This window comes from Myodes glareolus, chromosome X (assembly GCF_982192425.1).
Source record: "Myodes glareolus chromosome X, mMyoGla1.1, whole genome shotgun sequence".
Classification (NCBI taxonomy): Eukaryota; Metazoa; Chordata; class Mammalia; order Rodentia; family Cricetidae; genus Myodes; species Myodes glareolus.
In genome coordinates, this window is record NC_142053.1 from 128,982,819 (window position 1) to 129,054,907 (window position 72,089).

The following is a 72,089-nucleotide window of genomic DNA, read 5'->3' on the forward strand; positions in this document are numbered from 1 at the left end:
TGATCTGAATTTTTAAAGTGATTTTGAGATAAACAGACATAAAGATAACTATCTAAAAACCAGTTTTCTGTGACCTACAATCACTCTAGTTTGTACTTTGGAAGAATAAGCTATTAGCAAGTTAAGAGTTATTGGGCATAGACAAGTTACAGAGCTGGATATATGCTGCATGGAGGTGGTGCAGGCCATTAATCTCAGCACTTGGGAGACAGAGGTAGGTGGATCTCTGTGAGTGCAAGGCCAACCTGGCCTACAGAATAAGTTCCAAGACAGCCAGGGTTACATAGTGAAACCATGTCTCGAAAAACAAAAAACAATCAAACGAAAAAGAGCTGGATATACACAATGACATTCAAAGATTTATTTTGTGTGTTGTGGGTGTGGGTTGTGTATGTGTAACTGCAGAGCCTGTGGAGGACAGAAAATCAGATCTCCTGGACTTGGAATTACAGGGAGTTCTGAGCTACCAAGTGTGGGTGCTGGCAATCAAACAAGCGCCTCTGGAAGAGCAATAAGTGGGAGATACAGAGGCTCCTATTGGGTGTTAATGTCCTTGACCCTTGGATGTTCATTTGATTTCCAGAAAATCCATTGTGTTGCTATAAGAAAAACAAATTCATCTACCTCATTTCAAGCCCCCAGCTGCAGTATAATTAGAAATTAATCACTCTCTTTTTTCCCCCAAATATAAGACACTATCCTGCTTCCCTGTGATTGCACACACACACAAATTTAATAAAGAAGGTAGAGTAATTTCCTAGGACAGTTAATCTTGTTATTTAATAAAAATGAGGTCTACCTCATATTTTAAATTTGTTGTCTATAATGTGGCATAGGTTCTTGGGTTACATACATATTAAATTAAGGAAAATGATGACAAGATGCGATCCATGGTCCAGGTGGAACGGTTTTACTGAAAGCCTATATGAGCTTCTTCACTAATTAAATTTAAATAAACTGGCCTGGCTGGTGAGACAAAAAGTGACTCTTAAAGTGACAGTTTGTCTTTGATGTGTAGACTTCTGGGTTTTGTTTTGAAGCTTCTAGTTTTCAAGCTAGATGTAGAACTGTTACTATAAACACCCTGTCTCAGTACTTCAGCCGCTTGACTACTGGTTTTCGTGACTGCTCCCAATGACAATTGTTTGTACCATGTATTTTGATATTTAAAATACAATGTAAGGCATGAAATAGTCACATGGAAAATAATCGCAAGCTGGTTTTCTGATCTTTGTTTCTTTGATTTTTTTTTATTGAGGCAGCCCCTCACGACATAGCAGAGGACAGCCTCGAACTTCAGATTATCCTGCCTGTTTCCCGGGTTGAGATTAGAGGCATACCCATTGGGCCTGTAAATCCTAAACAGCTATGTTATGTAGTGATATTAAAGACAGAATTCATTGGAATAATAATTTACTATTTCATTTAGTTACTCTACCACGGCTCAAAGATCACCTATTTCATTCTGGATTCTTTGTTAGGTTCTAGAAGAAAAAAACCCTAGGTAACCCTGAGCTTGAAGAAATCTCTAAGGTCAGTAGAGAGGGGCAGTCAGGAGTCACAGGGAAAAGACAAAATGGCAAACTAGAAGCAAAAGACACTTCGCAGCGTCTCCAGTGTTCTGAGTCCAGCCAGCTAGATCCCGGGTGCTTCAGGATGTGCGTGCCTGACAGAGCTTACCGAAATTCAATATTAGCAAAGAGAGTTCCAGAGATTCTGGCTATCATAAAATAGGGTGAGAAAATGTGCAACACCGTGTTACAGGTGGCAATCGGATGACACAGAGGAGAGTAATAGAAAGCAGGAGGAGGGACGGAAAGAAATGGCATTTAATTGAAAAACAGCATGATCATAGGTGGTCTGGCAGCTACATAGTAGGCTAACTCTTGAAAACATTTATGTTTCTCAACATACAATCATAGTGCTGTATTTTTGTTTTGTTTTTATTTTTTGGTTTTTAAAAATTTTTTTGAGAGAGGGTTTTTCTGTTTAACGGTCCTAGCTGTTGTGGACCTAGCTCTTGTAGACCAGACTGGCTTCAAATTCACAGAGATCCGCCTGCCTCTGCCTCTTGAGTGCTGGGATTAAAGGTGTGCACCACCGCCAGTCAAGGCTGGAAGCTTAAGTGTCCAGGAGGTCAGAAGCTTAGCAGGAATATGTGATTGCACATAGGGACTGGGTTTTAAAAAGCCAAGGTCATGGGAGTTGGCATACGCCAAAACTGCCAGCTCTCTCCATTCGGGACGGTTTGTTTACCAGCCTTCAGCAGGTTTCATGGTGGGGATGGAGGAGCACAGATTGGCAGCAGCATTCAGCATCCGTTGGGCTCTGGGAGTACAATGATCTATCTACACTGCCCAGAGCAAACTCTAGATGAGAAAACTTTGCATTCCATGCTACTTTGTTTTCTGGTCCTAAATCTGGTCCTTTAGGTTTTAAGACCTAAATCACTCTAGTGGACCAATTTGCAGCTACACAAAAGGAACAAGGGATTAATAACCTTCATCCCTTCCTGTCTCCAAGAGATACATAACCCAAGAAAACAAAAGGTATCACAAATTGGCATAAGAAGTCAATACCCATGCTTGAGCACAAATACCTCAACAGAGACAATGTTTTTTTTTATTAAGGATTTTGTTGCATATGTTGTCTTCATCATATATTAATTATGACCTTTAATTTCCATTATTCTGATTTCTTGTTTCTGTGGTTTTGGAAAATACGTATGAACATTTTGACTGCATGTATCACCTGCATAAAGCGCTGGCAGAAAAGGGAGTTAGATCCTCTGGGACTGGAGTTACAGACAGAACTGTCATGTGGGTGCTAGGAGTCGAACCTGGGTTCTCCGCAAGAACAGCCAATGCTTTTAGCCATTAGCCACCGAGCCATCTCTCAGTCCCATTGTTTCAGTTTCAAAATCATGTATCTATCTATCTATCTATCTATCTATCTATCTATCTATCTATCTATCTATCTATCTATCCATCCATCCATCTATCCACCCACCCACCGACCCACCCACCCACCTATCTCTCTATATATTTGGTTTTTCGAGATAGGGTTTCTCTGTGTAACAGCCCTGGCTGTCCTGGAACTCACTCTGTAGACCAAGCTGTCCTTAGACTCACAGAGATCCACTTGCCTCCACCTCCTGAGTGCTGGAATTAAGGTGTGCACCACTGACTGGCTCAGTTTTTAATTTTAATTATTATAGTTTTGCTAATATTTTGCATTTGGTTCTGTCTTAATTTTTTCATTTTTATTTTATTATCTTTTAAAAGATTTTGGTTTGGGGCTAGATAGGTGTCTCAGTAATTAAGGGCACTGGCTGCTTTTGCAGAGCTGGATTCAGTTGTCAGCACCCATACGGCAGCTCACAGTTGCCTGTAATTCTTCTTCCAGAGGATCTAATGCCCTCCTCTGACCCCACCGGGACCCAGGCACACCCATGGCAAAGAGACATACATGCAAGGCAAAACAGCCATACAATAAAAGTAAATATATGAAATTTAAAAAAGTAAAAATAATTTTAAAAATTGCTTTACTCAACAATGACCAGCATGGCAAGCTATCTCTAATGGTGTGAGAGTAGCATGTATATTTTGGCAATAACTAGTAGCTGTGTGGTTGGACTACTCAATAGGAGCAAACTCATGTCTAGGACAGTAAGCATTACCAACTATTTGGAGCTAGTGAGGTGATAGATGTTAGTGGAGAACCCACTATTGTCACTTTACTAAGCCAGCATAATCCCTAATAGCATTCTAAATACTTATCTCTATACCCACAGGTAAGTATGTCTCTCAGTCCTCATCAAAGATGCTTCCTGATAACAGTGAGAAATCAGTACAGAAAACTACAAGCTGTTAAAAAAGTGCAAAGAACAACTGGTTGATTATGTGGTGCCTAGCTCCAGCTGATACATCCACAACACAACGGCTACACCTAAGACTTGGGGAACATTGAAAAGGAGAGGTGGAAAGCTTTTAAGACCCAGAAGAACGAGCAGTCTGCTGTGCAATTGTGTCTCCTAGAAATGTCAGAGAAGCTACACCCATTATACCACAACAATATGACTTCCAACAATGTGACAAGATTCAAGCAATGACAACACTAATAGACATGCTAATGTGGAAGGGGCAAATCCCAAGAGGCTCTATCCCTAGACAAAGAGCTCTACACAACTAATGGTAGCTGAGGGAGAGAATTATTCTTCCTAAGGGATCAGCCTTCTAATTGATTATCCAATACCAAGTCCTGAAATCATATACATGTAAGCAACATTAAGTGAACTCAGCGGGATATGCAGATACATGTAATGATGGTAATTAAAGAAAAAGAGACTATAATTTTGATAGGGAGTACAGGGGTGGGGGACTTGGGAAGGGTTGCAGGGAGAGGGTATGAAGAGATTGGAGGAAAGAAAGGGAGGGGGAAATTATGTTATTATTTCAATTAAAATAAAAATATTAAGAAGTTAAAACTAGGAGGACGCTGAGGCTGGGATATAAAATAAATAGATGAATAAAGAAAAATTGTGACTTATATTTTTGTACCCACTATTCCTGATGTTAGTCTTAGACTGGGGATGCCATGGTGCTTGATTTTTAATTTTTGCATCTTGTTCACTGTTATTTGTTGCTATTGTTGTTATTTGTTTTCTTATTTTTACACAGTAGCAGGGACTGAGGACAGCACCCCTAAGCATGTTGCATAGGCAATCTGCCAGTTCACCTTGTTCTGCACACAGCCCATTCCTGTTCAAACTTCAGTGAGTCCTTTAAATCAAAGAATTGGAAAGATTAAAAAAAAATAGCTGATCACCAAGCCCAAAATAAGCATGTCTAGTTTAAGCTAATCCTGTGTATCCCTATAGTAATTGCAAGCAGTTATTGAAAGTAGCATTTTTAAAAACTTTTATTCTATACACTGGAAAATATGGAAGAAATGAATAGACCTCTAGAGTACCAAAACTGAACCAAGAGATTATAAAATATGTACATAGATCAATTAAGTAATGAAATTCAAACAATAACACAAAGTGTCCAAACAAAGTTTAGTTTATATAGCTTCATCCTTGGATTCTACCTGACCTTTAAATTAAACAGCCACAATATTCTTTATAATGTCCAGTAAAATTAAGGAGAGGAAAACTTTCAAATTCACTGTATGGAGCAAAGATTACCCAGATACCAAAATCAGATAAGAACACTACAACAACAAAAATATAAACCAAAAGCCCTAATGAACATAGATGCAAAAATGCTCAAGAAAATACTTGCAAATTGAATTCCAGAACACAATAAAAAAAGGTCATACACTATGAGAAAGATGGTTTCATTCTAGGATGAAATGATAGATTAACATAAAAAGCAGTAAACGCAATATAGGACAGAAATAAAATCAAGGACAAACATAACGTTACTATGGCAGTAGATGAAGAAAAGTCATTGACAAAATTTTACACTATTTGGTATAAAATCCCAAAAGAATAAGAAGAGATTTGTACTCCAACATTGTAAAAGCTATATAGATGGGTTCATACCCCCAAAATATACTGAATGAGGGAGAAATAAAAGCCTTTTCTTTAAAACCAGGAAGAGATAAGATTGCTACTTTTACCACATTCGTTTAATGTATTGCTTTAGTCAGATCAATAAATCAATATAAAGAAATACAAAGGGAGTAATAGCAAAGTAGTAAATAAATTTTTCCTATTTTCTAATAATATCCTAAATAATAGCCTATGTTTAGAAACTCATTAAAAACTCCACCAAAAGATTTTTTTTACCTGACTAATTCAATAAGATAACAGGCATAGTTACTTTTCTATTGCTGTGAAAAAAAAACATGACTAAAGCAACTTGTAAAAGGAAGATTTATTATTCTGGGATTTACTGTGGAATAATCTCTTTGTACACTGTGAAGATGTGTCACTTGGATTGGTTTAATAAAAAGCTGAATGGCCGATAGCTAGGCAGGATTTTTGGGGCAGAGAGGGTGCTGAGAAAAAGAAGGGCAGAGACACGGAGGAAACAGGAAAGCACGAGGGACAGTACATAGATGAGGTAAACTTGCCTGGGGCAGCACATAGATTCATAGAAATTGGTTAGTTTAAGTTATAAGAGCTAGTTAGAAACATGCTTAAGCTATTGGCCAAGCTTTCATAATTAATAATAAGTCTCTGTGTCATGATGTGGGAGCTGGCTGATGGGACAGAGAAAGACTCGCTATAGGGATTACAGTTCCAGAGGGAAAAGAGTTCATTACCATCCTTGCCGGGAGCATGGCAGCACTGGAGCAGCAGCCGAGAGAGAGCTTGCATCTTGATCCACGAGTAAGATTCAGAGAGAGAGAGGAGGGGGAGAGGGAGAGAGAGAATGGCAAGAGTCTACAGAAAGCTTAAAGCCATCCCTCCCCCGCTCCGTGTTGCTTTGGTCACTTTTTTCTTTCCTCTCACAGCAATAAAAAAGTAACTAACACCTCCTAATCTTTCTCAACTAGCTCCACCAACTAGGGACCAAGTATTAAAACATAAACCTATGGGGGCCAGTCTCATTCAACCCACCGCACTAGGGCACAAAATTAACTTAATGTTGTACTTTTTAATATACTGATTAGAAAAACAATACAGTTCACAATATTTTCAAAAATAATAAACACTTTGATTTAAACGTAATCAAAGAGGTAAAACTCTTCTACAGTGAAAAGTATTTAAAAGATCAAAGAAAGAAATTCAGGAAGACACTGGGAGATGTATTTACTGCCAATACTTCTGGACCCCCAGGAAAAGAATAGTTAAAATGGTCATATTTCTAGAACTGATCTTTAGGTTTTACACAACCTTCAAGGTGGCATGTGTCTGTTATCCTAGCAATTGGAAGATGGAAGCCGGAGGATAATGAAACTGAGGTCAGCCTAAACAAAACAGCAAGTTTCTGACAGTTACAAACCGCAAAGCTAGGCTTCCAAAAAATCAAAGTGACACAAATAAAAGATCGAAAGATATTTTCATAGAACTAGAACAAAACATCCTCAGATTCAAATGGAAGCTCAAATAGTCCAATTAGGCAAAGAGCTCCTGATCCAGGAGCTGTCAGAATACCTGATTTCCAACTATGCTGTAGAACCACGGCAACAAAATGGCCATGTTACTACTATAGAAATGGATACAGAAACCAGTGGGAAAGAGCAGGACACCAGCTGACTGCCTCAACTTCCCCAGTCACTTTCTGCTGAATATTGTCAGTGCTCAATTTGATTATGTTGTCTCTGTTGCTATTTGCTCTTTTACTGAAAAGCCTCCGATGTGGTCACATTCTCCTATGTCCAGGGATCCTTCAGGTCAGGATCAGCCCTTAAAGGGCTTCCTCAGTTAGTTAGTTTCTCCGGGATGATTGGAAACTCCTAGTCTGGTAATGTTACTTTTATGCTGTTCTTTTGTTTAAACCATTCATTTGATGTTGTTTTCCTATCTGTCTGTCAAATCCCTTACTATTTATTCTTTTTTGTTGTGTTTTTTTAAAGTAATTTTATTAAATTATAAAAGTTTCCATTTACACCCCTCTTCCCAACACCCTCCCACTCCCCCCCCTCCCTCTCCTCCTCCCTCTTTGTCCCTAAGGGCAGTCAGGGTTTCCTGCCCTGTGGGAAGTTTAAGTTCCTCCCCCCTCCCTCCAGGTCCAGGAAGGTGAGTATCCAAACAGACTGGATCCCAAAAATCCAGTATATGCAGAGGAAACTAGTCCCAGTGTCATTGTCAATGGCTTCTCAGAAAGACTCCGGGCCAGCCACATTCAGAGAATCCGGCCACATTCAGAGAATCTGGTTGGATCACGTGCTCCTTCAGTCGCAGTACAACTGCCCTTGGTAAACTCTCATTAGATCCGTTCCCTTGTATCAGTGGGTGATAGCATCCCTCGCAGTCCTTCGTCATTTTCTTCGTCCTTCTGCTCCTCATTTGGACCTTGGGGGGCTCAGTCCGGTGCTCCAATGTGGGTCTCCGTCTGTATCGCCATCCATCGCCAGATGAAGGATCTATGGTGATAAGCAAAATATTCATCAGTATGGTTATGGGCCAAGGCCGGTTCAGGCACCCTCTCCTCTGTCCAGAGAACAATCTGGGGATCTCTCCTTGGACCTGGGATCCCATATATAATCAAGGTAAGCCAGACCCAAAAAGAGGAACACGGTATGTATTCACTCATAAGTGGTTTCTAACCATAATTAATGGTCTTTGAGCCTATTATTCGTGATCCTAGAGAAACTAAATAAGAAGACGAACCTGATGAAGATTATTTAGCTATCCGCCAGGAGGTAGGAAATAGTCAAGAGTCCCAGGTAACCTTGGGTGCATGGGGGTGGGTGGGAGGGGTGTTGGAAGGGGAGAGGATTAGAGAGAAGGGAGTAGGGGAGGAATGGAGAAAGCTCGGTTGACCGGGATGGGGGGAAGGGAGGAAGGATGAATATGGGAGCAGAGAAGAATATATTTCAACTAAGGGAGTCATTTTAGGGTTTACAGGAAACTTGTTGTTTTGTTTTTTGAGACAGGGTTTCTCTGTAGCTTTGAAGCCTGTCCTGGAACATACTCTGTAGACCAGGCTGACCTTGAACTCACAGAGATCCGCCTACCTCTGCCTCCCGAGTGTTGGGCATAAAGGTGTATGCCACAATTGCCCAGCTATTTATTCTTTTACTTTGACTTGTATACTTCATGTAACTCGTTCATTCATAACTAAATACAATAGGTCATTCTCCAGATTGTCCAAAACAAATTAAATGGTTCATCCTAGATTAGCCAACAAAATTTGGTACGTGAAGGATTTTGATTCAATTCTGGAATTCTACACTTAACAGGTGCAATATTTGCCTTATGACAGACCTGGCACTTAAATGATTAAGCCTAGCAGGGACATACAATCAAGTAAAGAATATGAAAATATGGTAAGTGGCTTCTTAAGATTCCCATTCCCCACTCACTCAGGTGAACACTAGTGTAGATTCTATGAGAAGTTAATCATAAGCCATTTATCATCTGATTAGGTTAGTCTGCATGAGAGGAGAGGGGAAGGGAGTGGGTGGAAAGGGGAGAAGACAGAAGGGGAGAGAGAAGAGGGGACAAAAAGTTTGGTTTGCTTTGGTTGGCAATGGATATATAAGAGCCAGTGACTGCACAAAACCTCTCTACCAACTTCCAGCAAGTATATGGTGACTATACGGAATGAATATCAAAGAGAATTCTTCAGAGCCTATACATAAAAGTGTGGTCCCGATCCATAATTCAGCACCTTAACTTTGGACTGTGGGAGCCAGAGTAGAGAAAGGAGCTCTTGAAACCTGGAAAACATGTTTTTCAAAGGTGTTGCAAGTGTGGAAATGCTTGTTTGTTTGTTTGTTTCGTTTCCCACTCTGAGTACTGCTCAATTTCATCCCTTCAAATGGTTCTTTCTTTGCCAATTTGTTTCTGCTTCATGAAATACTACTGATTTTATGTTGACTTGGTACCAGCAGCTTTCCTCAGAAAAAAATTGTGCTTTATCAAGAATCTCTCAATTTAAACAAAGAATCCTATGGAGTCTTCAGATTTCTGTAGATATAGAAACATATCATCTGCAAACAGTAGTTTGATTTCCTCCCTTCATGCTTGCATTTTGCATCTTTCTTTTTCCTGTGCAGTATCTCTGTCTAAGACTTCTACTAGTGTATTAAAAACACAGGGTGAGAGTAGACATCTTTTTCTTTCTCCAAGTCTTAGATGAAAGGATTTCATCTTTCCCCCACATTTGGTCCAAAGCTGTGTGTCATATGTAGCTTTGATTGCATTGGCAAGGATGCAGAGTAAACAAACTCTTAACAATTGCTGGCATGAGTGTAAATGGATAGGTCCTCCTCCCCCCGAAAACTACACATACAATATGATACAGCATTTCTGAATGTAATATGCAAGTGAAATAATGCCATCATATCAGAAAGTACATGTAATAAATGTTATATGTGTACATAGAGGCACACAAAGAAATATTATTCAACCATAAAATAACATCATTTTCTCCATTTCAGCCAAATGGATGAACCCAGAGGGCATATGGTAATTAAAGAGATCAGGGAAAGACAAATTGTGCACGTTCTTCTTTATATGTGAATGTTAAAGAAAAAGTCAATCTAAATGTAGAATTAGTGATTACTATAGCCTGGCATGAATGTGGAAGTAGAGGTGGAGGTCACATAACAGGTACAGTTGGACAGAAGTAATAAGTTCTAGTTTTCTATGGCACTGTGAAATATCTACTAATTCACAATAATTTAGTACATATTTTGTAAATGGCTAGAAGAGAAGGTCTTGGATCATCCACACACAAAATGATGATAGTGAAATGAAATTACTAATTATTCTGGTTCAAACAGTACATGTATAATTATACACTCTAAGCATTATTTAATTTGTACTGTACCCTATATTTTATAACCAAAATATCAATAAATAAAATTAGAATGTGGGCTCTGTGCCAGATTCTCTGACTTTGCATGGCTCTGCTATTTACTAGCTATGACATAAAACCGGGCCTCTGTGTTCTAGTTTCTTCAGTTCCAAAATATTAATAATGGTGTCTTTCACTTAGAGTTCGCCTGAGGTTTAAATGAGATAATTTGTGTTAGAGAGATTAGAAAAATAACATAATAAACATTCAACACATTATCTTGAGAATTTTTGAGAAAATCTAGAAACTCATTTAAATTAAAATTTTGTTGACAAATGCCTTTTAGAAACCAAATCATGTAGGTCTGAATAATTGCCAAATATGCCCCTTTTAGGTGCATTTTTGCATAGGCAGACCAGTAGCCATTTTGCATTTAATCTAGTTTCCTAAGTTCTTAGGAGACTGTTGAGATGCCTATTTGGACACTATCTTATTTCTTCTAAGCTGTACCACATTCTCGTTCTGTAATGGGACCCTCCCCCCCACACACACACTTTGCATTTTCATCTCCAATAGTCACTGCTTCAAGCATCCATCCATCCACCGGTGTGCCCATTGTGGAAGTGCCACTTATTTGTTCCCCTCTTCCTGTCTGTGAGCCCTTAGAATCTTGCCAATGTATCTCAACAGAGAATCCTATTCCCTGCTCGTCAGTACGACATGGGGCATATAAAATAACATGGCATGTCACACTGATTTTAAAATTATGGATATTAGTTTGAGGAAATGTAAAGTCAAGTTTTAAGCAAAAAACTATATGAATTCAATTCTTTTAAATCATAGTAAAGATGCACACAGAGAGTCCATATACCAAATACTATGCTTTGAAAAGTGTTTAGAGCTAGTGCGAAGACAACATTGAACATAATATTTCAAGATAAATATTATGAACTTCAGATCAACTGAGATTTAACTGACTTCAAAGCTTGATTTTCTTTGCTGGGTTCTGCTGCTACTTGACTATTTGTATTTGAATCATCCTGCTATTTTGGTGAACATAGAAGATACAGACAAAAGGAGTTACCAGTGAGGATTTTAGGCAAAAACTTTAAAGGCATTCCTTTTGAGAAAATATGTTACTACTGCACACGACGGGCATGAACCTTGCACACAAAAAGCTGAGCAAAGGAAGGCAGGCACTAAGCAATACATACCAGTAGATTGCATTTATGTAAAATTCAAAACAGACACAACCTAATCTACTCTGTTAGAAATTAGTATGGGTTTATCTTAGGAGAAGGTCCTAACTAGAATGGAGAATAATATTTGATACTAAGGAGCTGATAATAAATAATAATAGTAGGTGGGCGGTGGTGGTGCACACCTTTAATCTCAGCACTTGGGAGGCAGAGACAGGCAGATCTTTGTGAGTTCAAGGCCAGCCTGGAGCTAGTTCCAAGACAGACTCCAAAGCTACAGAGAAACCCTATCTCGTAAAACCAATAATAATAATAATAATAATAATAATAATAATAATAATAATAATAGTTTTGTTTTCTGACCCTGGTGTTGATTGCACAAATGTGTTTATTGCATTCTACATACATGATGTTTGGCAGTTTCTTTGTTCCTCTTTCTGTTTGAGACAAGAGTTTCCTGTGTAGTTTTGGCTGTCCTGGAACTCACTGTGTAGATCAGACTGGCCTCAAACTCAGAGATCTGCCTGCCTCTGCCTCCTGAGTGCTAGGATTAAAGGCATAAACCACCACCACCCAGTGCTTTTTTTTGGCAGTTTCTAAGATGTAATTGTCATATCTCAACAAATCTAAAGTTATGCCTATCAAATTAGTTACATGGACAGTATTAACTTATATCTTATTTATGCCAGAGCTTTTAGTATTGGATGATTGTATAGTGAATATCATAAGGAATTGGCGATCAATTATTGTAATTGTCTACTAATTCTATTCCAAGTTCCTAGGTCACTCTGCTTCTCACTGTATATATCTTTGGGTAAGTAACTTAACAGCTATGTACCTTGTTTATCTCATTTATCAAGCAAAGAGAATGAGCAAATGCTAGCACATACTTGTGAGAATGTAATGAATTGATTCCTGCCCCTCACCTAATGGTCACCCAGGCATCATAATTATCACTGTAATTATTATCATAACTGTCTTGCTCCATTGAACACTTTCATTTACCAGACACGGTGTCAGATTCTCTATATCTTCTAGAAAGTTATGTGTATTGCTTCCAAAATTTGAAACATAGCTACAGAAAAAAATTAAGATTTTGAGTCTACAAAATGTTGTCTGCACAACTGTTACCCATCTAAACTTGTTGGAAGAAAGTATAATGTTAATTCTTCAAAGTATGCATTGATATTCACAAATTTTTAACTCTAGGCAAAATTTCTGTTTGCTGAAGTACTCTGACATACAACTTCCATTCTTGCCAGCATCCTATCATTTATTGTCTTCATTTTTTATTCAGATTTATATAACTGAAATTTCCCAAGAAAAATTTGATTTTCTCTTTGTTTAGATGAATAGCTAAATGCCTAAATTAGCCTTTGTTGTCTTTCTCCCCTATCATGGTTGCTTCATTTGATGAGACATTGTAGAGAACAGAGGGATGTAACGGCCAGTTTAGACAATATGGCAATGTTATAGATAGCCAACATGAGTCAATATGGCGGTTCCTGAACACGGGAGGGGTATGAATTGGCACAAAATGGTTGATATCTGATGCTCCCAAAAGTAAACAGTGATGCAGCCTTTTACATTGCCGACAAAATGCCACTTAGTTTGGGTTTTGTATAAATGTGACCTTGAGGCCAGAGGCCTTTAGTCTTTAACCTTTGAGTTCACAAGCCTACCTGTGTGTGTGTGTGTGTGTGTGTGTGTGTGTGTGTGTGTGTGCGTGCACGTGCAAATACTTATGTACAGGCTGTGTGTGCCCACCTGTAGCTGGGTGCCTGTCAGCATCTGCTTATCTTGCTGTGTGGTGGCTCTCACCTGGAATAAAGTATATTGAATTTGCCAGCAGGTCTGCAGCTCTGCATGTCTTCTTTAATCTCCCAGGCTCTAGACCTTAGACCCTTCAGATGTATTATTCTGAAAACAGACTTAGCTTACCTTATAAACATAAAAAATACTCATTTTATATTTTCTATTATTTTATGTTGATAAGAACCAATAAGAAACTTATAAAAAATCCAACAAACAAAAATTGATTTGTTGTTTTGCCTAATAACCCCATAGGATGTTCCCCTAATCTGGAGGCAGCTACAAAATTTTATGACCTTTTTGTGTTAAACCTGGTTTCTTAGAACGACATGTGTATCCTCTTCTTTTAGATCCTGAAAGGTATCTGTACCCATCATGCCCATGTTGTGGATGTAGAAACCCACTTACAGCACTGCCATTAAAATAGTCTTTGTCACATCTTCCACTTCATGCCATTGGCATTCACTCCTTCCTCTATATTGCCTGTGTCATTATCTGATATACTTATCTCAACTAGTGTATCATGGTTGCATTTCTTCCCTAAAGCTTGCCTTTTTAATCTTTTCTCTTTAGTCCTTTATAGTTTTCTCCCAACAAGCAGGGTTTATCTCCTCTCCCATTTTGTTTCAAATCTCTGTTCAGATTTTTGCTCTTTAATTTCGTGCAAATATTCTGAAATATTATAATTTAGCTTTTTGCCTACATGTGTTGAGTGTACATCTGCTACTGTGTATTCCATTTGGCCTTACAACCTGATGAGCTTCTCCTGAAACAATGTGCTATTAATTTATTAACTTCCACTAGGAAAACAACTGTATCCTTTACTTCATTCATGCTGTTCTTCCCAAGCATCCATGAAAGTAAAAGACTATTGTTTGATAAAATTATTCAGCCATTTATTAATGATAACTTTATGTGGACATGCTAAGAAAATATAAGTGATATTCTTGATTAATTTCTGCCATATTGAAGAGATTTCATTCATTTGTCTTTAATTGAAAAGAAATTGTTTTTATACAATATATTCTGATCACAGTTTCCTCTCCTATCTTCTCCTAGACCCTCTCACCTCCTCACCCATCCAACTTTCTGCCTGCTTCTCTAGCTCATTAGGATATCTTTTATTTGCTTTTTTTTTAAAAAAAATTCTGCCTTTTTGCCTATTTGTTTTCTAAAGTAAGAGACTATTATAAGACTCCCTTTCACTGAACCCTACATCAGTGCAATGAAAATTATTTTAATTTCTTCTGAGAATTACATTGTAGGACAAGTAGATCATTAACCAATACATAGATGCAAACTCTTTGGAAGAGGCAGAATGACCAGCAGGCCCCAGAGCCATAAATATACTGTGATCTTATTGTGCTACCATCCTGAGAAGGAGTGAACCACAAAATAATGAAAATTAGCTGCCTGAAGTTGACATTGGCAGGAGTCTAGTGAAATAACAAATCTTACCTATTCACCTATAAGTGAAACCATCTTTGCTAGAAGATCCAGCACTAGAATAGATTTATGCCATTAAATTTGGTTGCGAATCATGGTTTACTCAGCAACCATCCCACTAAACCCATCAAACATCCTTCATTTTGCATTAGTCTTCTCTGAGTAATGATGTGTTGGAGTCAGAGTATAAGTTTAACAGGCAATCAATTAGCTGTCATTTTCTCATTTAATTTTCATTCAGCTTTCCTTTGCTTTTTTTCAGGGGGAATGTTCACTGAATGCATAGAGATGAGCACCTGCAGTACGTGTCACAATGCTATTTCTCATTGAAAATTCCTAAGCTGCTCTTCTTTCATCTGCATCTTCATCTGTTTGAAGAACCCTGTGGGATGGCATGATGGACACTCGAAGCTGTAAAGTAGGGGACTACAGTCTGCATGTAAGACAACCCTTGAATCTTCAAATATCTTTTTTGGTGGCTCCCCAAAAAGGATTCATAAACTACATACATTTTAATGAATGTTTAAGTTGACACCTAAAGTTTGTCACATATTTTTTAATTGGAAAAATTATAATTAAATTTCAAGGTTGTTTGTGGGATAGTATGAATCCAAATATTTTGAAATAAAAAGTTTTACATCATTCACAGACATACACTCATGTAAACATACATCAGGCTTTTAGTACTGCAGCAATTTGAGATGCATACCCATCATCTTTAAAATAGAGTACTAGAGTTCTCTTGAAAAGTTGGAAATTTTAGATTGTTCCTTTTGTAACTAATTTATCTTTTCTACCTCCAGGATTTTTGTCCTAATTTTATCTAGTTTTTATTTTGCTGTTTTATCAACCAATCTACTTTTCTTTCTCTACTGCAGCAATTATGGCTATTAAAATTAATTTTAAGGACTAAAATGCTCTGTATTAGCATTATGATTATTGGAAGTGTACAAACAGCCAAAAGAATAAGGTTATTACCATCTTTGAAAACTATTAAAGATAAAAATAAGTTTAATTAGAAATTCACTTATAGGCCATTTTCCTAATAGTATATCCTAACATTAATTTTACATATTGCTAGCAGTATTTTCATTTCTCTTTCTTTTTTTCTTTCTTTTTTTCTTTTTTTCTTTTTTTAGTTTTTTTAGACAGGGTTTCTCTGTGTAGCTTTGGCGTCTGTCCTGGAACTCATCCAGGCTGGCCTCAAACTCACAGAGATCTGCCTGCCTTTTCTTAGTGAGTGCTGGGATTAAAGGTGTGCGCCACCAACACCCAGCTTTATTTCTTATTTTTTATGAGTATAAGGTATGGAATCTGTTACTAAATAGTAATATAAATACATAGTTGTAACAATATCCTTTCTTTGTTTTCTTTCCAAATAATATGCTAAAACCAATATGATCTATCTTTATAAATTATTTTGATGATTTTATCAGTTAACAACTCAATTTGGTCCTTTTTCAATTTCGTCCATGGCAAATAACTGGAAATCATAGCTCTGCAAAATAATTTATTATGTTGTTATTAGAGTCATTCTGTTTTTCAATATGCACACTAATATATCTCTCAAAAACTTTCCTTGTTTCCCCTGGGATTTTTACACAAGGAGGCAATGGGTAATGAACTATAGTAAATTGTGAATGTGCAACAGAAGCATGTCTTTATTTTGTAAAGTGGGGAAAGGTTAATTGCAAAAGAAGATGGCTTGACTTCAGGCACATATTCTAGCAGTTCAATTTTAGGAAAGAAGATATATGAAAGTAGTATCTAAAAATGTTTGCTTTTAAACTGTCTGTGTCCTCCTGCTTTTGAAAAGACTGTGTATGTACTGTTTACATGTCTACTGACTCAACTTGCTTTTTACCATCAGTGTGAGAGTTTGAATTTTCTTAATTCTAATATGTCTATTTTAGCTCCTTACCATCTATGAACTACAAGATTTTTATAATCACTGCATTTTCTTTAGGTTTGTACCTGAATGTTTTCACTCTCTGATGAGTCTTTGGATGGCAAGCTGGAGGCATCAAATGATGTAAAAAGCAGCGCCTGTCCCCTTTGATGTTATCTGAAACGGAAATGAAGAGGTCTTTGTTAAAAGCAACTGTGTTTTACTTTATTTCCTCAGTTGCCTTTGGTGCTCCCCAAGTCCTTTCCTTTGATGGCTTTCCCCACTGGTCTGGATGGTCCTCAGCATCCATAAGCAGTGCACTCTGAGACCAGCTCCTACTGCTGCCTGGTGTGTTTCTGCTGATAGTTTCTTTGCAACTTGGATTGAGGCTTCACATACAACAATTTCTATAGTGATGCATTCCCATTTGACTAGAATATAGCAAATTTCATGTTTTGAATGAAAACAGACTTTATAAGACTATTGTAGAAATTCAATACTTGGTGCTATGGGTCAAATACAGGATGTTGTGCTTGCCAGGTAAGTGCTGTGCCACCGGGTTATGGCACCAGCCTAGGAGTATTTTAATCACTACAGAATTTCCTACAGGCACTGCTCTATTCTTACAAATATCATACTTGGATAACCACTAAAATGGTAGGATTATCTTGTCTGGTTATTTCTACTTTGTCTTCTTTGTGGATTTGAATCAGACTGAAAAAACCAGTTGTTCTACTCATTTCTACCTTACCACAAAATGCTTCTCTTTTTCATACCTAGCCCTCCACATTTTTTTTTAAATTTTAACGTTTTATTCTGAGCATTTCCCCTTTTCTCATTTCTATTTCAACCTCCCATTGACTTTGTAAATTTTGAGAAAACTTAATTCTAAATTCTTTTGAAATGAATTCCAGTTTATTGAATTGTTTGTAACACAAAATCCCATTCTACACAACACAATGAGACAGACATTCACTTTTATCTTGTATTTTTTCAAGTTTCAGTTTTCTTAAAAATAGTATAATTCTTATGAGAAAAACCATGGATATATAGTTTGAAGGAAAAAATAGCCTTTATCATGACCATCTTCGCTAAGAGCTAGTACGTGCTCCTCACTGACTTAATTATATTCCCCTTAAAGTGAATACTCCACCCTTCCAAGAAAGCAGACTAGTTAACTTCTTGATCTTATGCAATTTACTCCAGAGCCTTGTGGCTTTAGGGTTCCAAGAGATGGCGTGAAAGAATGAAAACAGAAGCCCCTAGTAAAAGCATCAAACGTTCAAAATCTTAGAGGCCCAACCAGATAAGAAAATCAGTGAAGCAGACATGGTAGGCATTAGCAAATCAGAAGTCACACCTTATCTAAAGAATGTAGCCACTATTCACCTCCAGGCAAATTATGGCATGGTATGAACCCAATGTAACCAGATCATCTAGTTTTGAAACTGAATCATAAATCTTTGTTTGGGAAATTTGCCAAGTTTTAGGTGTTGGCAGGCCAAAGCCAGCCCATGAGTTGCCACTTCATAACTTATATTTCAGAGATTAAAGTGGATATGCAGCACTAGCATTTCTGGGCATTCAGGAAAGACTGACATGCACATTATTTATTTATATGTAAACTAAATGAACAAAGCAAAAATTATTAGAAGATTGCAGGGAGCATGAAGGTAGAAAATATAACCCCAGAGTAGACTATGTGCTAAATAGATTGTATATTTGTTCCTTTGTATCATTTGATTTTTTTCCTAGATTTAATTTTGTAATTTATTTTTTTACCAGGAGTCAATTTATTTCATTTGCCTTATTTTCCCAGAGGGATATATATCAGAATAATTACTCTCTCTGTGTTTCTCTGTTTCTGTCTGTCTCTCTCTGTGTCTGTCTCTCCCATGAACTAATACAGCTCTTTAGAGCATACATCTTGGTTCCATCGTAGCTGCTAAAAATCTTGTCCTAGAGAGAAATGAGTGAACTGTTTTAAGGTCACATGGTCATCAATGACTATGGTGGAGTTTGAGTCCCAGTCTCATTGACTCAAATCTTGCCCTTCTTACCTAACTCTTTCTTTAGTTCTGACGGGATTGCTTTATGATTGTTAATAATTGTTGTTATTATTATTATTTTCTGATTATGGATGCATAGGAGTGAGGAATAATCAGAATTTCCTTTGGGTTCTGTAGATCCACTCTGGGAAGACAACACAGTTTATTAATTCAGGACTTACTTCTTTAGGATAAATCCATAAAAGTAGAAGTGCTCAGTAAAAATTGTCTGAGTTCCTTCAATATGGATTAGCAAATTGGTCTTCATAAGTTAGGCCTACTGAGTCACTTCATTCCCAGAGGAATATGAAGTTCTCCTTTCTCTTCATAGCTACTAACAGTGCCTCGGATAACGCTTCTGAGAAGGCTTAGGCATTCTGTATGATTGTCTTGAAAATCTTTATTTATTGATTTTTGTGGTGCTCCACACAGAACCTGGGGCCTTGTGAATGCAGCAGCAGCTTTACCTCCTTTCTAGTTCCCAGATGAAATGTTCAGTTGTTTTCATATTTAAACAAGATAAAGTAGCTTTCTAGTATTTCACAAAAAGGAAATTGTGTCAGAGAGAGAAAAGGAGGGAAAGAGTGAAGGATGGAGGCAGAGAAATAATTCCCTTTTATCTACTTGGTTTCTTTTCCCCTTTTTTGTATTTAATTAACGTTTGTTTTTGTTTGCATTTTACATTTTAGCCTCAGTTTCCCCTCCCTCCCCTTCTTCTGCCTCCCCCCCATCCCAACCCCATCCACTCTTTAGAGGGGTAAGATCTCCCTTGGGGAGTCAAGGAAGTCTAGGATATCAAGTTGAAGCAGGACCAAGCCCCTCCCCCTGTATCAGGGTTGAGCTAGGTATCCCACCAACAGGGAATGGGCTCCAAAAAGCCAGTTCATGCATCCTGGATAAGTCCTAGTCCCACTGCTAGGGGCTCCCAACAGATCAAGCCTCATAACCATCACCCCCATTCGGAGGGCCTAGTTCGGTCCCATGCAGGTTCCCTGGTTGGTTTCTTTTTTAAAGGGCTTAGATTTAATGGACAAGCATTGATGTTCTTGTTTGTTGATTCTTTGCTGTTGTCACTTTATAGCTGGCACCTCACTTACCTCCTTTCTGTTTTCTCTGTTGTCCTCTTTATTTGAACGTCTAATACACTAATTGTTGCTATTAATTGGTATTTAAAGTCTTTAAGTGTATAAATTTGACTCTGAGTTTATTCACATAATACTCCATAAATCAAATATTATTAATTGTGAATGTGCTAAACATGCAGATTCTTGCTCACCTTCAGTTAATTTGGGGTGGGGCCTAGGAATCTCTATTGTTAACAAGTCCCTAAAGCTATACATAGAGTAATCTTATGGTAATTATTGAGATACATATATTTATTATAATTATGCTTATAATTCACTCTAATACAAATAGTCACGTGTGCTGCAACAAAGGTGTTCAGTTTTCTTTAATTTTAAGTGGTTTTTCTTCCTCATTTTTGTTAATAGTACTACCTTTAAGAGTAATTAAAGATGACTAGTTATATGTTATTAAATTTCCCTTTATTTTCAGAAAAGTTAACCACATTCTAACAACTATGAATTGCTGCTATCTAGAATCAGCCATTGCTGAGTTTATCATGTTTGCTTCCATCTTAGAGACAAAGCACATTTTTACAGCTTTAACCCCAATTCCGTTTAGTCATTGTCAGGAATCCTGTGCCATTTCCTCTTCCTTGTGGCTACAAGTTTACAAGGACTGCCTCTTGCATATTTTCTGTATTTTTAGGTTGACTGCCTCTTTTTTTTTTCTTTGCAGTACTAGGAATTCAACCCAGGGTTTTTTTCACACATGATAGGTTTGTGCTCCATCAGTGAGCTACAAGCCATCCCCTCTAGCCTATTTCTATATACATATGAACATGTGTCTAAAATCATAGAATGATATTTGATGTGTGCCAATTATTAATATAAATATATATAAAATATGAATTGATACAAATATAATTATATTTAAAGCAAGTTCTCTTTACATTGTGTATTATATAAATATTAAACCTAGTATATACAATCACATTTTTATTCAAGTACATAATGAGCCTGTATTTTGTTTTATACCGAGATTTACAGAGGTATTTGTGACTTAGTGATGTTAAAATGCTCTTAAATTATCTCTAGGTTTTTGTACGGGAAAATGATTTTCTGTGGTCAAAGCATGAGAAATAAATAAATGATTTTGAAATGATTTATTATTCAAGTTTTCTTTATCTGTAGTACTCTGTTTTTATTTCCTTTACTTAATCAATGAACTAGATAAATGCTAATTTTGCCACTACTATTGTGTGTCTGTCAAAATTTACCTAAACTCTTGTCTAAAAATATATTTATTGTTTTTAAAATTATAAATGCAGCATATCCATCAAATTCAAAATTTGATCCATCTTATCAAAATAAAAGATAAGAATTATTCACAATTTCAGCTCTTACTGATTATTACCTTTATCATCCTGGAGTATAGCCTTTCACATTTCTTTTCCACACATACAATCTACTAGCTTTCTGATCAATATCTACATGCCTGTATTGTTTCCATTTGTTTAGGAAAATATAAATTCATAGTAAATATCATCTATTGTTTCCTCATAACGACACTTCATTTTAACGTATACTTTTAGAGACACTTAATATTATATGAATTAGCCACCATCTTTTAGACAGAGGGATTATTTTATTGTATGGCACTATCATAGTATGTTTGAGTAATCCTATGTTACACACACGTTTAAAATACCCAAACGCTATGTTTTTAAATGCTACGCTGTTAATATACATCATACATATGCTTTTTTGCATCGGTTATTAGGTATTTCTAAACAAAGGTGCAAATATTTAAAATGTCCATTTGTATTTTCAAACTGCCGTATTACAATTCATACTACAACTAGCATGAGAGTGCATTTTCTCGGCTCCCGGTCAACAAGGTTTAACATTCTCTTTCATCTCTGCCAATGCGATAAACTCGAAGTAAAATCTCATTTTTACTAGAATCCCTTTGATTAGCAGTGAGCTTAATCATATTTTAGAAGCCTGTTGGCCGTTTTTCGTCTCTTTTGTAAAATGCTCGCTCCCGCCATGCCTTCCCTTCCCCCACCCGGGTGTTCGTTTTCCCTTTTTGCTTTGTCAGAGTTCTTTACTATTCATTTTTCGTCCTTTGCTTGGGGATCGGTTCAATTCAGGCTTTCATCCTTTCACTGCCTCCCAGATTGAGAATCCACATTCTCCATTGGTCTTTCAGTGGCTGCTAAAGAAGCTGCCTCCCTTTTCCTCCTCCCGGCCTCCTCCCTTCCCCCTCGCCTCGCCTCGCCTCGGTCCCCAGGCTTTCTCTTCCAGCCTCCTTCCTTTTCCTTCTCTTCCCCCTCTCTTTGTTTATTTCTCTCTCCCTCTCTTTCCCCCCCCTCTCCCGCCCCCCTCTGCAGGGCAGGAGTTTCGAGCGACTGTCGCTGGGCTGGCGCCGCGTCAGCAGGGGGCGGGGCCGGTCGGGGGCGGGGCGGGGCGGGAGCGCGGGCACCGCAGCTGCAGGAGTTGCTGGGAGAGCGCGCGGGCAGATCACAAGGCGGCGGCGGAGAAGGCCTGGAGACCTGCTCGCTCAGCCCTCGGCCTCGGCCTACGCCAAACCCTGTGCGCATCCGACGACCAGGAGCCGCAGCCTCCATTCATCTCTGAGGTACCGTGTTCCGCGCTGCTCTCGGGGCCGCCCAGTCCGCTGCTGCGGCGCCTCCTTCCTTCCTCCTTCCCTCGCGCCCTCTCGCTCGCCAGCGCCTTCCCTGCCAGCCTGCGTCACCGCGGCCGCCATGGCTGAGAACGGCGAGAGCAGCGGCCCCCCGCGCCCCTCCCGTGGCCCTGCTGCGGCCCCAGGCGCGGCCACTGCACCGGCCGAGCCCAAAATCATCAAAGTCACTGTGAAGACCCCCAAAGAGAAGGAGGAGTTCGCGGTGCCCGAGAATAGCACCGTCCAGCAGTTTAAGGAAGCGATTTCCAAACGCTTCAAATCGCAAACCGATCAGCTCGTGCTGATTTTTGCCGGAAAAATCTTGAAAGATCAAGATACCTTGATCCAGCATGGCATCCATGATGGACTGACTGTTCACCTTGTCATCAAAAGCCAGAACCGCCCTCAGGGCCAGTCCACCACGCAGCCTAGCACTACCGCAGGAACTTGCACGACCACGACCACCACCACCACGGCCGCGACAACGGCAGCGTCGACCACGGGTCCCAGGAGTAACACCACACCTACTATCACAAATAGCAATCCGTTCGCATCGGGGACCCTGGGAGGACTTGCTAGCCTTAGCAGCCTGGGTTTGAGCTCGACCAGCTTCACCGAGCTTCAGAACCACATGCAGCAGCAGCTCATGGCTAGCCCTGAGATGATGATCCAAATCATGGAAAATCCCTTTGTTCAGAGCATGCTTTCGAATCCTGACCTGATGAGGCAGCTCATTATGGCCAATCCTCAGATGCAACAATTGATTCAGAGAAACCCAGAAATCAGTCACCTCCTGAACAACCCAGATATAATGAGGCAGACTCTCGAAATCGCCAGGAATCCTGCCATGATGCAAGAGATGATGAGAAACCAAGACCTGGCTCTCAGCAATCTCGAAAGCATCCCAGGTGGCTACAACGCTCTGCGGCGCATGTACACTGACATTCAAGAACCCATGCTGAATGCCGCACAGGAGCAGTTTGGGGGTAACCCCTTCGCCACGGTGGGGAGCAGTTCCTCCTCTGGGGAAGGCACCCAGCCTTCCCGCACAGAAAACCGGGATCCGCTGCCCAATCCTTGGGCACCACCGCCAGCTACCCAGAGCTCTCCAACCACCACCACGACCACAAGCAGTGGCAGTGTGCCTGGCAGCAGCTCCACTAGCACGACCAGCGGGAACACCATGGCAGCAGCTAACTATGTTGCCAGCATCTTCAGTACTCCAGGAATGCAGAGTCTGCTGCAACAGATAACTGAAAATCCCCAGCTGATTCAGAATATGCTGTCTGCACCCTACATGAGAAGCATGATGCAGTCGCTGAGCCAGAATCCAGATTTGGCTGCCCAGATGATGATGAGTAGCCCGCTGTTTGCAGCAAACCCTCAGCTGCAAGAGCAGATGCGTCCGCAGCTCCCGAATTTCCTGCAGCAGATGCAGAATCCAGACACAATTGCCGCCATGTCAAACCCGAGAGCAATGCAGGCGTTGATGCAGATCCAGCAGGGGCTACAGACACTAGCCACTGAAGCACCTGGCCTCATTCCAAGCTTCGCTCCAGGTTTGGGGATGGGAGTCCTGGGAACCACCATAACCCCTGTGGGCCCAGTCACTCCCATAGGGCCCATCGGCCCTATAGTTCCTTTCACACCCATAGGCCCCATTGGGCCTATCGGACCCACTGTTCCTGTAAGCTCTCCTGGCTCCACCGGCACTGGAATCCCCACTGCAACCACTGTGACCAGCTCTGCACCTACTGAAACCACAAGTCCAACTTCAGATTCTGGTCCCAGCCAGCAGTTCATTCAGCAAATGGTGCAGGCTCTGGCTGGAGCGAATCCTCCCCAGTTGCCGAATCCAGAAGTGAGATTTCAGCAGCAACTGGAACAGCTCAACGCCATGGGCTTCTTAAATCGTGAAGCAAACTTGCAGGCCCTAATAGCAACAGGAGGCGACATCAATGCGGCCATTGAGAGGCTGCTGGGCTCTCAGCCATCGTAATTACATTTCTGTACCTTGAAAAAAATGTATCTTATTTTTGATAATGGCTCTTAAATCTTTAAACACACACAAAATCGTGCTTTACTTTTATTTTGATTCTTTTAGATCTGTCTACTTATAAATCTAATACCATGCATTTTAAGGTGGAGTCCCTCCCTTCTTTCCTTCCTGCTCCTCCTCCTCCCGCCACCCTCCCTCCCACCCTCGCCCTTCCCTTCCAGCCTGCCCTCTCCCCTCTTTGTTTCCTTCCCTCCCTCCTTCATTTCTTCCTTTTCTTTGGATTTCCTTCCTTCTCTGATTTGGATGGTGGGGATCAATGCTGTTTCACTCAAAGGTGTTGCATGCAAACACTTCTCTTTATTCTGCATTTATTGTGATTTTTGGACACAGGTATCAGCCTTCACAGTTGGGTGAACAAGTTCTGTCCTACAGATGTCCAGTTTATTTGCATTTTAAACATTAGCCTATGATAGTAATTTAATGTAGAATGAAGATATTAAAAACAGAAGCAAATTATTTGAAGCTCTCTAATTTGTGGTAAAATATTGCTTATTGTGACTTTGGCATGTATTTTTGCTAGCAAATGCTGTAAGATTTATACCATTCATTGATTGTTTTTGTTATTATTTGTACACAGTACAGTAAGCACAATTGGAATTGTACATCTAGAAGTATTACTGTAGAATCTCTGAGCAGAATATGTGTAACCAAAATAAGAAAGAGTATAAGAAATACTCCTGAAGCTAGGTATGTCTCACAATTTTGTAGAATCTTACAGCATATTTGATAAATTTCTCAGTGAAAATGTTGGCTAGGCAAGTTCAGTTAAAATATAGTAGAAATGTTTATCCTGGTTTCTCTAAGTATCCATTAATTGTACAGAAAACTTACAGTGTAACATTGTGTCAACAGTTGCAGATTGATTGTATATGACCTTAATCTTTGTGCAGCCTGAAGGATCAGTGTAGTAATGCCAGGAAAGTGCTTTTTACCTAAGATTTCCTCAGCTTCTCCCATGAAGAGACCCTAATATGCATTTTGATTTGTAATTGGAAATGTAACTTTTACTGGAAGTGTCATGTGATGTCTGCATTACTTTTAACTGCTATGTATAAAGGAAAGTGTATCTTTTGACTCTATCAGTTATTTCTCTTGTGCACAGGGAAAAATGCATTAAAATGACTAAAAAAATAAAAAAAATTTAAAAAATGACAAAGCTGTTCCTTTTTGCCTTTTGGCTCTAGAATCACCTCCAGAAGGGTTAGCTCTCCCCACGAGTATTTATTTAACAATGCTGCTCTACAGGAAATTATTTTGACATGTGGATTTAGATGTTCTAATTATTGCCCCCAAAGGTTAACCAATTATTAATTATTTTTTCACACATTTGAAATGTACATATTCATGCTTTGTTTTATACTTGAATTTTCTTTAGTTCCACTGAATTCTGTAGGCCTAGCACACCAGTCTGAGGTGGGGCTATGACTTCATATGTTAGGGTATATCCTGCTAGTGATCATTTTTGTATTCAATTTTTCTGATGGTTTTCATGTTTATTTTATTTATTCACCAGATGAACGTTAGCGTTAACAGACTTCCCTCAAAACAGTATATTGAGAATTTGGCTGGGTTTATTTTAAGTGGATAAAATGTGGAAAACTATAAATGTTCTAGAAACATTTGTGGGTTTATATGGTTATTTTTGTTGGGGTGTGGGCTACTGGGAGTATTTTTTAAAGCAGGATCTCACTGACTAGTTTTTTTTTATATCTTTTGAGAGAATTTTATTTAAGTCCTGTCTAGTTCCTGATAATTGTGTTCTTAGGTATTACACTAGGAAGCTCATTGGGCTACTAATAGGAGCTTCTAGTATGTTAATGTCATTTTAATTTTACAATTTTTTTTTCAGACGTTATTTTAGATTAGCAATTCACCAAGACCTATTTCATAAAATTCTGGTTGGTCTTTTTGAGTTTTTCCTGGTAAGCTGCTCTAGCAACGGTAAGTTGAATGCCCTTTTTGTCAAGTGTATGGCATAGGTACTAATTGCATGTACTGCATATTCTATAGTACCAAGTCATAAAGATGAGAGTAGAAGAAACATTTCTCTGGGAGAAGGCCAGTAAGTTTGCAAAATTCTGTATACTTAATTCCTGGTAAGATTCATTGTACAGTAAATATTGGCCTTAATTATTTTTAAATAATTTATTTTAAATGTACCTAATAACCCTAATAACATCTATCCCATCCATGTTTCTCAGAACAACAGCTTAGGAAATGGTGATCTGTTATTTCACTGCTATGTGGTACTGGGTGTTTGAGATCTTCACAGAGCTAGCCTAAAATAATAAATTTAAGATTTAATGAAGTGAATGATTTTAGAAGTAAATACCAAAACGGGAGGCATAGAAAATGGCAGTAAATCTGTCGCCACATAAGAAGCTGGATGTCATCTGAGGCCTGGCTCAGGCAATTAAACATAAATTTATTTGAAACATTCAAGGAACAGAGAATCCCTGAGCTTTGCCAAATGTATATTTTAAAAATTACGCTGTGTAATTCCAGAAAAGATCTGTGTCTTTATTAAATCCATGACTTCTCCCACATTTTAGTTTATTAATTTTAAAAATGCCTTTATGTTGGCCTCACTTTAAATTACTTGTAGCTGTTATTCTCCATATGTGATATATTTCCTAGTATTTTATTGCAGTTTATTTTTATAGTCTTTTTATTTTGAGTTCTTTTCATGTATGAACAATATATTCACCTAGTCACTATTGAATCAAGGAGGTATAGCCTGAATGACTATCCCTCTGTTCAGTTACTGAGAGTCACTGTTTCCGGGAGTTTTCTGGGTGGCAAATGCCTGTAACTCAACAACGTGGTAATGAGGTGGGAGCTTAAGGCAGCAGCAGCTCCAGCAGGAAAACGTCACCATCAAGAGACCTTCATCACCAAGAAAACTGCTCATTTGCACCTTTGGCCTCCACTTCATGTATACACAGGTATATATATGTACATACACACACACTTGCATTTATGGTGAGCAGGGACAGGTTGTAAGGACAGATAGCATTCTGTTGGTGCTTCTGAAGGTACTCTTGTTTCTGGTGCAGACCTCCATGTTGAGAAACCGTCACCAGGAGAGAAGATAGTATGCTCTAAATTGTGTCAAAACAGGAGCATAATGGAGTAATTGTTTTCAGGGCCTACTATAGGGATCAGACATGTGACCCATATGGGTTTCACACTTACAAACTGACTCAAATCTAGACTTGACCTTATCCTCAAATAATTAGTAAGTCCAGCCAAATAGCTAGAGTTACCTAATAAAAGATGTTTAACATAAATCTTAATTTAGTAAAAGTAAAAAGTTTAAGTGCTTGTAAGTTTGACATTTCTAGATTGATATTGATACTGGGAAGCATAAATAAGAGAAGTTAAACTTCCTTCAGCTTCTATTCCCCTTGTTCAGTCCTTGTTTTTTAAGTTAGAAACTCCTAATAGGTTTTTTACCATCAGTTTTTTTAATCTGTCAGGCTTTCATAGAACTTTCTAAGGTTGGTAATATACTTTAATATGACTCTATGAACATAATTCCCAGAAATTCCTTGAGAATTCTGTTGCCCTTTTTGTTTTGACAGGCTTTGCTCAATTTTTGTTTCAATCCTTTTTATCAGTTTGTTAGAGGAAGAACAAGAATTAAGAACCTGTTCTTATGAAGCTGTCTTACCAGAAATCTGTTGGGACACTTCAGGGAAAGGCAATTTTATAAAAATAGAAAGGAGAAAGATGATTTGGCAGACATCAAGCGCAGACAGACCACACACAAGAAGGCGCAATTTTTTTCAAGTGATATAGGTGTTTGCTTAGGCTTTAAAATTTGGGGTTGGACCCCCACCCCAAGATTTGATAAAAGCTCTTTTAACCAAAAAGTTAAACATTTTTTAAAAATTTAACCTTTGAAAAAGTTTTTTTTGTTTGTCCCAACATCCAATGGCAATAGTATTCAGTAAATAGGAATTGAAGCATATAGCTTCAGCTGTATCTGAGCACAGACAGGCTGGAGGCTTTTTAAGACAACACATTCACAAACCAACTTCAAAACTTCTAAGACCACAGGCCGGGGTCAGTGGGTAAGAGCACCTGCTCTGTAATTATGAGGACCTGAATTGGAATCCCCAGCACTCACATAAAAGCAAGACACTGCTATGTATGCCAATAACCCTAGCAATGTGGGCTGGGGACATCCCAAAAGCTTGCTGGACAACCAGTTTGTCCCAAAGGTGAGCTCCTGTTTTAGTGAGAGACATTATCTCAAAGCAGTAAGGCAGAAAGCAACTGAAAAAAAAAACACCTGATGCCTTCTCTGGCCTCTGTTGACTTATGTGCACCTGCACACTCATGTGTGTATGCATTACACATATCACACACACACACACACACACACATGCTTCATGGGCTAATATGCATATTAGCAAACAAGCTAAATTCAGGAAAATATTCTATAGTTTAACTATTAAAAGAATTACTGATGAGCATGATGAAGAAATGCCTTAACATGGACTTCATAATACCATCTTGTCACATGTTAATTTCTCTGTTACATTGGAATAGCAATAATTCCAAGCAAAATCACTGCTTTGTTCAATTGTCATAACAACTTTATAAGATAGGACCATTTTTATGTTTCTTTGTTTACAGGTAAGGCTAGGTAACTTTTAAAGGTTAGTTACATTGCTATCAAGTGTCAAATTCAAGATTTAAACCAATTGTGAGATTCCAGAACATTTTCTTAGCCAGTTCAGTATATTGCACTGTGTTAGGTCTATTCATCTGTCTATAAATCTACTCATCTGTCGTAGAGATGTATAGTTCTGTATCAGGTGGCCTGGTGTTGTTCAGTAGTCCCATTAACTCTTGTTAAATAAATACATCTTTGCTGCTATTTACCCTGGAACAGGTTACATAAAAATGCACACATGAGAACCAACTTTGTCATAAATGAAAAAGCAATTTAGAGCCTTACCTTTCTGACATTTGAGTTAAGACAATATTTGAAACTGCTTTTTAATAACATCTGTTTACAGTGGTCTAATCCATGTGGTATATCTGAAGTTGGCAGTCACATGGGCTCCCTTGTGCTACAGCTGCTCTGGAGGATGTCTGCTTTATGGTGAGCTGCTTTCAAAGAGCTCGGGAGACAATAGCAATTGTGTACCTTACTGAGGCATTTGACAGTTCCTTAAAATACCTTCGAGAATAGAATGGAGTAGCATGGGCTAGATTAGTGGTTCTCAACCTGTGGGTCCTGACCCCTCTGGGGGTTGAAAGACCTTTTTACGGGGGTCACACATCAGGAATCCTGCATATCAGATATTTACATTACGATTCATAACAGTAGCAAAATTACAGTTATGAAGGAGCAATGAAATAATGTTATGGTTGGGGATCACCACCATATGAGGAACCATATTAGAGTCTTAGCATCGGGAAGGCTGAGAACCACTGCTCTAGATGATAATAGCTGAAGAGTAGATGGGCAGTACTCTGGATGGACTGTGTTCAAAAGTGTGCCAATCAATGCTGATAGAGATTTCCTATCCCGCTGCAGATATACACAGAAGGCAGAGTAAATGTAACTTAATGTTACTAACAAGAACCCAAGAGAGGCTGGAGAAAGGTTGAACCTAGTAGGATTAAATCGAATAGGATCTAATATGAATTGCTACTCATTTCAGAGTTGAGCCACCAAGAGTAGGTGACTATGAGGCTTGACCGTGTCATATGTGAAGAAGATTCTGGTTTTTATTTACTGTAAGCTCAACCTGAACTAACTGTGTGAAGTTACAATGCATACACATGCAATGAAAATTTAGACTTTGTTAGAAGAGGCATGATGTCCAGAACAAAGAAATTAAGTTTTGTTCTGTACTTGATAGTTTATGTGGAAGACAGGGTCATATCAGAGTGCTTCAATTAAGATGTACACAGATAACCTGGAAAGTGACCAAGATGGTGAGTGAGTTACACACAGATACAACAATTATTGAAAAGGTCGGGAATGCTGAATGCTTTCATCTAAGGAGATTGTGGGTAACTTCAAGTAATGGAAGGCTTGCCATGCAGAAGAGTCGTAACATTTACTTGGAGTACCTCCAGAGGGCAGATTAATTCAGATGAAACAAGGAATCTAAAACTTGGCTTGCTATTAGGGACTTTGTAGTAGTAATCAAAGATGCCTTCCAAGCAAGGTCTTAAGCAGAAGCCCGCTTTGTTGAAACAGTCAAGAATGGTTTCAGGTATCAGGTACAACTCTGGAATAGAGAATCTCCAAGATTCTCAGTAAAGCTGATCTTCTCCTATTGGGCTTTTCAGCTTCTCAGTGGTGCTGAGAAGGTCTGGAAAGAAAGTGATTCTTTCTCTATCTCCATCCCTCGCCAGATGAAGGTTCTATGGTGATATGCAAGATATTCATCAGTGTGGCTATGGGAGAAGGCCAGTTCAGGTACCCGCTCCTCTGCTGCCCACGGACCTAGTTGGGGAAATCCCCTTGGACACCTGGGAACCCCTCTAGAGTCAAGACTCTAGCTAACCCTAAAATGGCTCCCTTAGTTAAGATAGCTTCTTCACTGCTCCCATATCCACCCTTCCTTCATCTCAATTATCCCATTGCCCCAAGCTCTCCCCAATCCCCCCTTCTCCCTTCTCTCTCCCCATATCCCCTTCCCCCCAACCCACCCCATCCCCCCTGCTCCCAACTTTTGCCCGGCGATCTTGTCTACTTCCAATATCCAGGAGGATAACTATATGTATTTCTTCGGGTTCACCTTCTTATTTAGCTTCTCTAGGATCACAAACTATAGGCTCAATGTCCTTTGTTTATGGCTAGAATACACTTACGAGTGAGTACATACCATATTCCTCTTTTTGGGTCTGGGTTATCTCACTCAGTAAAGTGTTTTACATTTCCATCCATTTGCATGCAAAATTCAAGATATCATTATTTTTTACCGCTGAGTAGAGTACTGGACTGAGCTCCCAAAGCCCATATGAAGAGCAGAAGGAGGGAGAATGTAAGAAAGGAAGGCAGGACCGGGAGGGGTGCGTCCACCCACGGAGACTGTGGAACTGTTCTAGTGGGAGCTCACCAAGGCCAGCTGGACTGGATCTGAACAAACATGTGATCAAACCGGACTCTCTGAATGTGGCTGACCACGAGGACGAACTGAGAAGCCAATGATAATGACACTGGATTTTGATTCTACTGCATGGACTGGCTTTTCGGGAGCCTAGTCTGTTTGGATGCACACCTTCCTAGGATGGGGGGGCGGGGCTTGGACTTCCCACAAGGCGGGGCACCCTGACTTCTCTTAGGACTGGAGAGCGATAGGGAGGGTGTGGAGGAGTGGGAGGGAAATGGGAGGATGGGAGGAAGCGGAAATTTTAAATAAAAAGAATGGATAAAGAAAAAAAAGCTAAAAAAGAAAGTGATTCTTGTATCACGTCATGTCACAAATATCTCCATTTCATAGTTTACTAAATGGCAATGTAAAAGTAAGATACACTACCTTTTTTGATATATATGATTTAGGAATATTCATTACCCATTTTCTTTTAAATGCTGTATCTGAGAAAAGGACCCAAACTACATATTCTTAACCTGAATGTCATAAACTTTAAGAGCTGAAGAGTATAAAATGGGAGGGAATACTTAGGTTGAAGGACTGTGTGTTGGGGGTGTTTGATCTAGTCTTCTTGATGATATTCCCATATCTTCTCTCATTTGCGGTAATGCTTAAGGTGGTGCAGACACTGAGAGTGGAATGTACTATATAATGGCAGAAGGCATTTTTTTAAAAAAAATCCATATATAATTTCTCGGTTACAGTGATCCATTTAGAGAATAAAAACTGTTGTTTTTTCCTTACATGGCACCAAAATTATTACATGAAATCACCTTAAGATTCACTTTGCCTTAGGATCCTTTTTTTTTTTCTTTTTTGAGACAGAGTTTCTCTGTGTGTAATCCTGGTAGTCCTGGAACTCGCTCTGTAGACCAGGTTGACCTCTGAACTCACAGATCTGCCTGCTTCTGCCTCCCAAGTAAGTGCTGGAATTAAAAGTGTGTGCCACCTAAAGAACCTGGAGAAGAGTATCCTAGAATTAGTGACAAGACTGACATCCACATCACATTTTCCTTATTTGAGGAATATGAATTGAATTTTAAATATTTGCGTGCATGCGTGTGTGTATGACAGCTCAGTGTTGTGTGCACATTTGTATTGATGAACTGCCCTGATACACTTCCCCCATAGGTTTGGCTTTCTGTATGAGCCTTGACCTGGGTGACCCTTTTGTTACTAGAAGCCATAAGGAAATGGTCTTGCCTTCTTACTTTACTCCATACTTTGCCTGTGTTCATAAATATAGCCCTCTGTGTAAATGACTTCAGCTCCTTTGCTTTCTTTTTACAAAAATGACTTCAATACGGTTTTCAATTTGCAGGGGAAAATGTTAACGTACTATACTGTAGAGTTCCCCTAAATTTTGTACCTAATTTTCCTCTATTATTATCATTTTACATTGCTTGCTGTGGTGTATGTATTATAATTGATGAAGCAAGTTGGTACATTATTATTCAGTCCACATTTAGTCCAGATTTCCTTAGTTTTTACCTAATATCTTTTTGCGTGGTTCAGCAATTCATCCAGGCACCACATTCTATCTATTCATCAAATCTTCAAGCTCCTCCTGACTGTGGTAGTGTCTCTCTTGTTCCTTATTTCTGATGACCCCGACAGATTTGAGGAGTGCTGGACAGTTACTTTCTCTAATGTCCCCTTATTGAAACTTCCCGTCTGGCACAGGAGACTACTTCTTAAATATAACCCCAGCAGCATAGGCACTGAGAGAAACAATAAATAGGACCTCCTGAAACTGAAAAGCTTCTGTAAAGCAAAGGACATGGTCAACTAGACAAAACAATAACCTACAGAATGGGAAAAGATCTCACTAATCCCACATCAGACAGAGGTCTGATCTCCAAAATATACAAAGAACTCAAGAAATTTCTCATCAAAAGAACACATAATCCAAAAAAATAAAATAAAATAGATCACATAATCCAATAAAAATGAAGTACAGACCTAAACAGAGAACTCTCAACAGTGGAATCTAAAATGGTTGAAAGACAATTAAGGAAATGCTCAACATCCTTAGTCATAAGAGAAATGCAAATCAAAACAACTCTGAGATCCCATCTTACACCTGTAAGAATGACCAAGATTAAAAATACTGATGACAATTTATGCTGGAGAGGTTGTGGGGAAAAGGGAATACTTCTGCATTGCTGGTGGGAGTGCAAGCTGGTACAGCCCCTTTGGATATCAGTATGGCGATTTCTCAGAAAATTAGGAAACAACCTTCCTCAAGACCCAGTAATACCACTTTTGGGTATATACCCAAAGGATGCTCAGTTGTACCACAAGGACATGTGCTCAACTGTGTTCATAGCAGCATTGTTTGTCATAGCCAGAACCTGGAAACAACCTAAATGCTCCTCGACCAAAGAATGGATAAGAAAATGTGGTACATTTACACAATGGAGTACTACACAGCAGAAAAAATAATGACATCTTGAATTTTTTAGGAAAATGGATGGAGCTAGAAAACATCATATTGAGTGAGGTAACCCAGACCCAGAAAGACAATTATCATGTATTAAAAACCACTCATAGATGGTTTTTAAACATAAAGCAAAGAAAGCCAGCCTACAAACCACATTTTCAGAGAACTTAGACAACAATGAGGACACTAAGAGAGACTTACATAGATCTAATCTACATGGGAAGTAGAAAAAGACAAGATCTCCTGAGTAAATTGGGAGCATGGGGATCTTGAGGGGAGGGCTAAAGGGGGGAGTTGAGAGGCAGGGAGGGGAGCAGAGAAAAATGTAGAGATCAATAAAAATCAATAAAAAAGGAACTTGTCTTTCATTTCTCTTATGCTTATAGATTTTCTAAAAAGACCACCACAAAGTTGAAGTACCATTTTTAACACATCAGGCCAAGCATGTACTGTCAACACGACTTCTTCCAGTTGCTATTGACTGTAATCTCTTTGCTGGAGAACACTAGTGTGTTACTATCCTCCACTGCGAAGTTATTCTCTTCTCTTCTTTCCAGACTGTGCTCTTGGAAGAAGTTGCCATGTGCAGCTCATATAACAATCTGTCTCCTTGACGGTGAAGAATCTACAGAATATTATTTAGAGTTCCTCTTAGAATGAGATTTGTCTCCCTGTCACAATTTATTTATGTTTATATTTTGGGTTATAGCCCAATACTATTTATTTTGTTGCTTAAATCCTTCAGCTTTGGCCACTGAGTGCTTTTTGAAGTCTATCCCTAAGCTTAAATACCATTATTTGAGAATTCCTCATTCCTTACTTTGTGACACTATGAGATTCTTGAAGGTCCCACTGAATATTTCTTGGTTCAATTCTCTAAAGAGCCCTGGTTCCATTTTCTCTAGATTTAGGGTAGAAGAGGAGGTGGGAGAAAGGGAAGGGATCAGAGAAAAAAATATAACTCAATAAAAACAATTAAACATGCTAGAAAAAAATGAAGATCTGGATTTTAGGTGTGCTTGTTGCTACTGGGGTACATCAAGTCTAGAGCCTTTTAGCTGACAAAGCAAAGACACATGCATATCTTTGACCCTTGTATACACACAGTTCTAAATTTTTCTTCCGGACAAAATCATCTGTTTATCTATTTGTTTTATATCGAATCCGTTACCCAAAGGACCACATTGTTCACCCAAGTCTGTGCCTTTACATAGCAATAATCTCTCATTTTAACAGCGAGGAACCTGGATTCTACCATTTGCTATCTACTCAATTATTTAATTCCAGTGTACATTTGTAGACATACTAGAATTGTTAACCTGTATCTCATGGGAAACAGCTTTATCAAATAAACTTAAATATTTTGGTATAATTTGATTTACCATTAACACGACATACTCCAATTATCTCCCAAGTCACTTAATTCAGCACCTTTATTTCTACATTCTTCAGTGAAGTTGTTTCAAACAATGTGTGTGTGTGCGTGTGTGTGTGTGTGTGTTGTGTGCACAAACATGTGTGAGGGTGTGCATGCCGTTATTCATTAGCAGAGGCTGGAAGAAGATGTCGGGTGCTTTGCTCTATCATTTTTTCATCCTTTCCCTTATTTCTTTGAGACAGCGTCTCTCACTGTACCTGGAAGGATGGCAGCCAACAAGCTTTATTGATCTTTCTGTCTCCGTTTCTCAAGGCATTGGGGTTACAGGTGCATACACACTTACGCCCAGCTTTTTATGTTGGTTCTGGAGAGTTAAACTCAGAAAATTATGCTTGCACAGCAAGCACACTTACATACTGAGCCATCTTCCATGCCTATGTTTTATACATTTGAATAGAGTTACAGTATTTTGAAATATTTTATATTACAACCCTAGGATCCCTTAATCTCTTATATAATTTGTAAAAGTTTAATATACATGAAGTTTCTCTCTTATAGAAAATTCTTTGGGTTTTGACAAATGAATACTGTCATAATATATAATTATGGTATCATATAATATAGTTCAATTGCCTTAAAAACTCCCCTGCGCTTCATCTATTCAATACTCTGAACCTCAGGAAAGCACTGAACTTTTATTACTATGATTTTGATTTTTCCAAAAGGCATGTGTTTGGAAGCATACAGTATATAAAGTGTCTAGAATGGCTTGTTTGGTGTAGCAATTTGCTTAAAATCTGTCATGGATTTTTATTCATGGGATAGGGACATTTCATTTCATTGGAAACCCCTATTTGTCTGTCTTACCTAAGGACAATGCTTCTAGCTTTGATGATTATGAGTACAAGTGCTATAAAATTCATATGCCACTTTCCAAATTCATGTTTCTCTCTACCCTTTGAAAAAAGTAAATTAATTAAAATTGTAAATAAACTTCTGAGAATAAAACCCCTTCTTTGCACAATTAACATATTCCAAAAATATAATAATGGTTACTTGGAATATGTACTTATAAAATAAATTTAAATGTATAATATAATGAAGACAATACAACACTCATAACCAGAGATGATCACTATTATAAATTTGGTGTTCCTTGTACTGTTTTATGTATTTTAATATACATATTTTAAAACACGATCATGCTCAAAGGAAAGCATTTTACTGTTCCTTTGACTTTATATTACAGACATATTTTTCTTTTATTCCCAAATTTTACTTTTATGAAAAATGAAGTTACAGATGGCATATGATTATCATGAAAAGAATTCAGAATTAGGTAAAGATAAAAGGTCTTCTCCCATTCACAGGATAAAGGAGTGATGGGGGGACATTAATGATTTGTCAATGTACGTGTGTGATTTTTCTAAGTCAGAAAATAGATATTTCTCTTATTCTTTTAAGCTAAAAGTATTTCAATGTGCACAATACTTCAATATCTGGATAAACTCCATTTATTAATATTGATTAACAAACCTTTAGGCTTTTCAGAATTTTTCTTTATAAACACCACAGTAGTTATCATATGTGTGAATTTAGCTTTGATCACTTTCTTCAGTTTCTTTTAAGTTATATTTATAAAAGTAGAATTGCTGGACAAAAACATTTACACATTCAAAAGAGAAATGCCACCAGTTTGCACCCCAGAATGCCTGCACCATAAAAGAAGTCTCTTCATTTCTTTCCCACTATTGTCTCAGCTTCAGCCTGTGACATCTAATATGAAAGCATAGTTTTGCTGTTTTACTCACATGTTTGAATGATGAATGGAGTCAACATTTTCTTATATGCTTAGCAACAATTTCCTTTCTTCTTATATGGATGGCTGTTTATCATCAGTTTATATTCTCATTACATTAGTTTTCCCACATTAATACAGAGAGATATTCATATATTAAGTGTGTTAGTTCTTTGTCTCACACTCTGTCTTCATAGTTTCTTTTCCCAATTTATCATTTGCCTTAACTTTGTGTAAAATTGCTCTCTTAGCTTATTTTCATTGTTATAATACTACTTGAGACTGGATGGTAGAGACATATGTAATTCATAGTTCTAGAGATTAGAAGTCCAGGGTTTGACAATCATATTGGAGCAGACCTGTTCTAAAAGGCAGGTGGGGGCACATGGAAGAAGCAAAGCACTTATGATAGCCACTTCTATGGTAACTAATCTAGTCTCACAGGAGTGAGACTTTTCTCATTCCCACGAGGATCAATCCAGTCCATTGACAGTGGAATTAGTCCTTTCATGTTTGGTGTTTAAGACCCAAAGACTTCTTAACGGTCCCATCACTTCTCAAAACCCTTTATTGGGGAACAAATTTCATTTTGCGTGTTTTATAGGTTATAGGACATATTGAAATCATGGCAGTCACTGATTTGTTTTCTATTTTTTTAATAAAGAAATCTCTAAGTCTCTTGGTTTAGATTTTTATTATGGTAACATGAAAAACATCCTTCTACATTTTAGTTTAGTACCTTTTCATATTTCAAGTTTTGTTTCATCTGAATTTTGCCTTTATATATGTTTGGAGAGAGGAAACAGCCATTACGAATGGATAGTTAATTTTCCTAACATCATTTAATGGATAGCTTACTCCAGTGGTTCTCAACCTTCCTAATGCTGTGATCCTTTAATACAGTTCCAAACATAAAATTATTTCATTGCTACTTCATAACTGTAATTTTGCTACTGCTAAGTATCACAATGTAAATATCTGATAGGCAAGATATCTGATATGTGACCCCGGAAATGTTGTGATCCACAGTTTGAGAACCACTGCCTCAATCTTTTCCCCACTGGTTTCAAGCCTATCTTCGATTAAATCCTTGCTTGTGTTTTCTGTTTCTGAAGTCTCTGTTTCAACATATTTGTCTATTTTCCTACTATTTTCTAGTTGTTTTAATTTCTGTAAAAGTATCCTCTTTATGGCAGTTCTTTTACTAAGTCTTTGTTTCATGGTGCTATAACAAAAATACCCAAGAGTTCTACATCTGGATCTGTAGGCAACGGGAAGGAGAGTGACACCGGGCCTAGCTGGACCATTAGAAACTCTAAAACCCACCCCAGCGACACACTTCCTCCAACAAGGTCACACCTCTTAATCTCTGTCAAGTTGCATCATTCCCTAATGACTGAGCATTCAAGTATATGAGTTATGGGGCCATTTCTATTCATACCACCGCAACCACTGTTGCACCTTTAGAGTTAGCTCGTCATGCTGGTTAGTGCTGTGCTTCACAGGTGTCGCAGCTGGACAGAACTGTTGATTGCATCCCTTCTTTGACAGCTTGCATAATATCTTCTATTACCATGGAAGTGAGACCATAGGAAGAAGGATTTCATCTTGAAATTGTTAAAGTCTTGTGTCCTAAAGTGTGTGTTGTCTTTAGCATCTGAGATGAAGCCAAGGGCAATGGCAACAGGCTATATATATATATATTTTACTTGAACTATGCTGACCAAAAACTACAAAGGCAGTTTCTCCTACCTGCTACTGGGATTTTGTTAAATAGTCTATGGGAATTGTAGGGTGTATTGTCAACCCAAGTGACAGAACTTCATTTAAGGTGTGTGTGTGTGTGTGTGAGAGAGAGAGAGAGAGAGAGAGAGAGAGAGAGAGAGAGATTAGGTAAATATAAAAACTCAAACAACCTTGGTGTTATTTGTCCCTCATCTCTTCTCCTTCTGGAATAACCCAAGTGGCATAACTTCATTTAAAATATGTGTGTGTGGTGTGGTGTGGTGTGGTGTGGTGATGGTGGTGGTGGTGGTGGTGTGTGTGTGTGTGTGTAATTTTAGGCAAATATAAAAACTCAAACAACCTTGGTGTGCTATTTGTCCCTCATCCCTTCTCCTTCTGGAGTAACCCAAGGGGCAAAACTTTATTTAAAATATGTGTGTGTGTGTGTGTGTGTGTGTGTGTGTGTGTGTGTGTGTGATTTTAGGCAAATATAAAAAACTCAAACAACCTTGGGTGTTATTTTTCCATCATCTCTTCTCCTTCTAGAGTAACCTCCCTCCACTCTACCTAATGAGAGACCACTTCCCATTTTATACATCTTCGCCTTCATGTCCTGTATTTCCCTCAAGCCACCTTCCCATGTTCCCTTAATATTGTCTTGGTTTCTATGGTTACCATATGTTAAATACTCACATGTGAAGAAGGCTGTGTCTTTACTTGGTTTTGGTGTTAGAGAGAGATGGAGTTCATACAAGAAGTTTGGGAGTGCTCTGTTTCTACTTTTTCAATAGTTTATAAAGGATTGATTGTAGAGCTTCTATGAATGTTTGAATTTTGCTGTGAATTCCTCTGGTCCTGGACTTTTATTTATTTATTTATTTTTTAGCTGAAAGACTTTTTATTACTATTTCAGTCTTCTCATTGGTTATGGGTCTGTTTAGGTTGTTGAATTCTTCTTGGTTTAATTTTGGTGGTTTGGATGAATCTAAAAATACCTCCATTTATTTTAAGTTTTTCAGCTTAATGGAGTACAGGTTTTTCAAGTATTCCCTTATAATATTTCTGAATTTCCCTGGTCTCTGGGGCAATGTTTCCCTGTTCATTGCTGATTCTGTTCATTTGAATCGTTCTTTCTCTTGGTTACTTGGGCCAAGGCTCTGTCAAGCTCGCATATTTTCTCAGAGAACAAGTCCCTACATTCACTGGTTCTTTGTGTTGTTTCTACTTTCTTAATCTATGCTCTGAGTTTTATTAATTCCTGCCATCAGCTGTGTTTGGATTTAGTTTGTTCTTGTTTTTCCATATTTTTGAGTCACATCATTAAGTCATTTAATTGCACCCTTCCTGATTTTTTTATGCAGTCACTTGCAGTTAAAAATGTCTCACACAGGGCTGCTTTCAATGTGTTCCAGAGATTTTGTTGCATTTTCATTTAGATCCAGGAAATTTCTTTCTGGCTTGCTTGCTATATTCTTTGATTCATTCATCATGCAGTAATGAGTCATTAATCTCCTCGAGTTTTCATCTTTACAGATTTTTGTTTGCTGTCAATTTTAAGTTTCATTGCATTGTGGTCAGATAGAATATATGGAATTCAACATTTTTGAATTCGTAAAGATTTCTTTTGTGTTCAGAATGTGTTCTGTTTTAAAGACACTTCCATGAAGTCTTGAGATGGCTATTCTTTGGTGTTTGGGTGGAATAGTCTGTGGATATGTGTTAGGTTCTTTTGATGTATAATGCCATTTAATTCTGAAGTTACTTGGTTCACTTTTTTTTTGTCCAAATGATGTGTCTACTGAAAAAAAATTACCTACTGTTATTGGTGTAGAGTTAACTTTCGTCTTTAATTCCATTAGCTTTTTTTTTTTGCAGAGTTAAGATTTTACTTTATCTTTTTTTATTTATTAAAAATTTCCACCTCCTCCCCGCCTCCTTTTTCCCTCCCCCTCCCCACCTCCCCCTCCCTCTCTAGTCCTAAGAGCAGTCAGGGTTTCCTGCCCCGTGGAAAGTCCAAGGTCCTCCCCGCTCCATCCAGGTCTATAAAGGTGAGCATCCAAACAAACCAGGCTCCCACAAAGTCAGTCCATGCAGTAGAATCAAAACCCCGTGAAGCCAAGAACAATGGCACTGTGTGTAGCTTTTTATAAAACCAGGTGCACAAGAGTTTGGTGCATATATTCTTAGTATTGTAATATTTTCTTGACTAATTATTTGCTTGATTAGAACGAAGTGCTCTTCTTTGTCTTTTCCAATCAGTTTAATCTGAAGCCTACTTTGTCAGATACTAGGGTGTCAACACCTTCTTCCTTCCTAATCCCTGCTGTTTGGAATTCGTTTTGTCGTATTTTCATTTTAAGCTATCTTTCAAGCTAAGTTGAACTTCTTGTAGAAAATAGAAAGATAGGTTGTTTCCCTTAATCTATTCAGTCATCCTGTGACTTTTTATTGAAGAATTGAGGCCATTAATATTTAAAGTTGTCCTGGCTCAGTGGCATATGCTTTTAATCCCAGCACTGTAGAGGCAAAGGCAGGCAAATCTCCATCAGTTTGAGGCCAGCCTAGTTTACATAGTAAATTCGAGGCCAGCCGTGGCTACAAAATAAGACCTTGTGTGCAATTACTGTTTATTTATTATTTTAAAGCATGTGAAGATTGCAGTCATGCTGCTCTTGTCTTTTTTTTTGCTATTTGTGTTCTTACTTGTACTTTGTGTTTCAGTAATTACAGCTTTATTTGTTTTCATTCTAGAGTTTCTTGGCTATCCTTATTCCTCTCTTTAGTATGCTTCTAATATTCTCTTTAGGACTGATTTTGTGAACAGAAACATTTTTTAGCCTGTTTGTATCATGGAAAGGTCTTGTTTTTTCTTCAACTATGGCAGAGAGTTTCCTGGGTACAGGAGTCTAGGTTGGCAGTTGTGGTCTTTTAGAACTTGGGGTGCATTGCTCCAGGCTCTTCTGGTTTTCAAAGTTTCCATTGAGAAATCAGGTGTTATTCTTTTGGGTTTCCCTTTAATGTAGCATATTTTTTTTTCTTGTAGCTTTCAATCATTTTTTTTGTAGATTTAGTGTTTTACCTCTGATAGACTGAGGGGAATGTCTTTCTGATCTTGTGTATTTCCTGTTTTGTATGCTTCTTATATTTGAATGAATATGTCTTTTCCTTAGTTTGGGGGAAGTTTTCTTCTGTGGTTTGTTGAAGATTTGATCTATGAGATCGACCTGAAATTCTTCTCCTTCATCAATGTCTATTGTTTGAAGATTTGGTCTTTTCATGGTTCCACATATTCCTTATTTGTGTTTTTAAAATATTGTTTGCTTGTATAATTCCTCTACTTTTTTATGTTTGAATTTTTATATTTTATTTTTTTAAATAATCTCTTCTCATTTTGCATACCAATCTCAGTTCCCACTCCCTCCCTCCCCTCTCTGGTTCCCCCTACCTTCCCCTGACCCCATCCCCCCATCCACTTCTCAGAGAGGCTAAAGCTTCCTATAGGGCATCAACAAAGTCTGGCACATCACTTTGAGACAGGACCAAGACCCTCTCCTCCTACATCTAGGCTGAGCAAGGAATCCTTCCATAGGAATGGGCTCCAAAAAGACAGTTTGTGCACTAGGGTTAAATAGGGTTAAATCCTGGTTCCACTGCCAGTAACCCCACAGACTGCCCAAGCCACACAACTGTCACCCACATTCAGAGGGCCTAGTTTGGGCCAATGCAGGTTCCCACACCATCAGTCTAAAGTCAGTGAGCTCCCACTAGCTCCAGTCAGTTGTTGCTGTGGGTATCCCCATCATAATTTTACTCCTTTACGCTCCTCCCACTCTCTGACTGGATTTTGGGAGCTCGACCCTGTGTTTAGCTGTGGCTCCCTGCATCTGCTTCCATCAGTTACTGGATGAAGGGTCTATGATGACAATTAAGGTAGTCTACTTTATTGTCAGGTTCTGACACTGTCTTCTACTTGGTCTATACTGCATGTGAGGTTTCCCCTGGGTTTCCTAATTGGGTTATTGTGTTTTTCTGTTCCATCTTTATTTCATCTTGTGTTTCCTGGAATGTTTCTTTCTCATTATTGAATTCAACTTTCCAATCTGGATTTTCTTGGACCAGTGCTAGAGTTTTCTTGGGCACCCTTAAGACGTGTTTTGCTATTTTCTTTAAATTCATTGAACTGTTTGTGTCTTCTCTAAGCCCCTTGAGTTCTTTCATGATGGTTTTCATTATTGTTTTCGATTCTGTGTCCTGGAGTTTATCTAGGTAATTCCCACTAGAAAACATTTCTAGTTTCTAGACTAGTGGGTTTGATGGAGACGTGCTGTTTGGGCCATCCATATTGTTTTTGTTTTTGTGATGTGACTGGGTCTCATGGGCTTCTTTTGGTGGTATGTCTGGAGTGAGACCTTGTTCTGTTCCATTTAAGGAAAAACATCTTACAGCTTAAGGAAGTGTTTTCTTTTCCAACCTCTTACCTGTTTTCTATCCCAGTTTTACCTGGACAACCCAGCTCTGCCTGACTAATCTGATTTCAAGAAGCGTGAAAAGTACACTATCATTCAAGTTACTAAATCTCCAGGACAAAGGGAAGGTCATTGAACTTGGGTTTACCTAGATGATGCCAGTCAGGGCAGTCTTGTGAAGTCCCTCTGACCACCCATTCTTCCAGATGGACCTCCTTCATCTCAACTTTTTTTTTTTTTCTAACTGTTGCACTTTCTGTCTCTTGGGTCCAGAAGCTGCCACAGGGGAAACATTTTTATCTATGGAATGTACGGGTATTCTTTGTTGCTCTGGAATTCCTTTATGCTTCAGGGCAAGCACTGGAATAGTTTAATGTAGGTGTAACTTTTCTCCGTATTTTAAGTTTTTCTGACTTTTTTTCTAGTACACACCCGAGGGAGAGGGGTCATATTTTGCTATTTTCCACCCTATAAAATTGTCTTGTTACTGATCAAAGAAGTTTCTGTCTAGTTTAATTCACTTACTATTCATTTTCTGAAGTTAATACATGCTTTGGGGATATGCTATCTTCATTTTTATGAAGGTGAAATTCAAATGTTTTATGGAATGCTTCTGATTTCAAAGTAAAAAATGGAGTGGTATTTATGTTATTTGATATTGAACAACCATCTCTTTCTTGTAACTGCAAAGCATTTCTGTCACCCTTAAAGAAAATTCTGTATCTATTTATCAGTGACTTTCCCTATCCTATAAGCCCATTCTTCTATATCTGGCAACCTAATTATTAATATACATCCTGTCTATATGGATTTCCTTATTTTGGATATTTAATTTTCATGGAATAATATAATATATGACCTGTATGTCTTATTTCTTTCATTTAGCATAATATTGAAATTCATCAGTGCTATAGCATAGATTCCATTTTTTTATGTCTGGTCAATATTCTGTGCTTTAAGTATATAGTATCTTTATAAATTAAATGTTGATGAATGTTTGGATTCTTCTACTTTTTAGCTATTGTAAATAATTATTGTACAGAACTTTGTACAAATTTTAAATTGAACATCTGTCTTTAAGTACACATTGAGCACTTCACTGTATGTCTAACTGCCAAATTCACTTTGCCTGTGCACTCTTACATTTCTCTCTCTCTCTCTCTCTCTTTCTTTCTCTCTCTCTCTCTCTTTTCAAGGCTTTTGTTTTGTTTTGTGTTGTGTTGTGTTGTGAGACAGGGTTTCTCCGTGTAGCTTTGGAGCCTGTCCTGGAACTCCCTCTGAAGACCAGGCTGGCCTTGAACTCACAGAGATCCACCTGCCTCTGTCTCCTGAGTGCTGGGGTTAAAGGCGTGTGCCAGTATCACCCAGCACATATAGTATTTGTGTGTGGCTTTCGACTTGCATCACAGTGAACCCTATTTCATATCCTTATTGTCCATTTTTATTCCTCCCTTAGACAAATGTTCTTTTTTGACCCATGTCTTATTTTCATGTATATTTATAGTATTCAATATCAGATTTCTTTGTGATATTTTCATATCTGAATATCACCAACCTTGATCTTCTTCATCCTCCCATTGCCCTCCATTGTCCTCTCCTCCTTACCCTAAACCTCTTTCTCTTTCTGAGCAATCTTTCATTTACTTCTGGGCCTTTGATACCCCTCTGTTTCACATGTGAAAGAAAACGTGCTGTTTTTCTGAGTCTGAGTCTGATTTGCTTTTTTTTTTTAATGTCAGTGTACCTTCACCAGTACAATTGTGGGATTTTTTTCTTATTCCGGTCAAGGACTGAACCTAGGCTTTCATGGTTCTACTTAAGCACTCTGCCAATGCGCTGCAGCCCATGGTGACTGATTTACCTATTTAAATTCTATTTTATTTTTTAGTATATGATTTGTCTGCATGTTTATCTGTGCACCACATGTGTGCCTTGTGCCTGCAGAGGCCAGGAGTGCCTGTGAGAATTCTTAGAACTGGAGTCAGATGGTTGTAAGCTGCCAGCTGAACCCAGGTCTGCTGGAAGAGCTGCCAGTACTCTTAAGCACTGAGTTATCTCTCCGAACCATGATTTGTCCATTTAAAAAATGTAATCATATGTTTTTTTCTTGAGGTATAAGATTTCTTTTAATTTTATTTATTATTTGTTTATTTGTGTACTTATTTAAAAGATCAAAGGACAACTTTCAGAAGTTGGTTCTGTTCTTCTAATGTGGGTTCTGGGGATCAATCTCAGGCTGTCAGGTTTGTCTGCCAAGCACCCCTTAACCACCAAACCATCTCCCTAACTCCCTCTATATTTTAATTAGATAAAAGACCATTACTAGCTATATGACTTTGCTAGGACGGCCATCTGCCATAAAAATAACAGAAAGTGACTTAAAACAAGTAATATAAATGTAATTTGTGTATAGTTCTAAAGGATAAAGGTCTGAGATAAAGATGTCAGCAAGTTTAATTTATTCTGAGGCTTCTCTCTTAACCTTGCAAATGGCAGCATTTTTGCTACATCCTCCGTTCACAAGCATCCCTGTTGTCTCCTTTTATATGTTTTTCTAAGGATATCAGTTAGATTAGATTGAGACTCACTCCAAGCAAACTAAGAGAGAAGAGAAATGGTGGAGAGGCAAGGTATACCTTCAAAGACGTGTCCCCAATCACTTACTTTCTCCATCTAGGCCTTCCTTCTTTATTACTCATTCAGCTATGAATTAATGAATGAAGCCACTGGTGAGGTTAGTAACCTCATGATCTAGTCACTTCTCAATAGCACCACCAGGTGGCCAAAAATCCTTAAACATGGGAGCGTTTCCAGCACATTGCAGATTCGAATCAACAAACCCAGTAACACAAGAACAAAGACCTGTTTAAAATCAGATAAAGGATCTGAATTAACATTTTCCCTAAAGAAGACATGCAAGTGGCCAACAGGTATATGATAAAACTGTCAGCATCAACAGAAGCCAAATTGAAACAAAAATGAAATATCACTTCATAGCTATGGAGACATACCTTAGAGGTTAGTATCAAAAAGATGAATGGTAATATATATTAGAGAGGACACGGAGAAAATTGGATCCCTGCAATGTTCTTTCAAATGAAAACTGTAGTAAATTGTGTGTAAGTTCCTCCAAAACCTAAAAATAAAGCTATAATATGATTGAACAATCACACTTCTGGAGAATCTATTCAAAAGAAGCGAAAAAATATGTCATACAAATGTCCCTATTCCCATGTTCATTGTAGCAGAGTAACCATGTAGTATAGTAACCATGACATGTGTTCATCAGTCTAAGTGTCCATCTCTATATGAGTGTGTGGTGGTTAGAGCTATAATAGCCCAGGTGCCATTTATCAACTAGACAAAACTTAGAGTCACCTGGGAAAAGTGACTTTGGACATGTCTGTGAAGACCCTTCCACTGTGTGTGGCACTATTCCGTAGGCAGAGGAGCCTGGAATACATAAGAGTGGAGAAAACTGAGGATTAGCATGCAGACATTAATTCATTACTCTCGGCTCTTTACCATAGATGTAACGTAATTAACTGCTTCGAGTTCATGTTGCCCTGATTTCTCCACAAAGATGGATTATAAACTGGAATTAGGAATAAAATAAACAGTTTCATTTTAATGTTATTTTGCAACGATAACATAAAAAGAGAGACAGAGTAGATCAAGAAAATATAATCACCATATACAGTGTAATAGTATTCATCACTAACAATATAGATGACCCTCTAGAATATTCTTCAGACACAGGAAGATGAATACTATATTGTCTCACTTTAAAGGATAATCTAGAAATGGACAAATTCATAGAAGCAGAGAGAAGAATGATTGTTACCATGGACTTGGTTGTGAATGGGGTTAGGCAAGTGTTACCAAATGATACAAAAGTCTAGTTATATAGGAGGCATATGTTTAGGAGATCTACATATGTGCAAGTAACATTATATGGTCTGAGTAGGTTATATTTAGGGATATGTATGTATGTACATATACATATGTGCATGTAATAACAATAAAAAAGAGACCATGAATTTGAAAATGAGTACAGACTGGATTATGAGAGGAGAAAAGAATTTATATTATAATTTCAAAAATAGATAAGTTTTTTAAAAGAAAAAAAGAAAATATCTACTGTATAATATAGTGGATATAGTTAATAACAATGTATTCTTTTATAATAAATATTTTTGAAAATTCTTTGAGAATTTCTCTACTGTGTTTTGATCATATGTACCCTCAGTTCCTCCCCTTAACCCCTCCAACATCCACTCCACATCCCTACACCCCCAACTTCATGTATGTCTTATGTAGGGTTTCTATCGATGTGAAATGACACCATGACCACTCAACCTCATAAAGAAAAACATTTAGTGGCTCTCTTACAGTTCACAGGTTTAGTCCATTATCATCATGGCAGGAAGCAAGGCAGCATGCAGGCAGACATGGTGCTGGAGTGGAGCTGAGAGTCCTTACATCTTGACTCACAGGCAATAGGAAGTGGTCTGAGACATTGGGCACGGTTTGAGCATATATGAGACCTCAAAGCCCACCCTCACAGCAACACACTTCCTCCAACAAAACCACACATACTCCAACAAGGCCACACCTCCTAATAGTGCCATTTGCTTTGGGTGCCATTTTCTTTCAAACTACAAAAATATCTTTTTTGAAAAATATCTACGAGCCTATCAACTCTAATTTGTGCTAAACTGTACTTGGTTCATGTAGCATGGAGTGCTGGCTTGTTGGGGTATCTGTTCTGCCCGGTACCTCACAGCTTGCAAGCCCCAAAGAAAATTACACACAGGACTCCATAAGATTATAAACTGATTGGCCCATTAGGTCAGACTTCTTATTAGTCCTTGTAACTTATATTAATCCATTATCATTATCTATGTTAGCCACACGGCTCAGTACCTTTCTCAGTGTGACAGCTCACTTGTTGCCTCTTCGGTGGTCTGGGCAGGAATGCAGGGAGCTTTTTGCTTCCCAGAATACTCCCAGTCTCTTTGCTCCACCTCTACTTCCTGTCTGGCTTTCCCACCTATACTGCCTGCCTGGCCAATCAGCGTTTTATTAAAATATGATTGACAGAATACAGACAATTCTCCCACATCAGGTTCACTTACCAGGAGCAAAACCCTTAAAGAATAATGACTCACCCTTTCCAAAAAGACACAGTTTTACTTTGGTCCATCCCAATCTCTTGATTCTTATGATCTTTCCATACCTTCTTCCATGATGGTGCCCACGCCTTACAATAGGTTGCGATATTTGATGTCCCTATACTCACTTGACCAGTTGGGAGTCTCTGCACTGTCTACCATCCACTGCACAAGCAAATTTCTATAGTGAGGTCTGAAGGCTGCAATAATTCAGGTATAGGACTGATCCTTCCCTGGGTCCACAGCAACCACCACAATGTGTGGTAGGTAATAAATGACTTAATATTTCCAGACAAAGTTTCTATATAGAAACTGCATAGAATATTTTGTGGGGCTAAAGAGATGGCTCAGTGGTTAAGAGTGCTGACTGCTCTTCTGGAGAACTTAGGTTCAATTCCCACATCGCAACTCACAACTGTCTCTAACTCTAAGATCTGACACCCTTACATTGACAAACATGCAGGCAAAACACCAATGTACATAAAATAAAAATAAATAATTATTTAAAAAGACTATTTTGACAGTTATAATTTTCAAACAGAATTATAATTGATTGTTATAACTGGGCTTAAATAATTTATTGGTATATTTAGTCTTATGGATTCTTTAGGATTTTCTCTTTGTTAGGGCCTATCTTTAGTAACTATAGTGTTACTCCTTTTCTTTATATGCTCTGGCCATAACTTTTAATACTATGCTGAATGAATGTGGAAGGGCAGATATTCTCCTCTTATTCTTAATCATGGGCAAAGGATCCAGGCTCTCAAGAGTTGGCGGTGATGTTTGCCTAGGTTTTCCATGTGACTTTCATACACTGAAAACGTTCTATTCTTTATGAACTGCATATAGTTATCACGATAGGGGTACTGAACTGTGTAAAATACTTATTTCATGCTGTTTGTCTTGTACTTGATTTGTTATAGTGTTATAGTATATTTCGATGAATTATATCTGTATTTAAATAGTCACTTATTCCAGGAACAAAAACTACCTTATTCTTAATGTGTAATATTTTTAGTATGCTGCTGTCCCATGACTTTCCTTGGCTGGCAATTTATTAATGGTTGAAAATATTCACATTTTCCTTTTTTTTCTTCTGTTAGAGTCCTAATTTGATTTCTGATGCTGTGATAAACACCATAACCAATAGCAACTTGGGGAAAATTCGGCTTGTTTCATCTTGCAGTTTGAGGTAACAGCGTATCACTGAAAGAAATCAGGGCAGGAAATCAAGGCAGGAATATGGAGCAGAAATCATGGAGGAGAGCTTCTTACGGACTCACTCCTAGGCTCAGTTCAGCTCCCTTTCTTATATAGCTAAGTCTTACCTGCCTAGGGGTGATACTGCCCACAGTGGGCATATGGTGCTCCTACACCAATTATTAACCAAGAAAGTGCTTCACGGACATGGCCACTGGACAGTCTGATGGAGGCAATTCTTCAGTTGAGATTCCCTCTTTACAAGCGGATCAAGCTGACAACCAAGATTAGTCATCACGAGTCCACATCTCATCAACTAGACACACAAACACATCCCTGCTAAGTTACAACCTTTCCTTGTCCCACGTTATTATCACAATATAAAACAGCCCAACTTTCAAAGTACCAATCTGGCCAGGATGTGGTGGTGCACACCTTTTATCACAGCACATGGGAGGTAGAAGCATGTGGATCTCTGTGAGTTTGAGGCCAGCCTGGTCTACAGAGCAAGTTTCAGGACAACCAGGAATACAAAAAGAAACCCTGTCTTGAAAAACAAAATAAGGTCCCAAACATTGGTTAAAATGTTATTTAGCTCTTTCTAGCTGGGAAGTAGAGAGGATCCTCTGAAGATCCATCACCCCCAGAGAAGAGGAAATAAATTTAAAGGTTATGATGCCCACATTCCCAAGAGGATACTACTTGAGATCCCTGGCATAGGCCTATCCCATATTGATAGCAGAGAAGCCTGAACCTTCAGAGTGCAGTATGTCTTTCAGAGAATAGCTGAAAGAGCAGGGTGAAACGTCCATTCAGAACTGTGAGTCCGAATATTCCTCAGAAAGATGCTCTCAACTACTGGCCTAAGAAATGGTTACTTAATTGAAGCTGAAGGAGTTTATGGAAAGACCAAAGAGCTTAAAACTTCTCTTAATCTTTATTTTCTATGAACAAAGACAACTCAGAAATCTAATTGGTGAAACAGTTACAACAATGTATCCAGGACAACAACATAGATGAAATTACCAGTTGTAGCACGAATAATTAAAAACCCAGAGAAAGATATTGGGGTTCAACATGAAGATCAAAAAAGCAAAGCAGCCAGGGACTAGCTCTTACCTCTATTTCAGACTGAAAGAGGCATTCCTGCCTTCATGAACCTCAGACTGAGATTGAGCTGAGAGCTGTCTTCCATCTTAAATTCCTCTCTAGTTAGTGCTGGGACAAAAGGCATGCAGCACCACCACAATGCCTCTATGGCTAAATAGTGTGGCTGCAGGAATTAAAGGTGTGGGATTCCAAACATTGATATTAAAAATATGAGTCACCACCATCTGGATCTGTTTCTAGATCGATTTTGTGTGGCCCAGGGTAGCCTTGAACTCACAAAGATCCATCTGACTCTGTCTCCCGAATCCTGGGATTAAAGGTGTGTGCCACCACTCTCTGGCCTCTAATGGCTTAGCTTTGCACTCTGATCTTCAGGGAATCTTTATTTATTAAAATACAAATAAAATATCACTACACCCAGTCACAAAAAATTGAGCTGTAATCAACACTGGAAACCCAAAAAATATTTCATAGTTGATACAATCTTTAAGAAAATAGATGTGTTTCTCTCTTGGTATTGGAGTTGATACCATATCCGTATCTAAAACCACAGCTATGCTCCTTAATTTAGAAAGCAGCTACTAAAGTTAGAAATATAAGAACTGCTTTAAATTATTTACTCAAAATATTTGCATTTAATTGTAGTTCATCTAAATGAATATTCATATGTAATTTATATAGATAACTATCTGTATAAGAAACTATTTTTGATTTTAATAAAGAAACTATTTAACCAATATTATTTAAGATATAGTGTGCTATAATGATCCTATTGCTATTTTAACTTTCCCTCAAAACTTATTTTCTTCTTGGATTTGAGCATTCTATATTCAACCAGAAAGATATATATGTAAATCAGGACTGCTATTTCATCTAAGATGGACAACATTTTCTAGATTTACCTGTTCATCTCAAGAACTAAAAGAGTAGATGAAATATATAAAAAACATTTTCAAGGTATTAAACATTAGGAAGCAGAGGAAAATGATTCTTGACATGAATAAATCAAAATGAAAGCAATTGTTTCAACCAAATGCTTGGAAAGAGTTTCCAGTTTGTGTTACAATGAAGAGGAACCTAGTCAGAGTTTTTTTTTTTTTTGCTATTGACTTGAAGAGATCATGAAAGATCAATGTACCTTGAATTTGCAGCACAGAACAGAGAGGAGAGGTTGGTATATATGAAGGGCTGGAGATATTCTTTGAGTTTCCTCAGAGAAATCAGATTAGGACATCCATAAAAAGAAGCTACTGCTCTTGGAAAGAATTATCAATGAATAGAGACAAGGATATTAGACACTCACATATCACTGACAGGAGTGACTATTCCCATCACTCATAGTAGGAAATCATTTCACTTGTGGAACACTTCATAGAGTACCAAGAACCATCTTGTCTTGGTAAGGGTAAATAATTATATATGTTCTACAATGCCCTATTTTACCTTGATCATATCCAGCAAATTTTAAAAATAAAATCATAAGGAATAATACTGATTCTAAGTAACAACTGCAACAAAGAACTGAATTCAAGAATATTCATAGTAATCCAGTAGTCTGCATCACCACTAATGAAAAGTATTATTCATACTGTCTGATATCTAATAAAAATGAAAAAAAATTGGGAAAATAAAACTTGTCATACAGAGACAAATTCGTTGAAATTGACCTAAACTGATTTATATATTTGAATAAGGTTAAAAATACATAAAATTAAGAATTTCTGAAGAATTAAGAAATAAAGCTGGAGTGGCTGGAGAGATGACTCAGTGGTTAAGAGCATTGCCTGCTCTTCCAAAAATCCTGAGTTCAATTCCCAGCAACCACATGGTGGCTCACAACCATCTGTAATGAGGTGCCTTCCTCTGGCCTGCAGATTATTGTACACATAATAAATAAATAAATATTTAGAAAAAGAAATAAAGCTGAAAAATATAGACGATATTGAAAGCCTGGAATAAAAAGTAAACTAATGAGAATAATTGCAAGGAAGAAATCGCATGTCAAAATTAATGATGTCAAGAGTATAACAATGAAAAGAATCAAGATTAAGCATGCGAAGAACAGAACTTTCAAAAACTGAGTATTGAAGTAAAGAGCCATATAAAGTTACAAAAATAAAAATATGGTTCAGGTGCCTCTAAAAGGGGGAAGAAATGAGGGGAAGGATTAATATTTGAATACATAACAATTTTAAATTATCCAGATACAATGATAACCATTTGCTAAGGCAAAATAGCAAAGGTTACATGATTTAAACAGCAGAAACGTGTTTTCTCATGTCTGGATTCTAGAAATCAGACATGAAGGTATTGCCATGCTTGTTTTGTCTGGAGGTCTCTCCCTGTGGATTGCAGATGTCCTTGACTTATTGTGTTCTCACACAACATTTTCTCTGTATACATACATCTCTCTAGCATTTCTTTGTGCTTCACGATTTTCTCTTCTTGTAGATGCTACAGTGAGACTGAATTAAAGCCCTTTGACAGAGCTTTAGGCCCCATCAAATCTAATGTGACAATCTGAGGTATTAGATATTTTGGCTTCAAAATATCATTTCAGAATTATACAATTCAGCACATTAAAGCTAATATCTGATAAATATGATAAGTGTAATAAACGTATGAAGTAAACTACACCAAGCAAATAATAGTTATAGTGATAAAAAAGATACTGGCAGTCTTCAAAGCAGTGAACAAGCCGCATTTCTCTTTTTCTAAGGAATGAGAACAAAAGAGCATGAGAAGAGGTCAGTAAATCATGGGGGAAAGTCAACACAGAATTCTACACCCAGAGAAAATGTATTTAAAGAGTAGAAATGAAATAACGGCATTTTAAGGGGGAAAGTTGTTGAAAAATTCATCACAAGTGGATATAGACTACACAAGAAACAAAAGGTCTTTTGTGCAGACAGACAGAGGTACCGTATAAAACTACGGAACTGCAAATGAAAGTGATGAAGACTGGAAGTGTCGAGTTGGTGGGTCTATGTATGGATTGTTTTATTATGTGATGTATGCTTTAAAAGGTAAAAATCTATTCAAACAGAGCACACGCAAAGTAGTATAAAATGAATAACATAATCAAAAGTAAAACATTTGACAAAACATAGAAGTCACAAGTAGGAAAACTATAAAATTGAAATAATAAAGTAGAATATGTATAGTATCACTTGTAATTAAATTGTGATATATTAAGTGTATACTACAATTTCTGCCACTGACTAAAATAGTGAAACAAGTAATTATAGATAATCTGCCAAAAGGAATAATAAATGATAATAAATCTGTTAACTTTAAGCTGGGAAATGGAAATGTGAATTAAAAAATATGTAAGCGTATGGGTTTAAATCCAACCAGATTTGTAAACTTATAAGACAATTGTTCTGAGTCTACAAATGTAATATATTTTGTCATCATCAGTATATTCTACTTTTAATAAACTTACTTTAAATGCAAAAATATAAATTCCACAAATAAAGGAATAGATTCAACAATTTTGTACGCTGTTGCTTTATAACTCTTCTATCAGATAAGGTATTCTGGCTTTCTTTTTTGTCAAAGTTGTTTCTATTTGTGGTTATTTTCAAGTTAATATCATTTAGAGAAGTCTTTCTATTTAAATGAAAAACAATAAATTGTATAAGAAATAAAAAAAACTTACCTCATGCATATATGATGAGGTAATATTGGTGACTGTGCAGAGAGAGGGTGCTGTTTACACTGTGGATGGATTTATATATTGTTGCAGTCATCATGGAAAACAGTGAGTACATTCCTATTGAAATTTAAAATAAAATTACATAGCCAAATTAAATAAAATGTTTGTTAGATTTATTTATTTTATTTGTATAAATGTTTTGCCTACATTTAAGTACGTGTACCATGTGTGTACCTGGTGCTCATGGAGGTCTGAAGAAAGCATCGGATCTTCTTGAATAGGAGTTATGGATAATTTTAAGCCACCTTATGGGTGATAGGAACTGAATCATTGGAAGGGCAGCAAGCACTTTTAACCACTGAGCAATCTCTTCAACCCAAGTCCTATTCTCTTTAAAATGTTTTCAACACACTTTAAAGTTGAGTAGTTGCTTCTAGCATCTCTGAGTAAGTTGACAAAGGAAAATAATTAGCTCCATGATAAAATTAACTAACTTCTAGCATCTCAGGATACAGTGACAAAGGAAAGGAATGAAACTCAATGATGGTGGTTCCAGATGTGTAAAAACAGTTTAAAGGTTTCTAGGTGTGGCCCAAAAGGTAATATTCTCTTCAGCAGCATAAAGCTCAAGTTGCGGAAAAGCAAACCAAAGCCCTTATTGTAAGATTGACTAAGTTACAAGGAAAATTCATGTTCCAGTCTTAAAGACTTAAAGTAAGGGCACTGATTCATAAGAAGTGAGATGCTGTAACTTTGGATCGAGATGTGTAGAAGGACTCTAATAAGGCTGAGGACTCTGAACCCTCAGATTCTGAGAGGTTTAATCTCACCCAAGGAAGTAATTTTTCCACTCTTAGAGGATGATGCGTCCTCAACCATCTATAATATTGCCTTCTCCATTTTTGCCTGAGGGAATGAATCTTTATTTTTTTTCTTTTGCCAAGCCAGAAGTAACTTTCCTTGGAGGTGATCCCTGGCAAAATATCACTGATCTCTCTCAGTATCCACCAATAGTTGCCTCTAGACCTATAGCCAGATATAAGGTTAGAGTGAAAGTATAGTCCATGATGAGGTACACCGCACCACTAAAGAGCTTAATGAATTTGCTAATTCATTCAAACAGAAATATGGGGAATATGTGAGGGAATAGATTTTAAGCACATGGAATAATGGTGGAAAGAACATAAAGCTGGATCAGACTGAATTTATTGATATGGGCCCACTGAGTAGAGATTCTAGGTTTAATATGGAAGTTTGCACAGCTAAAGTAATTTTGAATTTGTTTGATTGGTTGGCTGCATAATTTATCATAAGAAGTGGAGGTGTGTACTGCCCCTTGAAAATTGCAATGCTAGAGTGCGTACACTTTGTGAAATCCAATCCTCCACATTGGCAAGGGCTAGAGCACACGCCCTTCACTAATGCTATAAGACTCAAAACGGTGAGGGGGCACCAGTATATTTAAAGAACTTTGTTATTAATCTTTTCCTTGTGCCAGACCTTAGGGTTAGAAACACTGCTGTTTAATTGGATGAATTAAATGTGACAAGTTAAATTGGGTCCTGGAATAGCAGAGACCAGGTGGAAACTGAATTGCCAAAGATAATATGAATGTACTTATCATAACAGGTAACATAGGCAAAGCAATGTCTACAATGGGCCTACCTAGAAAGGGCAGCATAGGAAAATGGTTTGTATGGTGGAATGACTTGTATGGCCCTTTGGTACTAACTAGTCAATCATGGTGAATGAGATAGAGGGAGAAATCTACTATGCTTTTGTTTGATATATATAAGCAGAATATTTCTCAAACAAATGAAAGAAAGGCCACATTGGCTTGTGGTAAGAGGAGTACCACTGAAACAATTTCCAGAATTGAGCCAGTTTGCAGACCCAGAACTCTTGGATTATGGCAAGGACAGGTTTCCATGAGCAAAGACGTTAATAAATACCGAAGAGTTTTGAATGTAGGGTTTCTCCCATCCTTTTCTAGAGGGACTCATAGTCTTTTACAAGGTAACTAACTGTACACAGGGGGAATGGAAACAATAAGACTTTCTTGGAGTCTAGTGGATACAGATTCTGAATTGATGATGATTCTGGGTGACTCCAGGAATCACTGCGACCCTCCAGTTAAAGTAGGGGCTTATGGAGGTCAGGTGATTAATCTAGTTTTGTCTGAAGCCTCACTCACAGTAGGTCCAGTACATCCCAGAACACATCCTGTGTTTATTTCCTGAGCCTCAGAACGTCTGATTGGAATAGATTTACTTAGAAGTTGGCAAAATTCTTAACATTGGGTTCCTGACATGTGGAATGAGAGACATTATGGCTGGAAGTCATTGAAGTTGTCTCTACCATGAAAACAGTGAACCAAAAGAAATATTGCATCCCTGGAGAAATTTCAGAAATTAATGTCACTATCAAGGACTTGAAAGATGCTAGAATGGTGTTCCACACCACATCACCCTTTAACTCTCCTATTTGGTTTGTGCAGAAGACAGATAGATCATGACTATCAGCTGACTATTTGATATCAACTATCAAATAGCGACTCCAATTGCAGCTGCTGTACAGATGTGGTGTCCTTATTTGAGCAGATATACAAATGCTCTGCTACATGATATGCAGCTATTGATCTAGCAAATGCTTTTTTCTCTGTACCTGTCTATAAGGACCATCAGAAACAATTTTATTTCAGCTGGCAAGGCCAGTGGTATATCCTTAGAGTTTAACTTCAAGGATATATTAACTCAAGCCCTGTGTCATGACTTAGAAGTGATCTTGATTTTTTTGTTTCTTCCAGAAAATATCACACTGGTACACTATATTGATGACCTTATGTTGATTGAACCAAGTGATCAGGAGGTAGTAACCACTTTGGACTTGTTGGTAACACATATGCGCATCAGAGGATTGGAAAAATCCAACCAGAATTTAAGGGCCTTCTGCCTCACTGAAAGTCTTTGGAGTCCAGTGGTGTGGGGCATACAGAAATATTCCTTCTATGGTCAAGGATAAATTATCGCACCTGGCCCCTCCCACCACCAAGAGAGAAGCACAACATTTACTGGGCCTATTTGGATTCTGGTGACAGCACATTCCTAACATGGGTGTGTTACTCTGGCCGATGTACCAAGCCACCTGCAAAGCTCCTAGCTTTGTGTGGGACCTGGGACAGGAGAAGGATCTTCAACAGATCCAGATTGCTCTACCACTTGGACCATATGATTAGGCAGACTTGATGTCACTTGAGGTGGTAGTAGAAAATGGGAATGCTTTTGGAGTCTTTGGCAGGCCCCTATTGGTGAGTCACAGAGGAGACCATTGGGTTTTTGTACAAGGCTCTACTGTCATCTATAGACAACTCTTCTCCCTTTAAAAGATAGTTCTTGATCTGGTATTGAGCCTTAGTGGAAACTGAATTTTTGACAATGGACTATTAAGTTACCATAAGACCTGAACTGCTCAACATGAGCTGGGTGTTATCTGACCCACCAGGTCACGAAGCAGGATGCACACAGCAGCAGTCTATTATCAAATGGAAGTGGTACATATGTGGTTGGGCCTGAGCAGATACTGAAGGCACAAACAAGTCACATGAAGACACTGCCCAAATGCCTATGGTTTCTATTCCCATTACAATACTGCCTGCTGCCAAGTATGCACCTTATAGCCTCATGGGATGTTCCTTAACAACAGTTGACTAAGGAAGAGAAGATGAAGGCCTGGTTTACTGATGGCTCTGTACATTATGCGGGTACCACTCAGAAGTTGACAGCTGCAGTATTACAGCCGCTTTATGGGGCAACACTGAAAGACACCAGTGAAAGGAGATCTTCAGTGAGCAGAATTTCAGGCAGCACACATGATCATACATTTTGTGTGGAGAGAGAAATGGCCAGATGTGTGATTGTTCATTGATTCATGGGCTGTAGCCAATGAATTGCCTGGATGGCCAGGGATTTGGAAAGAACACTATTAGAAAATTTTTATGGAACACATCTCAAGAAGAAGTATGTGGATAGCTCTCTCCAAATAGGTGTAGCAGCAGGTCGCTTGTTTATCCCGACTGCCCAGAATCAAAATAACCACACAGAAACTATATTAATTAAAGCACTGTTTGGCCCATTAGCTCTAGCTTCTTTTTGGCTAACTCTTACATATTAGTTTAACCCATTTCTATAAATCTGTATATCACCACGAGGTCGTGGCCTACCAACAAAGCTTCAGCACATATATCTCCAGCAACAGATCCATGGTATTCCTATGACTCTGCCCTCTTCCTCCCAGCATTCAGTTCTGTCTTCCCCACCTACCTAAGTTCTTCCCTATCAACAGGCCAAGGCAGTTTCTTTATTCATTAATGGTAATCACAGCACACAGAGGGGACTCCCACATCAAATAGGCAAAGAATATCAAGATAATTGTGTCCCGTGTAAATGTTCAACAAAATGTCACATCAGCAGAAGTTCAATAATCAAGTAGATAGGTTGATCTGTTATGTGGACAATCAGCCTCTTTCCCCAGCTATCCCTGTCATTGCCCATGAACAAAGTGGCCAAGGATGAAGTTATACATGGGATCAACAGAATGGACTTTCACTAAACAAGGCTGACTTGGCAGCAGCTACTGAGAACCAGGTCTGCTAGTAGCAGAGACCAACAATGAGCTTTTCTGTGCATATGGTATTATTCCCAGGGTTGAGTAGTCAGTGACCTGATGACAGGTTGACTACATTGGACCGCTTCCTTTGTGGAAAGTACAATGCTCGGTCCTTACCGGAATATATATTTATTCTGGTTATAAATTTGCATTTTTTGCCTGTAGTTCTACCAAAGGTACCATTATGTAGACTTACAGAATGCATTTTCCATTGTGGTTATATATATTCAATATGTACATTCTATATACATACATACATACACACACACATATATATGTACACACACACACACACACACACACACACACACCAGCTTTAGTCTGACCAAGAAAACTTAGTTTGCAGGCAGAGAAGTGTGTCATTTTGCACATGATCATGGAATCCAGCGGTGTTACCATGTTCACCACTATCTAGAAGCAGGTAGTCTGATAGAACAGTGGAATAGTCTTTAGAAGATACAGCTATAGTGACAATTATGTGACAGTACCCTGGAGGGCTGGGACAGGGTTCTCCAGAAGGTGGTGTATACTTTGAATCAGTGTCCAATATATAGCTATGTTCCCCCCCCCCCAGGATCAACAGGTTCCTAGTGGCCTACTAGGAAAACTTTTGCTTCTTGTTCCTATTACCCTAAGTTCTGCTGACTTGGGAGTTTTGACTCCAAATAAGGGAGAGATCTTGCCACTCAACAAACATTCCATTGACCTGGAATCTCAGACTTCCTAGGGATGCTTTGACTTTTTTGATGCCCTTAAGCCAGCAGGCTAAGAAAGGAATAATAATGTTAGGAGGGGTGATTAATCCAGATTATTATGGGGAAATCAGATTGCCTCTCAACAATGGAGGTAAGAAAGATTATGTCTGGAGTGAAGGAGATGCTTTAGGGATTCTTTTGCTACTACCATGTCCTGTCATTGGGAATAAAGGTATGGAAAAGAGCTAAGACCTGCTGAGGTTCTTGGTGAGGGTGGAGGAAATACAGAATGAGTAGGAAGGTAGCTCTAAATGCCAGCTAAGGTCATGTGACATGAGGATTATAATTGACATGAGTATTTTCTGTCGTATTTTGTAAAGAATGTGTTTGTACATATATACACATAATCAAGTGATGTTTATATTTTGTTTCCTCAGTTTATCATGCACTATAACACTTTGATAATAATGGTGGTTATCATATTATGTTATGAGACAGTAAAAAACTAAGCACTCCTAAAGGGAGACTGCCACCTATTCCAAAATATATAATGCATTTATGGTTGTATATCATATAGTTGTATTGTGTTATGCATAATTATAGCCTAGTTATTGTTTTCATTTAGAAATTAAACATAACTTGATTGCATATCAAGTTGACAAGGGGTGGGTTTATGATGACTAATCTTGGTTGTCAATTTGACTACATCTGGAATAAACTAAAATCCAAACAGCTGGGCATGACAGAGAAAGATTTCCCTGATTGGATAATTTGATAGCTCCTTAGATAGAGATGAAGCCCCATGTGCTCTTCTCTCATTCATGGTAGAATTTTGAGTGGCTTGATATTGTGCAAGAAACTATGGCATGTCAATATATTCCCCAAGGGAAGATAATGGCAGTTATATCTTGAGGGTAAGCAACATTTGTCTAATTCTACTTAAGGTCCACTTAGGACAGAATTCATGCCTGATACTGTAAATCAAGCAAACTTTCCTGGTTGGTGGGGTCATGGGGAACCTAGAGAAGAACCTATTATTTCCACTTTCTTAAGCCAACATAATTCCTAGCTACATTCTAAATATTATATTATACCCACAGAAAAGTGTGGCTCTTAGCCCTCATCCAAGAAGTTTTGTTTTGCACCAGGCATCAACCATTTCAGAAAGCTAAAACTGGTCAAAATACAGAGAACAACTGATCATAGGGTGACCAGGCCCAGCTGATATATCTTCAGCACAACCTCTACACCTAAGGCTCAAGGACCTCTACAGAAGCGGGGGAGGAAAGCTTGTAAGAGCCCGAAGACCAGGGCATCTGCTGCAAGATTTTGTCTTCTATATGACAGGGAGACTGCACCCACACAGTCTCAACAACACGGTTGCCTAAATAACTGAACAATGACAATGCCAGTTGACATGCTAGCATGAATGGGGGAAATCTCACAAGCCTCCACCCTTAGATGAGGAACTAGAGACTGCTGAAAGAGGAGGAATCAGTCTTCCTCATGGAAGAACCCTATAATTGGTTATCCAACATCAAGTGGTCAGTTCTTAAAACATATCCATATAAGTAACACTAAATGAACAGGTTTTAGTTATATAGTTTTATGTATATACATGTGCCAATAATAATTAAAGAAAATGATAGAGTGCACAAAAATTGAAGTAGGGCTTGGAGAGATAGGGACAATGAGCAAGAGGGGAGCAGGATATATAGAGGATTGAAGATGATCAAAGTCTATTATACACATATTTAAGATGTTATAATGAAACCCATTATTTTGTATAATTGTTTTAAGTATTAAAAATGAAAAAATGATAAGACCGAAAAGATAGCTGAGAGAAATCGAAAACTCTGGATTCCGACAGGGTTTTATAATGAATATTACACTTGGGGAAGTGTTTTTGCCCTGTAAGTATAACATGCAGAAATTCCCAATCGTTACTAGGATGAGGCCATGCAAGAGATTGTGTGTGGGAGACAGTGAATACTTGAAACCTAAAGATAGATGAGTAGATGTAGTCCTTTGTCCTAAGGCTTCTCCTCTCTAGTCTTCAGAGCTTGTTTCTGAGGTAGTGATGATGACATTGGTGGGCTAAAGCCCCGTGACTTATAAAAGGTTGAAGTAGTATAAAAAGGACTGGCTAGGATGGGAAACACACACAGTAACAGCAGCAGCTGGGAGATGCTTTGTGAAAAAGGAGTGCTTTATTATTTAGTCAAAGGACAATATTTTGAAAAATCCCATTTCTTTTTCAAATTATTCATGACAAATGAACATGTTTGGAGAGTTTATTTCTCTGGAGATTTTGTCCTGGTGGAATGCCTGGTATTTATAAGAGAGTTACACTTTCTTCAATTTGAAGGCAAAGGTATTACCATTTCTGCTTTCTTTCCTGGGATAGGGACCTTGGGGAGGTTTATAAAATCCATAGAGTCAAAGAATCATTATCTTCAAATCTAAAACAGACATCTCAGTGTTATCACTAAATTTCTTAGTAATAAGTTTCTTTATTCTCTTTTGGACAGTTTAAATCCCCACTTGGGAAGAAGATTCCTTTATTTGCAGCAAGTGTGGGCAAACATATTTCATATGAAATGCGATACTGTACAAAAGTGCAGTTAACTCAACAGGGAATCAGAGTGGACCTGTTTTGTAGACACTTACGTGGGTTGAACTACAAATAGTAAATTTCAAAAAATTACATTTTTATTTACCTAGTAGTGGGGTTCAAAGATGAAAATGAGAATCTATTATCTGGAAGATTGTTATATAGTAGAGGTTTTATTGTCTTTTTGTATAGCTCTTTCCTCTGAATTAGAATGGTCCCTCCAGGAAGAAAAAGGTGTGTGTGTGGGAGGAAACCTTGCAAGGTTTAGGAACATCAGAAAACTATAACCCTCACAAGGCTGCTCCCAAAATTTGTATAAACAGTGAGTAATTGCTGGGGGAAGATCCTCTTCCTGGGAGTTACCTGCAAGTTGATCAGGAATCTTGAATGATATATATCTGATGATTTGTAAACCCACATTTGAATTGGTTTTAGAGATGCAGCTGCCTTTGAATCAACCATTTCCTTATATATAAGCACTTCCCATGCTCCTGTAAGTAGTTCAGTAATGTTATTGATTTAACAAGCAATACTTGCGGAGAATAATTGATTTTCTCTGTCATTGGTGCTTTATCTGGGTTGAACTGATGATTGTTTACATCTCTCTATGGTAAGTTATATAACACAACTGGAACCCAAACGTGAGCCAACATAGCCAAAAATTGGCCCCTGTATTTGATTATAATCATGTAATTAGAAGCTGACTGGTTTAGGGGAAATCACATTTTGGGAAATTCTGACAGAGATACTTTTACTTATTGTGGTGTATGATGCTGTGACTCTTTGCTGCAGTGCCCATCAATTGCAAGGGCCCTGCTTTGGGGTGATAAGAAATGAAACCAAAACTTGAGCCACCAATAGGGGAACTTTGTTCGATGGAAATCCAGGGTGCTTGTCTTCCTCTGCTCAATATATCACTTTGGTGAATGGGGTCTACCACATGAGGGCAAGGATATCAAGTGGCTTATAGACTAGTAAATGTGTTTCGTTCCTTGAAAGTACTATATATAGGATGTGATCCTAAGTCAATTGCGACATCAGTCATGTGACTTTTACTATGGTTGGTAAGGCAGGTAACTGAGGCTGAGCTATCTGTCCTGAAATAACCTGCCCTCATAAGGTGGGAATTATATGAGAAAAAGATAGATAGATGTTATCTTCTGCATTAGCCTCTGATACAGCATGACATGTGGAAAATAGGATGAACTATGAACTAGAGATGTTCATGGCCATTTCCTATAGCTGGAATGGGCAAGGAAAAGAATAAAAATTTGCTTTATGCTAAACAGCACTTCCTGAGATGCAAAACAAGAAATCAATGAAAAGAACTCTACAGTGATGAGAGAATTAAAAGGTAAAAGTGACAGAAGATACTCCTTGGGTCCAAAGTTTTATCCAGAAGTGGGAAAAATGCATGACTCAAGTTATAGATGGGGATCTTTGCAATGGACCAGTGCATAAAACTATGACAATCAGAATAACATGGCAATGAACTGCTTGCATCTGGGAAAGGATTTAAAGCAAGCATCGAAGTGGCCTTTCATATCCTTCCTCATGAGGCTATGGAACATGGAAGCAGATAGGATCAGTATGAGTATACTATAAGTGAAGAAACTGAGTAACATAGGTGCCAATATCTTGAGAAAAAAACCTAAGTACTCTGAAGCAATAAAAGAGAAATCAGTCCTGAAGGACTACACCATAGAGAGCCACTAGGAACATTGCAATGATGTCAGATGTGGCCCCCATGAATATTAGGAACTGCAAGCCAGAGTAGGAAGGCTAGGCATTACTGAAAAAATTGAGTGTGCTAGCGATGTTGTTTAATTGCTGTGGGCCGGATAGAAATGTGTTCACAGGAGCACCAGTAAAGAAGTCAATTCAGCAAGGACTTCAGGACTGATATGGGGCTTCACTGGGGTGTGAGTGTCACACAGTGGGAAATACAGTAGCAGATCTGAAGGATTTGGACTGGCATTTGTAGCTCATAATGTGCTAAGTCATCAAGAAAGAAGAAATAAGTATGAAAAGCAGACAACAGGGACTATCAGGATCATTTGAAAACAAACATGACAATATTTGTGTTGAGTTGAAGTTCCTATGGGGGAAAAAGACAGAAAGCAAAATGCTGTGGTGTTGAGTCTTAAGCCTGACTAACAGTTTACCAAAGAAGTAAATAAACCATGAATGACAAAACAATATAGGTGAGAAAGATTAAGCTTGTCCTATGGGTTGAACAGTTATCCTACCTAGAATATACTGTATTTATTTTCCTCTGCAAGAAAATATACTGGGGATGGAGGTAGTAAACCTAGCTTGGGATTCTTTAAGCGCTTGAGAGTAGCCAATGAAGATGCGATAACCGTGATATTGGCATGGCACTTGTCAGAACTAATGATCTGGCTGGAGTAATGGGATGCAGCAAACAAGCACACAGCCTTGCTTCACCATGGTCCTGATCTCAGCTAAGCAGTGTGACCCTGCCCATTGACAAATCCCACTGAGGTTAGTGCTATGTTCAGCAGCCCCATGGAAGTGCTGTTGGACAGGGAAGTGAAATGGCTTATAGAGAATGACTATCATTTGCCTAGAAGTAAATAAGGTAATGTGTTGCCTCCGTACTTTTCTGTGAACACCCGAACCTCGAAACAGGCGCGCGCTTTCCTGACTCAAGCCCACGAGAACGGATTAATATCCTAAAGGGTTGAAACAGACAGACACACACAAGAGACTGGGCTCATCTACCAAGGAGCAAGTGGCAAATGGCCGCTTTATTAAGCAAAAGTCGGGTATATATACTGTGGGGCAGAAAGACACCAGCCCCCCCATCAGGAACAAGGAAAGAGAAAAATCAGGGGGCCGCACCCAAGGTCGGAGAGCAGCTGAACAGAGAAAAGAGGAACCTTTCTTTCTCTGACCCGGGAACCTTGCTTGCAGGTGGAATTACCAAACAGTAGAGGGAGAGTTCTCTCTAAGCTACACCCTTGGGCTGTAGGTGAAATTATCATAACAGGAGAGGGCGAGTTCTCTCTATGCTACACCCTCAAGCTGGTACAGTGGAACCAGGAAGCAGAACAGCCCTGCATAGCGCCTCGGGAAAAATGGGGAACGACCTGTGTACCTACAGTAATGTCCTTAATCCACACTATTATACCAAACATTGCTCTTTTGATGAACAGTTCATGCAAGTGATGGGATCATCTCATTCTGTATTAGACCTCGCTAATATCTTACTTATGTTTTAGTTGTTGAGTCATAGACCTATTGGCATTTACTTGGAATGCAAGGTGATGTGCCTTCAGAGATCATACCTACCCTCCATTTAAAAGTTTTATATAATGATAACCTTGAGTGTCTTACAAATTTGGAGAAACACCTGGAATAACAGTAAAAATAGTAGTAAATAGTTGTTAAAGGATTTGAAAAAGGCACCCTACTTGTTTGAAAGAAGGCACACCCAGGAACCATAAGACTGCACAAACATCTCAGTGTCAGAGGTGGGCTACCTACCCATTAATTAATTGTTGTTTATAGAGGCTCCCAAATCATCCCTCCTCCCCTGCAGAAAGCATTGCTCTTATCTGCATGTCAGAAATATATAGCAAGTCCTTATTTTTGAAAACCACAAATTTTGATTGCTTGTTTTGAAAAAAATCAAAATAGGACTGAGCTTGATGCTCCTTCCCTGATAGCTGGCTTTTGTAGTGCCAGAAGATGCTATGTATAGGCTACTGGGTAAGAATTGTTCCCAACAGCTCTGGTCAATTATAGACTCTGCATGTTACACTGCCAACATGCCAGGCAAGATGTGCCCATTGGTATAGTAGTGGCACAATTGCTGTGGATGCCACCAACTGTTTTCAGATTGGATACAGACTTGCTACACAAGTAGAAAACTATTTCTGATACAGGACAAAATTTCATTCCTTGGGTTGTTACAGGACCCAGTGGGTAAGAATGTATTATTTTATTAAACAAGTGTGTTTTGTCTGACAAATTTTTCCTATTTACGCTGTTCTCTTAAATTGCTTCTGTTGTCAGTTTTTGTCTTAGAAGGAAACTTTTTTCCCCACTGGACAGTCATATTTAGTAAGGCTGAAGAGAACTGATTGTTGTTGTGACATTAATATATAGTGGTTCAAGATATACATTACCATTCCAAAATGTAAGGAATGAAGCATAGTGAGGAAATACTGGACCAAAACTAGACCTAAAACCAGCTTTACAAACTCCCAACTCTACAACTCCATGTTTGATGTCAAACTGCTCTTCAGATCTCTAACTCCTCTCAATTTTGTTGACTACAATGCACTTCTCTCTTGAGCTGGTTTTACTCTCGTTTTTCAGCTTTTCTTGGTAGGTAACCAACAACTCTGGACTTTCCAACATCTTGGGGTCTTCAAGCAATCCAGATTTCACCTTCACAGTTTCACAAAATGGCCTTTCTGGGTCTCCATGCAGTGACACCCCTGACATATGCCTGGCCTCAGTAGCTTCCCTTAGCCATGGAGAGAGATTTCATAACCTATTTCTTCTGTCCTTGACTCTAAAGCCTGAATCATGTGGCTGAGATCATCAGACGGAGCTGAGAGTTTTATGTGTGCCAAGTTCTGCTGCTTGTTGGGGTTGGAACATACCCTCTCCTTGTTCAGATACACACACACACACACACACACACACACACACACACACACATATATATGTATATATATTACCAGCTTTCTGTTTTTAATGCTTCCCTTCATCATTTAAGCTTGGATATTCTGGAATTTACTCTGTAGACCAGGTGGACTTTGATCTCAGAGATGTGTCACCCTCTGCCTTCTGAGTGATGGGATTACAGTTATACACCAGAACACCTGGCTGTAAGTTTTTCTTTAATTCCTTTTCATTTTTATTTAATTCCTTTCTGTAAGTTGGAAGCTTAGCTGGGTGGAGTCTTGCTCTGAGGTCACTACTCCCTTTATTCCACTAAGCATCATTTTTCTTTAAACTTCTTGGTCTCTTCCAAATTTTGTATTTTTACTTGATTAGCTTGCTCCTTTTCACTAAAGATTCACATAAAAGTAAACACTACTAACCACAGGACATAGTCAATTCTAGGCTGTTCTCTGATATCCTCTGCCAATGCAATTAATTCAAAACTCTTCAATTTAGCCTCAGCAGACTTTTTTGGACAAGGGCAAAACCAGTCACATTCTTTGCCAAAATTTCACAAGAATAGCTTCTGGGCCACATATTGACATTCTCCTCCTCTGAAACCTTTTGAGCTAGGCTCCCACAGTTCAAAGCACCACTGTCTTCCATATTCCTACTAGGATGGCCCATCAAGCCCCACCTAAATATTCAACTGCTTTTCTAATGAAAAGAATAAAAAAAATAATAAATGTCCTAAAGTCCATATTCCTTCAAATAAAAGCATGGTCAGGCCTATCACAGTAATACCCAACTCCTGGTACCAACTTCTGTCTTAGTTAGGGTTCCTATTGCTGAAGAGAAACCATTACCACATCAATTCTTACAAAAGAAAAAATTTAATTGGAGTACTGGATTAACTGTCTTGCAGTTCAGAGGTTTAGTCCATTATCATCATGGTGTGAAACATGGCAGTGTGCAGGCAGACATAGTGCTGGAGAAGGAACTGAGAGTTTTACATCTGGATTAGCAGGAAGCAAGAAGAGAGAGTGAGCCACTGGGCATGACTTGAGCTTCTGAAACATCCAAGCCCTCCCACCCCCAGTGACACACTTGCTCCCACAAGGTCACACTTATTCCAGTGAGGCCACACCTCATAATAGTACCATTCCCTATGGGCTTAAGGGGGTCATTTTCATTCAAACCACCATAATGATTGCCTTACAAAATGAAAAAAACAAAATAAAATGTCTGTCATCAACCAGATGTATTGAGATTATGTTCATTGTAAGGTCATAGCCATCTTCAGAAAGACTTCTATTCTGCAGGCCCCAGAATGGCTTCTATTCTTTGAGGTCAGGAAAGGCTTCCAAATGTGTTTTCCCATAGGTTTATGATGATTTAAAAACATTTAGAACCTGAAAACAGAGTTTTTAGATCTCCATTCTCTATTATATCATCCAATGAAAAGTCTGCACATTTAGCTGTCCCAGTCTTAAAGTCTTTTAAGATATCTCTTTTAGAATGAGGCAAACATTAAAGCTTTTTTTCTTGATGCATTTGTTATGTGCTTATACAGAAAAGAAAGAGGATGAACTGGAACAAGAAGTCATCCCTGTTTCTTTTAACACTGGTATAGATAGGGTACCAGAGGGAGACAAACTTCTACTAGCCACAATCATTGGTATATGATAGAAAGAGCTGAAGATGGCTGGAAGATTTGTTGATTTCCAAGAATAGGCTATCCACAACAGGAAATTCTGATATGGGATGAACTGGTGCTATTTTGAACTTTTATTTAGCATAAAGAAAATCTACTTTTTGACAAACATCTCAGAATAGTTTTAGCTATTTTCTCTTGTACAAATAAAGCTTGTTTTTAGGAACATGTATAGGATAGGTACTAGGAGAAAATGTAGCGTCCTGTGGTGTTCCTCAAGCCTTCCCTCACTAGAAGAATGACTGGTTGTGTTTGCTAAAACTGGGACTTGGCAGCTTCCAATTGAATCTACCAAGTCAGAACACTCAGAAAAATAAAACGGAAATTTATATTAAAGGCCAGCTTAAGCAATTTTTGTGATGGCAACTTTTTGGAAAATATATGTAGTGGTAAAAGAAGTTTTAGAAAAGTTACAATTATCTAAGAAGCACTTAATATACATATGTATTAAAAATAATAGAGGACCTAAGCTTGTGTTGGAAGGAGTATAGAGGAGTGTTAGAAGGGAAGAAGTGGGAGATATGATCAAGATATATTGTATACATGTATAAGATTTTCAAAGACAAATGAGTAAATAAATAAATGTAATAAAATGTTAAAAATAAACTAAAAATAAAAGTATAAAACAAAAATAAAAATAAATTGGCTAGTGCCTGGAGAATCCATAACCCATACCTTAAATACTTTTTCTGATTTAATGGATTTCAGCACCAGTCTCAGGCATCCAAATTTATATTAAATTTAAATTATATTATAAGTTATATAATTAAAATTCTAAATAACTCAATTATAAAATGGGGTACTGAACCAAACAGAAAATTCTCAACAGAAGAATTTCAAATGGATGAAAGATACTTGAGGACATGTCCACCTTCCTTAGCTATCAGGGAAATGCAAATCAAAAGAACTCTGAGGCATCATCTTACACCTGTCAGAATGACTAAGATCAAAAACACCAATGATGATAGCTTATGCTGGAGAGGATGTGGAGTAAGGGGAACACTCCTCCATTGCTGGTGGGAATGTAAACTAGTGCAACCACTTTGGAAATCAGTGTGGTGGTTTCTCAGAAAATAGAGAATCAACTTACCTCAGGATCCAGCAATTCCACTCTTGGGAATATACCCAAAAGATGCCCAATTATACTACAGAAGCATTTTTCATCTATGTCCATAGCAGCATTATTTGTAATAGCCAGAACCTGGAAACAATCTAAGTGCCCCTCAACTGAAGAATGGATAAAGAAAGTGTGGCACATTTACACATTGCAGTATGACTCAGCAGTAAAAAACAATAACATCTTGAATTTTGCATCAAATGAATGGAATTAGAAAACAGTATCTTGAGTGAGGTAACTCAGACTCAAAAAAAAAAACGAATTTGGTATGTACCCACTCATAAGTGGATGCTAGCCATAAACAAAGGACATTGAGCCTACAGTTCATGATCCTAGAGAAGCTAAGTAATAAGGTGAACACAAAGAAAAATATATATAGACCTACCTGGAAATTGGAAACTGACAAGATTCCCCTGACTAAATTGGGAGCATGAGATGGTGGTTAGAAAAATGGAGAAAAGGGGAGGGTTGAGGAGAACTTGAAGGAATGGGATAGTTGAGATGAAGGAAGGACAGATATGAGAGCAAGGAAAGAGATATCTTGATTGAGGGGGCCATTATGGGGTTAACAAGAAACTTGACTCGAGAAAAATTCCCAGGAATCCATAAGGATGACCCTAAGCAGTAAAGCAGAGGGTGCCTGAAATGACCTTGCTCTATCCATATGCCTTCCAATTTTAAGATGTTATTTTTTTCTGCTTTATAGTACTCCATTGTGTAAATGTACCACATTTTCCTTATCTATTCTTCGGATGAGGGGCATTTAGGTTGTTTCCAGGTTCTAGCTATGACAAGCAATGCTGCTATGAATATAGTTGAGCATGATTGAGCATCCTTTGGATACATATCAAAAAATGGTCTTGAGGAAGGTTGTTTCCTAATTTTCTGAGAAATCACCACACTGATATCCAAATGGACTGTACCAGCTTGCATTCACACCAGCAATGCAGGAGTGTTCCTTTTACCCCACAACCTCTCCAGCATAAGTTGTCATCTTGTGTGTTTATCTTGGCCATTCTTACAGGTGTAAGATGAAATCTCAGAGTTATTTTGATTTGCATTTCTCTGATGACTAAAGAGGTTGAACATTTTCTTAACTGTCTTTCAGCCATTTTAGATTCCTCTGTTGAGAATTCTCTGTTTAGATCTGCACTCCATTTTTGTTAGCACTATTTGTTCTTCTGATGACAATTTTCTTGAGTTCTTTGTATATTTTGGAGATCAGACCTTTGTCTGATGTGGGGTTGGTGAAGATCTTTTCCCATTCTGCAGGCTGTCGTTTTGCCTTGTTGACTGTGTTCTTTGTTTATCAGAAGGTTTTCAGTTTCAGGAGGTCCCATTTATTAATTGTTTTTCTCAATGTCTGTGTTACTGGGGTTGTATTTAAGAAGTGGTCTCCTGTGCCAAGGTGTTCAAGTATACTTCCCACTTTCTCTTCTATAAGGTTCAGTGTGGCTGGCTTTATGTTGTGATCTTTGATCCATTTGGACTTGAGTTTTGTGCATACGGATAGATATGGATCTACTTTCATTCTTCTACATGTTGATAAACAGTTATGCCAGCACAATTTGTTAGATATGCTTTCTTTTTTCCATTGGATTTTTTTTTGCTTCTTTGTCAAAAATCAGGTGTTTGAAGGTGTGTGGATTAATATCTGGGTCTTCGAATCAGTTCCATTGGTCCTCCTATCTGTTTTTATGCCAATAGCAGGCTGTTTTCAGTACCTTAGCTCTGTAGTAGAGTTTGAAGTTAAGGACTGTGATGCCTTTTATTGTACAGGATTGCTTTGGCTATCCTGCGTTTTTTGCTTTTCCATATTAAATTGAGTACTGTTCTTTCGAGGTCTGTGAAGAATTTTGCTGGGATTTTGATGGGCATTGCATTGAATCTGTCGATTGCTTTTGGCACTAAACTGGGCTTATTTTTAATCTTACTCTCTTA

General features: G+C 38.2%; 1 protein-coding gene across 1 annotated transcript; it reads left to right on the forward strand.

Moving 5' to 3' along the window:
• Nucleotides 1–22,370: 22,370 nt before the first annotated feature.
• On the forward strand, nt 22,371–25,779 carry Ubqln2 (ubiquilin 2). Its single transcript, XM_048461445.3, has one exon. It carries the CDS (start codon nt 22,647–22,649, stop codon nt 24,561–24,563), a length of 1,917 nt encoding a protein of 638 aa, XP_048317402.1. The 5' UTR covers nt 22,371–22,646; the 3' UTR covers nt 24,564–25,779.
• The last annotated feature ends 46,310 nt before the right edge of the window (nt 25,780–72,089 follow it).

Excerpts from the sequence above, each read along its gene's own strand:
- Ubqln2 (XM_048461445.3), top strand. The coding sequence starts at position 22,647 with ATGGCTGAGAACGGCGAGAGCAGCGGCCCCCCGCGCCCCTCCCGTGGC.